Consider the following 72,089-nt stretch of genomic DNA (forward strand, 5'->3'; position numbering starts at 1 on the left):
GGCTGAGGATATTGTCTATCTGACTTTTATAAAGAATTTTACAGTATTTCCCAAAGCATTCTCATGGAGAACATTGCTGCTCATAGTTTAGATGGGTGTACTGTTTGCTGGGAAAAAAACCAGATGGATGGCCAGGCCCAGGGAGTGACAGTGAATGGAGTCACATCCTGCTGTTGGCTGGTCACAAGTGGGGTTTGCTAGAGCTCAGTTTTGGGTGAATATTGATGACTTCAATGACAAGATTCAGTTTGCAGATGACACCAAACTGGGCAGGAGTGTTGATCTGCTGGAGGGTAGGAAAGGCTCTACAGAAGGATCTGAACTGTCTGGATCAATAGGCCATGCCAAGTGTATGAGATTCAACAAGGCAAAGTGCCTGCTATGGGCTTGGAGATTAGCAGCTGGAAAGCTGCCTGGCAGAAAAGGACCTGGGGTGCTGATGGACCACAACTGAATGTGAGTTGTGAGAAATGGAGTCTCAGAGGAGACCTTACCACTCATTCTCTAAAACTACCTGATAGGAGATTATAACAAGTTGGGGTTTAGCCTTTTCTGCCAAATAACAAACCATAGGATGAGGAAATGGTCTCAAGTTGCCAAGAGAGGTGTAGATTGGCTATTAGGAGAAGTTTCTTCATGAAAAGGATTGTAAACATTGGAACAGGTTGCCCAGGGAAGTGGTGGCTTCCCCATCCTAGTGGTATTTAAAAAACATGTAGATGTGGCATTTACAAACATGGTGTAGGTGTTAACTCGTCAGTGCTGTGTTAACAGCTGGACTTGATGATCTTACACATCTTTTCCAAGCTAAATGATTTTGTGATTATTTATAAAGTTCATCTGTGAACAAAACCATGAATGTTACCTGGTACTAAGTGGCCTACATCCTTCCAGTTCTGTCTTAAATAAAACACCTCAAAAACTCCTGGGCATTTAAAAATGCAATACTTTGAGCACAGATCGAACTGGAAAGCTGCCTAGAGCTAGCCTACTACCATCAGTTTGTGCTATTTCTCTCCCTCCAGCCTAGATCTACTTTTCTTGCCTCCAAAAATATGACCTAAAGAGAGAAGCTCCCTTAGATTGCTGTGGCTCAAGCCACCAAATATTTTAAAATAATCTAAATCAATCAACTGATGTTTTGCCTGCAATAGGAACTACTGAGGTCAAATGCTTTGGTTACATCAGCACTGTAATCAGTGCAGTTTCGAGGTGGATCCCTCAACTTTCCCAGTTACTATGCTTGGGACCATTTACACCATGGAGTGATTTGAAAAACACAAATTTATTTTCCAGTGAGTTCCAGACCAAAGGAGAAAATAAAAACCCTTAACTTCAATCAGAGGAGATGTAAAGCTCCCAGTCAAACTGTGATGTACATATTCACTCCCACAGTGCCAAACCCCTGGTTAAAACAGACACAGTCAAAGGGAGTTTTGTTGTGTTCCATCTCATGACAGTCTTGTATCTGTGGAGCCAAAAAAATAGTCATTTTACAAAACTACAGTAGATTTTAAAGTAAATGATTAGTTATATGAAATAAATTTGTCTTGGAACTCTTAGAAAGAACTTCTTAAAAACACAGAGGCTTTGTGAAGGCCGCTAATTTCTGTACTAAGTAAATGGATAATTCCCTCACTTATCTGCCTTTAGGAACTGTACAAGTTCATTTTATGTATATGTATACGTATACGTATATGTATATGTATATGTATGTGCTCTTCCAAATGATAGGGGAAATCTTAACTTGATCCAATTTTTATTACTTTCCCTTTGATATGTATTAATTTCTTATCTTCATCAGGCTGCCTTTGGCTTACTGTCATGCAGTCACCCACATATATCTCTCTGTAGTAGCTGTTGCTTTTTTTTTCGTCACTTGTAGCATGCATCCACTCACAGCACAGAAAATGCAGTGCTTTAAAGATCCTCAGAGTGGAGCTCATCCACAGCCTACCAGAAAAGTAGGATCACTCACTAGCACCTTGGTGCAAGGTCACTCCAATTCCTTCCCTCTGTTTTTCTCTCTCTGTTTTATCCCAATGAGAATTCAACAATACAATCTTGAGCGGAGTCTTCAGACTGTACCATTAGCTTATTGAGTAACTGCACCTGCTTTTAAATTTTAATGATGCATTTTTAATATGATAAATGTATTATACTTCAATGGGTTTATATGCAGGTTGAATAAACTATGAGTTTTGTTACTCTTCAAATATTGCTTTCCAAAGAACATTCTTGTAATTGTATAGCTTATGTAGTTGCACATGTTCCTGGTAGTCTTAAAATGATTGTGGTTCTGTACCAGTGTACACAAGCTACTTTTGACTGCAAATGGTAGTTAATTTTTTTTTGTTAACTTGAGAGCCATATTACTAGAGTCAGGCTTATAAAACATTTAATCTATATGGCTGCTAGGGGAGGAAGAGGTTTTTTTTCTGTTGGTTAGTTACAGCAGGATTCAGTAAAAAAAACGTTTCAGACATTTTGTTTGAAATGAGTTACTGGAATGTGTTTGTGATATTCATAAGGTTTTCTTGTACTGTCCAGATACTAAACAAAGAGTTTGAAAAATATCATAAATAGTGATTACTGATTTTATAGAGAGAAGTGGGTGGCTATAGTGAGTGATATGAATTTTACATTTTACTACTACCAAAGACTGAGGCACAAGATGCAAATACAGTTTTCTCGGGAAATTCAAATGCATAAAAAATCCCAGATGTATGTTGTTAATTTTATTTTGCTATTTCAAGTAAAGTGTATTTGATTTAAGAAATATTGCTACTGAATAGATAGCTTAATACAGAACAAATACACTTCATCAGAGTTTTCTCCAGCCTCCCTTGTCAGATTCATTAGTGGTGACGTAGAATACTTCTGCATGGTTCAAATTAGTTATTCGGACTTTTTGCTGATACTCAGTTGTTGATTCTCTTTTAAGAATTTTAATAAATGTGCCACAGGGATAAAAGCGCTTACTTCTGGACATTTATCTTCAGGGAATTAAACTGAGACCAGAAGCTCAACCTTGTTTTAGTGTAATGAGCTCCAGTTGTTGTGTTTTGGTATGTTTTAATAAGATTAATTACCTTTTGCCTAGGCTGATTCTTTCCTTCATTCCAGTGGCTAACAAAGAATGGACAGTCACTGAATTACCTGAGCAAGAAATAATATCTAGTGTAGGAATATTATCCAGCTGGCAAAGAACTAATGTTACTGGTTTACACCAGCCCCCAGGCATAAATGGAGTCAAACATCTGTCACACTGCAGCAATTTTCATCTGGCTAATGGGCTGTTGGCTCTATATGCCAACTAGTGTAACCATGACTTACTTTTAAGTATTTCAGACCACTGTAAGATGATTTTGAGAATGGAAGGGTCTTAAGCAGGTGTTAGTTGTGGCCCTTTCACTACTTCTATCAGTAATGGATTCAATGGAAAATACTTTGACCTTGGCAGGATTCCTTTCTCTTCCTTCCCTTAGAACAGATATAAGATCCCTCCAGAAAACATCTTAATTTATTAATGTCTCCAGTGGTTGCACATTTGGCAGTGGTTGCAGTTAATTTCTCTTTAAAGTCTACAAGATTAATCATGTCATAAGTCTAAGCACAAAAGTGACTACAGATGCAACCCGTTTGGTCACTATCAGGCTCTTCTTAGGAGTATGGTCAGACCTCTACTGAATGATGGTTGACAGCAAAATTGCCCTCAGTGACACTAGTTCACTGCAGCACCTTGGTCACACGTTAGCCCTCATTCCTCTGTCAGTAAATCATATTTTCCTACTTAGGCTTAGAGGGTTAACCCTAGGTCTTGGAGCTGTAACACAAGTGCCACCAAAAATTTGCAAATTTCTCTAAGTTGTAGCTTTATTCTGAATCTCAGCATGAGCAATTTGCAACAGCAGTTGGCCCAGTGTATCTATGATACTGGACTAATTCCCATCATAAAATGTTCATAGAAATTATGAAGAAGAAAATTGATAGATCAGAAATGTGGGCCTGGTTTGTTTCTGAGAGCTTGGCAAAATTTGAGAAAAAATGAAAATAAATTTCACAAACCGCTCTTCGCGGTTCAAGTCACCTTCTTCAAGGGCTGCAGTAAATTGATTTGGAGCATCACAATCTGTGAAATTAACACAAATATCTTTTCTTCAAAAATTTGGATCTGATACATGTCTGTTTTCCTCCAGCAGCCTTTATATTTTCACACTACTGATGAATGAGTGCTTAATTGCCACAGTGAAGCTGTCTGGGGTTACTTCCCAGCAGAGACTCTTGCCAAGGCCAGCTGGAATTCTGCTTGTATTATGCAGGTGATTAGTGGAAGCTGCTGTTAAACATAAATAAATAAGAAATCCCTACACCAAAAAAAAGTGTGGAGTTCAAGAAATGTGTTGAGCTCCTCTGAAGTCAAATAATTTTTTTCAAATTAGAAAAGTTGACAATGGATGAATACAGTAACTCCTGATGCACCAATAAGAAATCTGTGATCAACCCAATTTGTTACTGAGCACCACCATTTTCCCCCCAGAAAAACAGTTGAAATAGCTTCTCTCTGACTTTAAGGAATCAGACTGGGAGGTTTTTTCCAGCAATCTTGGAGTGCCACTTTAAAGTAATATGGATATCTGGGTTCTTTTCTGTTTCATAGAAACCAAAACTGTTCAGACTGATTTCTCCCTTGTCTTGGCAAACCAAAATGTTTACCAAAAAACTGGGTAAAGGATTCCTCCACAATAATCACATCACTCTTTATTAGAAACAAACTTTAGAAAATGGATGTAAGAAGGATAACTGTTCTTAACTACTATATGTATACATATAATTGTAAACAGACCAGAACAAACTGCTCCCCCAGCACCAGAGGTAAAAAAAACCAAAGGAGAACAACTCTCAAAATGGTAGGTTCCTCCTGGAGCAGTTATATTTACGGACAGTGTCAGCGTCCCACCTCGACTGGCTGCGAGATGAATTCTCAGTCTTTTCCCAGTGAGGCAGAGACGAGCGGTGAGCACTCAGATGAATTCTATCTCTCTTTCTCCCTGTCCTGTGTCCCAAACAAAGAAGGAAAGCTGAAAGTGGAGGGATAATGATACTTCTGAGGAAAACAGCTGTGACTCCTCTCTCAGGTCACTGCTGTGGTGGGGGTGGGCAGGCCATGACACTGCGGGCGACGGTGAAACTGAAGCAGCAACTGGGGCCTCAAAGCCAAAACCAGGAGAGACAACAGTGGCAAGAAAAAACTAGCTTACTCCACAGGAGCAGCAAGGAGCAGGAGGATGGCCTCTCTCCCCTAGCAGCACACACACAGCTGCCGCCTTCCCCCAAAGCCGTGTGAATGTCCCCCAAACCAAAAAATACTGTACGAACCCATTCTTTACCACACCTTACCCCAGTATGCCCCCACCCAAAATGATCAAGAAGGAATTGGTAGTAGTTAACTACTTCTTTTGTTAACTAAAGGCATGGGGAGTTAATGGCAGGGAGAGAATTTTTCCTTTAACATCCCCAAAACTACGTCATCCCTACAGGGTGGTTTTTGGGCTTCCCTTTTTACCTTAAACAATTAAAGTGTGAAAATTCATTTTGATGTGGCTACAGGACACCTAGATAAAACACTTAACTTTGCATAGCACAGTTCTTCACTAGATTCAGCTCCATTATTTCTATATATAAGCCCTGGATATCCTTGGGCTTTATTTGTTAAGAGTCAGCCACTTACTAGATACTCTTTTAGAAGTTACATAGAAAAATGTGGGGTGTTTTTTGTTTTAAAATTAGGCAGGTGTTTTAAAGGTTATCTACATCAAGGAAGAGATTAATAGAGAGTGCTCTGAAAAGAACCTTCTGCATGTGGACTAGAGGCTTACGTCATATACATGACAATTTCAAAGATAACAGCTACATATAAGATCTACTGATTAAGCTGGTGGTAGATTTCAGTGTAAGTATGTGGCTGAACAGAGAAGATATGATGTATCAATACAAGTGCTGATTTATCTCTGACCTGCAAGAGTAAACTGCAAAAGGACCTACCTGTAATCTTTGAGTTATGTTAGTACAACACCAATGCTTTTACCAAGAGAAATTTTCCACTAGTAGACATAAACTGTAACAAATATCAGTGGAGTAGGTGTATCTGCTGATTTTTAGGACAAGTGAATGAGAGGAACAGCTTTGATCTCAAAGAAAGAAGTTGCCTTAAGGTTTGAATGTGGCCATTATAGAGCTATTTCTCAAGCCTCTTTTCTGTCAGGAAGTGTCCTATAGTTCTCCCTATTATCAGCAGAATGTCTTTTTCATTTTTCCCAAAATGAAAAGAGATTGTTACTCCCATCAGCTCATCAGGCTGAGATGTTGGCTGGAGTTGGTATGTTGGTCAAGGAGTTGTTGATTATTATTAGGAGGGGGTGATGTTTTCTGAAGTTGGATGCCATTAGTTTTTAAGTCCATCGTGGATGTAACAAGGATGATAAGGGTGGACAGAGCAAAGGATGCCAGATATGTTTTGATTAGTTCAGTGTGGAGGGTGGTGGAAGTTTTGGCTGCTTTGAGCTGCAGGGTTGCTAACCCTTCGAGGCCAATTTTTTTATGTCAAGATAGATCAATTAAGTGGGAGGTGATTTTTTTGTCCGTTATGTAGAAGTTGGGTAGAGCTGAGATGGTATGTTAAGGGGTTGAAATATCCAAGGGTTGATGAGACATCTAGCAAGTGGGATTTACAAAAATATTCCTAAAACTGCAGTCCCTCGTTTCCTGGTTTCTTAACTGGTTAGTCTATTCCTAAATTTTATTTGAAAAAAATTTCTGGATAACCTGAGCACCTTTCCAAGGGAATGGTGATCCTCAGAACTCCTGGCCTTTCTCTACCACAGGGCATTCAAACCCTGGGATGATCAATGGGAGAAGCATGTTTAATTTCGAAAAAGGAAGGTGAGAAAGGATCCTTTGGCAAGTATTGCAGATTTCAGGACATCCCCACTGCTAGTTCCTCTCAAACAGACTGGTGTGCAAGCACTACATAGCACTAATATATGGGTATGTCTCAGTACAAAGTATCCAAAATTATGTTAAATCTTTGTTATGGCTCTCTACAGCAATATTTTAACTTTTTTTAAAAAGTGTTTGATGTGAGATCCTGTCTCATCTTTCAAGGGGTGATGTCTGTTGAGGTGGTGCTGGAGGACTACATAAGATGGAAGGATCTGGACCTGGCACAGATTTGCCCATTCTGCATTTTGGGAACAGTCACTGTTGACTTGTCTTCAGATGGTGCTTATGCTGTTTCTGTAAGACCTAGTGAAACTATACAGACTTATGGCAGGGTATGAGAGAGCAGTTAAATTGAATGGTTCATATAAAGCAATATAATGTTCAAACTATCTTCCTTCTCATCTTTCATTTGCAATATATATTTTCCCTTCAGTCTGTGAATCTGAGGAAGCCCAAATATTGCAGTCTGTAAACTGTATGCTCCATGCCTTTGTGATCAATGGACACAGGTGCAAAGTCTGTAATACACATTATTTTTGGAAACAGCATGTTTTAATGCCTCCGCACCAATATTTTTCTCAGAATTTCTCATTTATATGAAATTTGGAAAATTTTGATATTCGGTGATGTTGAAACTGAAATTTTCAAAATGGAGGCTCTGTTTGCCAACAAATCTTGAAAGTGTAGGGGAGATTTCCCATTTTTCTATGTTTATTAAGAGACCATATTTTAGAACATTAATTTTAAAATATACTGGCAAGAATATAGGGCCCAACATTTTAATTTACATTATACAAGGTGCTTAGTTTTAAAAATTATCACATTGACTTGGTGGCCTTCTTGGAGACATGGAGGGGTCAGGGTTGTGCTGTTGCTTTGTATAAATACTTACTTTTTTAAGCTCTTGAATTTTCCAGAAAGAGTAACATTTTAAGCTATCATATTAACAATTATTCTATTACATTCATCAAGAAATATTTAAAAGTGATATTATCTGAGTCACTTACTATAAGCATACCTGCTAATATTGTTTTGATCACATTTTACTGCAATTTAAACTGGAATAAACAATTAATAATGTCAGATGAGATGTCTTCATGTATAAATTTAGCAACTTGAACCACCAGGTACTTAAAATTCATCTGGCCTTTTTTTTAATGGTTTTGATGCTACTGGTGGGATTCTTCTCCACTTTTGTTTGTTATTAACCTAACCTATAGTTACAGTGAAAACAATAGGTGTCTTTGAAGAGTGATTCATTCCAGTCTAAGATGGATGTCTAAAACAGGTTGGATGAAATATCCTCTAATAGTGTCTACCTCCTCACAGATTAATGAAGAGATAGGTGGCTCTCAAGTTTTGATCTGAGAAAGGCAAATAAAACCCCCAAGATTATTACCAGCAAAATTGCTGACAGGAGGATTCATATTGCTTTTGGAAAATCTGTGAGATCCACAAGCTGAAAGAAGTTTAAAATTGTAAATGGAGTCTGGATGACACACTAAGACTGAGTGCCTGTGTTTGAAGTTGTGAATATAGTCGGAAATAATGATTTATTCTCAATTGCTATATCTTGTTGCTTCTGTATGAAAAATTAAGGATGGACTTTTGGGAAAGTAAAATATTGAGAACCCATTGTAAGCTTTTTACTGAAAATAAATGGGATATTTGGGAGATCTTCACTTGTTATACTAGTAAATGGTCTATAAGTCACTTAAATCTTACTGGGACTTCTGCCAGTACAAATACATCATTCTTTTTAATTAAAATACTAGTACTACCCAAAAGCACTAAAATCCATAAAAATTTTTCTAAAAAAATGTCCTTATTAATGTCAAATTGTCCTTTACCTGAATCAGGGATGTCATTTTTATCATGTTATCATTCCAAGAAGAAAAGATAATGTTGCCTAAGGCATTATTGCATACACATGTATTTAAATAAATATGCATATATGATTTTTCCAAGATGTATTTAGAAAAACTATGTTATCATATTTAAGCAGATTCTCCCTTTTTTAAGACTGAGTTCTGCAATACTTCTTTCCATAAGCTCACTCCTTAAACAAATAATTTATAAAGCACTTGTCTCATGAACTGGGTTCGGATTAGTTTGTTTAGACACAACAGTTTTCATAACTGTCACTGCACATTGAGTTTCTTATATTTGCTTTGGACAGCAAACTGCCAACTACCTGCAAACGCTAGCAACTTCATGCAATTTGTTTTGGCAAAAGGTCACCATGCAGAAAATTTTCTGTAAGATGTGGCAAGTCAGATTTCATATATACTATCCTCACTGAAACTAGGGCTTGAGATTGGTGTTTCTCCAATACTCATCAAAGCTAGAGCAACAAAGAGAGAAATGCTAGTCAGGTTGCTCTACCCTTTCACTGTTAAAATGTACTGCACTGTTTAATATCTGATCATGGTAAAGTCCTGTGTAGCTCCTACAGTTAAATTAGGTCTGATCATAGGAAGAGAACATTAAGTAAGATTTCAATCTCAGCTGCATTCAAAATAATTCCACCAACTAAAGTTAATATATTTACTTTAATGCAAATAAGTTCAAATTCATAATCTTATAATTTGTTTTTATTTTTTGAAGGAAAATTTAGCAGTTCACATTGATAACCTCTAACCTTTCTTTTATCTGTACATCACTGCAGAAGGAAGTGTTGTTTTCTGTTCTTTGTTATGTCAGCACATTTTTCAAGATTCCATATTAATCGGTATCCTACAGATTCTACTGTCTTTTCCTATAAACAGCCTTATAGATAGATATGAGGTATATGTCCAGTTTGAGGGATATATTAAGAGATGAATACCTTGAACTGCATGCAAAAGCATCCAGATGCCTATGCTGATGTTTTCTTATTCTCTTGTTCTTCTTTTAAGTTTTGTTCCCCAATAACTTTACTAGGAATTTTTGAGTTAGAGTTCTGGGTAGGTCAAAATGCTCTACCCACACAAAAACGCATTTGTCAGTCTTTCCCCCAATATAATACTGTAAGCTCCTTACTTAACTGTGGATCTAAGGTAGGTTCAGACCTTTCAGTGAATGCTCTGCTGCACACAGAGTCAGAAAGGACACCAGTAACCAATCATATATGAGTCCAAAATACACTCTAATCCATGGAACACAACTTCCTTGGCAATGTGGAAAATGATGTTAGATTACAACAAAATTATGAACCACTTATATTCAAGACCAGCAAGACCCTGAGGTTTGCTCGTTCAGAAGGAATCAAAGACTCCTCCATATACATGTATTTTAAAGAAGTGCATTGATTAGATAATTATTCTGACATTGATGCTGAAGGCATTTATAATCATGAGTTAATGTATAAATGGCACACTACCATTAATGACAACATTCACAAACATGCTTTTTAGTTTTGATTTTTATTTACATCCCTCTATTTCAGTTATTGACCATTTACAACACCAAAGAGGCATAGAAGTGGAAGGCGGAGAAAAGTAGTCTCAGATTTCCTGGTTAGGGCTCTTTCTGAGAAAGTGAGTGATAAAACTTTGAGCTGAGCTTGTTAAATGTTAATTAAGCTACCCTTTTGTTTTTGTGTAACAGGCTCGTACTCCTGTACCCATTCATAGATGACTGTTCCCAGTCCCTGCCTCCCACAGCTTCCTGTTCTTTTCTCTGTCCAGTCAGGCTTCAGTCTACTACTACTTAGGCCAACAGATTAACTGTTCATGTGACAGTTGTCTAAGAAAGAAATCCTTTAGGGAGAAGGTGAGAAGAATGTATTTTTCTCGATTTCTTTGAAATTGATTGCCAGTTATGTTTACAAGGCAAGATGAGAATCCTGGCATAGTTACTCTGAATCTCCTCTGAAGCAGTAAGTGAGTCAAGACTTGCCTTCCTAGTGAATCCTCTAGGCACTAAACTGTAAGATGAAATCATACTTACTACCAGTTGCATCCAGAAATGAAAGGGTGGGTTGTCCTTAATTTCTTGAAAGAAAGGATAGGGACACTGATTTTCTGAGTCAAATCCTGACTCTGGATTCCCAGTGAACACAAATGAGATTCCCAGTGAACATAAATACTTTTCTGGAGGTCTATATGATATACGTACTCCCCAACAGTCATGTTGATAACCATTATTTTAATTTAGAATTCAAGGACATGACTGCCAAGATTAAATCATTTGCTTATGGATAGTCACCATGCTAGAAAAGTAAGGACCAAAGTTAGAACTGTCTTCCTTGTCTGTTCTTCTAGTCATTGCATTCCAGAATGAAATATCAAAGTAAACCTTAGAAGTCAAATCCCAGCAGTGCTGGGAGTTATGGCTATGCTGTAAAAGCAACAGAGATAGAACAAACACAAGCTTTCATGAAAGTCTGGGGTGAAGGCTGCATTCCTGACTCATCACATCATTTTGTTTCCTCCATTTTTTATTACTTTATGTTTTCATGTCCTTCAGAGGAGCATGTTTTATTGGCTAAGTGTTAGGAGTCAGAATAGTGTGTTCAGCTTCTTGTGGACTTGCTCTTTAGGGAAGCCACTTACAGTTTTCCACATGCCACTCATAAGATGGGTTACTAGTACTTATTTATAGCAACAGATAGAGCTAACATAAGCTGCAAAGTGTGTTGATATTCTTGACTAAAAGGTGCTGCACAAAATGCAAATTATTATTGTTTCTCTTCTCTTCATCATGACACCTCTTGGCTCCAATTTTACCACAGTATGCTCTTCTGTCTCTCCTCAGAATTGTGTTATGTTGTTCTCCTTGCTCCCTCCTATCACCTCATCTTTCCTTCCACATCAAGAAGCCTTTTTCAATAATAGTTCTGGCATTTGGGCATGAGGAGCATGCCCCACTCAGAAACAAAATAATATTATATCACTATAAAATGTGGTTATCTTTGGTTCAGCTTTGGATGCCATTTGCAATAGTTCAATAGACTATTCAGTAGAATAGCTGAGGATGAGTCTGACTCCTTTAATTTTTATCAGACTTATTCCTGCGTAACTCCATTGCCTCCAACAGCATTCAGCGGATTTTAAATGAGTAGTAATGTAATAAATATAGCTGAGATTTTTTTAAGTATCCACAGGAGATCAAGTGTGTACCACATGAGTGGGCTGTACATTTTTGTCATTACCAGCCAAAACAGTGAGGCCTCTGTGGAACTCGGCAGCCTCCAAAGGCTTAGATAAAACACATAAGCACTGAGGATAAAACAGTGAAGATATTAATTTATTACAATTGTGCAAAGAGAATTTGCCAATTTCAGGACAAACTGTAAGACCCTACCTACTGGCAAAGCTTTTCAATTTTTACAAATATGGGTGCTGCTAATACAACATATTTCCTGTAACTTCTTGCCATGGGAAGCAGCTTAGAAGCATGGGGAGCAAGAAAAATCCTAGTGTTTCTTCAAAATTTTCCTGATATGAAGGCACTAAATTGAGTGGGAATAGTGAGCCAGATAGAATTCTTGCTAGGTTTGCATCAAATTATTTCCAGCAGCATTTGCTATTTACATAACACAAGTGAAATATTTTAAGGTTCTCTGTCCAACTAAATTAGTCACTGTGACCTCAGTGAAAGTACTTTTTTTTCCTTTTCAAATAAATTTGATAAAGGTTTTCTAATTCCTAGAGATAGAAGTAAAAAGTTTTAAAACTATTCATTATTAAAAAGAACAAAGAGTCAGCCTAAGAAATTAGAATTTAACTAATTTCTTTAATCAAAATATTCAAAGACTTCTCCTTGAAACAGTGATAATCAATGTGGACTTGGGTTAGAGAGGTCACAATTAACTAACTTACAAAATTTTTTTAGACATTACTGCCATGAGAGTTGAGAAATTCAGTGTATGTGCTGTACTTAGATTTTAAAAAGGCAGTTGACAAGGTTCTATACTAGAGATAAATTTTTCAGCTGCCGTCGTGGAATGGACTGGCATAATAGCAGAAGACAAAAAGTTACCTGAATAAAGATGTTTCATCCTATTAAAGAAGGAAACAGTGGATTAAATATATAAAATAAGAACAAATTTGAAACCTAGTTCTCTAGATCTCCCAACCTGGAGAGTGTGCATGACTACAAAAGGGAAACCAAACATTGAATGAATCCATTTTTTTGCTTACTCCACTTCTCAAAGGGCAGGAGGTGTATGGACCTGTCAGGGGTGGTCTCACACAGATGGAATTTAGATCTGTTGTACCTGCATTATTTGACCACAGTAGCACTTATGATGAGACATAAACACTTATTTTAACAAACAAGTCTTCTAAGTTGTCAGTGATTTTAATGTCCAGCAAACAATGACTAACAGAGAGTGCTTCCAGCTCCCCCACACTGCAGCACAGTGATAGGCATCGGGGTTCTTCCCAGGAGCAAGGAATGAGGAAGAAGTGGGTCTGAGTCAAATGAAACCTAAGCCAGCAAAGCCACAAGGCAAGAAATGTGTTTGCAGCAAGTTGAGATGCGAATTCTATAGGGTTACTTGTGCATAGGACAGAGGGAAAGAGAGTCTGTAGCATGGATGAAAGATTGTCCAACTCCCTTCCTCCAGATACTACTCCACAAAGCTCTTCCACTTGGTGTTTGTGCAGGGTTCACTTCTATGCTATGTGTGGCAAGTATTTTCCTGTAAGACAAGAAAACTTGACACCAAGCATAAATACAAATATGTATACTAAGATTAAATGTGAATCAATTTGCTATTGCACCAGCACTCCACCAATAAGAAGAATTACATTAAACTGGTAACACAGTATAACTGAATGGTTGTATAAGGGACAGTGATGGGAAAAGAGCAAGAAGCATCTCTGAGCTGAAGGAATAGGTATGTCTGTTTGTGGAGTAAAAAATGCCAAGGGAAAAACCCACCGTAGATGTGTTGGTCTTATGCATTCATTGCATGATCTTATTGTATCGTTTTACTGCATGGTGTTAGGTCTTTATTAACTAGCCCTAGATGGTTGAGGTTCTCAAAGTATGTAAATAAAAGCATTCTAGGAGTACTGTGAAAAACAAACAAGATAATTATTATAAAAATGGTACTCAAAACTTATTCCATTTTTTATTAAATTCCAATGCTATACTAATATAACATTAAGAATGAGATTTAATCTGAAATATTTAAACCAAAGCTTTGTTCAGAAACCCTCACACTATCCCCATAGGTATATGCATAACAATAGGTTCTTTCATTATGTACAGAATTTTTGCATCAATCACTGAATAATAATTATTTTCTACTGTAGCTTCACCCCAGCCTACCTGGAGTTTCACAACACTGCAGTAAAAAGTTGCTTTCTGAATAGGCAGCTCCTCAAACAGGCAGTGATCTACCAGATGCTAAGAGGATACACAGAAACATGAGGGAGGGCTTAAGCCAGTATATAGGAGAGAAACCAGATGTGTAAGAAACATTATACAGGTACTGTCAAAAATGAGGAAAGAAATACCTTGAAGGAGCAGATGGGTGGACAAGGTGACAATAATATCAAACAACGAAACAGACAACAAAATGCCTGGGAGGTGGAGGCAGGGGGTGGTAGAAAGGAAAATTCACAATACTTGAAGAGATAAAAACAGGTAAATATGAAAATTTTTGGAAATAATGAGGCACTCATGGAGTTTTCTAAGATATGCGTATGCAACTGCAACAAGCGTAGTAAAGATTACATCAAAAGTAATAATTGTTAGAGCTCTGAATTTATCAGGGTCCCAAACAAGTTAGTTACTATGGTGTACAACTGCTTCTAGAATTATAGATGATCTCAAAATGAAAGCTACGAATACCCAGATCCTTTTAGGTACTGTTTATAAAGTTTAAAAAGACTTATACAGTTACATTAGTTCAATCTTAATCAATCTACAGCATTTTAAACCAGGCATAAAAGAATCCATGTACAAAGCTGTACTGATTTTATTGATATTATTCAAACATAAATAGTATATTTAACGTTTAGCTCACATCATGCAAAACTCTTGTATAAACAAACCATAGTTAAGTTGATTTGCAGTTGTTACCAGGTGACAATATCTGCATTCAGTTTTCAGTGGACCCTAAGGTTTCTCTCGCAACAGTGCAAATTTTTGAATTGATTTTTTATTTAGGTATTTTCCCTCAAAAATCTCAACAAACAATGGGAGAAAGAAAATAGATACCAGCCTAGAACAGCTTCATTTTTGCAATAGTCTTGATCTGTGTTTGATAAATGTTGATACTCAGGCAAGGTGAGTGTTTCAATAGCTTTTTCTATGGTTTTCTATTCAATTTGCATGAATTAAAATAATTGACCAAGTAGAGAGTACATTAAAATCCTAGCTACTATATCTTTGGCAGGTATAATATCTTTGGGTAATATTAGAAAAGGGATCTGCCTAAAGGGTATTCACTTGTTTACAGCAGATTTGGAGAAAGGCAAAATATCAAAATTAGCAACAAAGTAGGCAACAACTTGGAGGAAAAAGAGAAGCAAGACTAAATAAAAAAAGTTAAAAGATTGGTTGATATGCTTTCTTGCACAGTTCCTATAATAATTTTTAACAGAGTGTCTTCTGAGTTATGTTGTTGTAAAAGAAAGGAGAAAACAGGATAAGGTTAGGATAAATTGACTAATAAGAGCATGAAATCAGCCAAAGAAACTATAAGGCATCAAAAAGGTAGTGAAAATAATCTATTGACAGCCTAGGTAAGCATTGCTAAAAATTTTAATGAATTCTGAACCTCAGTGTTCACAAAGGAGGATTGGGAACAGATGCCAGAAACAGACATAAATTTAACAGCAGAGGTGGAAAGCATACTGAAGAAACTAAAGATGATGCCGGACGAGGTGACCTAGAAATTAGAACATTTAAAGACTGACAAAACTAAAGGACCAGAAGGTACACATTTGATGAAGCGTCCCAGAAGAGATAGGGAAACCTTTAGGAAGTTTATTTATAATCTCTTTGGAATTGAAAAGGGCAAAGTAGCACATATTTAAGAAGAGATCTAGCTGAAATCTAGAAAGCTTGACTTGTATGAGAAAAGGTGAACCAAATACTTTGAAAGGTAAAGACATTAATTACTTACATGAATTTTCTAAAGCTCTACAAGACCATGTGTGTGAATTTTAAATTCACTCTGAAGTTCATTTTTATCTTAAAACCATATGAATGGTTATTTATCTAATAATACTTTTAAGTTCTGTGTTTCTTAAGTTTGGTGCTCTTTCTCTGTTAATGAGCTCTATAAAATGACAGGTGATCACTAGTAATGTATGTAGACAATGGAGACTTGGCTACATAATTTCAACAATAAGAAGACATTGGAAGCATTGGATCATGTACTCTGAGAGAAAAAAATCTGTAAGATGTCACAGAATTAACAATGAGACTGGGCCTAAAAATATGAGACTAAAATGTAAGCTTTATTCTTTCCCCTCTAAAGAAGTACCACCATTTGTTTGTGATACTGAAACTCTGGCAGAACTGGGTCTCCACAGTTCAAGAAAGAGGTGGAGAGGTGAACTGAAGAGAGTTCAAAGAAAGGTCACAAAAATGATGAAAAAGGTTGGAGAATCTGTCCTATGAGGAAAGACTGAAGGAGTTTGGTCTTTTCTCCTTGGTGAATAGAAGACTTAGGGTGACCTTTTCACTGTATCATAGTACTTAAAGAGCAGCTACAAAGATGAAGGCTCTCTCTTCACAAAGAAGCACATGGAGAAGATCAGAGGTAACACATTCAAGTTTCACCAGGAGAGGTTTCATCATGATACAAGGAAGAAATTTTTACAGTGAGAACAATGAGTCACTGGAAGTGAAGTTCTTGCCTCTGGAAGTGCAATTAGACAGGATGCTAAGTAATCTCATCTAGGCTTCCTTTCCCATAAAAAGGTTGGACCAGATGATCTTTCAATATCCTTTCAAACCTGGGCTGTTCCATAATTCTATTACATCCTGAATTGGTTCATTTACCAATGAACTCATTCCTTTGGTGAGTTATGGAAATGTGTACTCTTTTGTCAACAATGAGGAAATGCTCACTAAGGCACACACTCAGGTATTTTCTGTTCTATGTGCTGGAGATGCTTTTGGTATTCCAGGGAGTTAGTTACCTGTGTCTCTGTTTTGGGCTACGTGTTTTTTTAAGGCTCAATCTGACATTTCCAGGCATTTTCTCTGCAGTACAGAATATCCTAGCCCTACACTATGCACGTACAGGATGCTTGAAATGGCTGCTATTTCCAGTACACAACTTCAAAAACATAAGTCTGGCCCTGCATATGATTTTTAACCCTCTGAAAATACTAAAGTTTTCACTCATTCCTGATTTTATCAAATGATTTTCTTGTGATATAATCCTCTAATCCAGAAGTCTTATGAACTTAATTAAATTCAACAAAAAGAAACTATGACAACTACAGAACTGAGATACTTTGCTTAGTTTGCAAAAAAAGGTTTTAAAGAAATTCAAAAGGATAAGAACAGGCAAAAGCTACCAAAAAAAATTATCTATAGAGTTCCTAAGAAATGTTTTTCAGAGAACTCAAGAAGAGTTTGCTGCAGACCTGATGATCTCTGGTACTGGCAGTATGATACATTAATGTCCCAAGGATTGACATATATATTATAAAGGGTAGTTTTAAGTTCTAACAGTGGTGAATGAGGAAAGTATCAGACAAGTATAAGGCCAAAGTAACACTATTAAGACAGATTTCATTCACCTTATATAAAACTAACCTGAAACACAGAATGTGCAGTAACACACTGAAATTTGATGACTGCACAAAACTGGAAAATAAGTCAAAATGAATGAGGTGGACACTAAAATAAAGAGCAGTTGGAAAGGCTAAGACCAAGGACAGATATATGATTATGACATAATACAGAAAAATATAAGAGAAAGACACTGAAGTTGAAAAGGAAGATTTTCAATTTTCAAACAGCAATATAGAAAATCTAGTGTAGCACAATATATCACATAAACCTTTGACCCATTGCTTATAAGCAGCAAATTGTAAGAAACCGAAACTAGGACTGCATAAGAAGGGTGGGGAAATGTAATTGAGTGCCACAATGTCCTTATCTGCAAGTTGGAGACACCTGGGTTTGCAGGGTGGACTATTTGGTGAATAAGAAATTAGATGGATGGACATAGCCAGAGCGATCCAGTCAAGCTCTCTGTCTAAGTAGAGGACAGTGAGCAAATGATGGCCCTCAGGGCTCTGTCCTGGGACTAGTGCTCTTTAAAATCTTTATCAATGACACAGACAATGAGATTGCATGCACACTCTGCAAGCTTGCAAATTACATGAATCTGAGCAGTGCAGTTGACACAACAGAAGGAAGGAATGCCATCCACAGGGACCTGGGCAAACTTGAGAAGTGAGCCTGTGAGAACCTCATGAGATTTGGCAAGTCCAGGTGTAATGTGCTGCTGTGGCAATCCCAGACACAAGGACAGACTGGAAGAAGTCTTTGACAGCAGTTCTGAGGGGATGATTGAAAAGGCAGCAATGCGCACTTGCAGCCTTCAGCAGTGTTTCTCCCCCTCTAATCTGCCCTCATGAGACCTGGAGTACTGCATCCTGCTCTGGGGTCCTCAGCATAAGAAAGATGTGGACCTGTAAGTGTGTGTACAGAGGGAGGGGGGGTCACAAAGATAATCAGAGTACTGGACCACCTCTCCTACAAAGACAGGGTGAGAGAGCTGGGGTTGTTCAGCATTGAGAAGAGAAGGTTCTGGGGAGATCACATTGTGGTTTTCCAGCACTTAAAGGGGCTTAAGAAAAAAGAGGGAGATTGAATTTTACATGGGCAAATAGCAATCAGGCAAGGGGGAATGTTTTTGAGCTAAAAGAGGAGACATTTAGTTTTGATGTAAGGAGAAAATTCTTTAATGTAAGGGTGATGAGGCCCTGGAACAGGTTGTCAGGGGAATTTGTGGGTGTTTCATCCCTGAAGATGTTCAAGGCCTGGCTGGATAGGGCCTGGAGCAACCTGATCTAAGGTGGCATCCTTGCCCATGGTAGACGGGGCTGAAACTAGATAATCTTTAAGGTCCCTTCCTATCCAAAACATTCTGTGATCCTCAGTTGAACCCCTATACACAATGAGCTGAATATCTGGATGGGAATGTGGCTAGTTGATCCTGGTTCTTGTGCCCATCTTCAGATATCTCATGTTATCATGTAGAGACAGAAGAAATGCAGGATATAACCAATATGAAAATCCTGGGTTGACTTCAAACTATCTGTACTTAGCTGCACGTTTCTCACATGAGCATATAATTTACCAGTGAGTAGTTCCGTTAATTTCAATGTAAACTGAAGACAATGCAAAGTCGTTAGAAGCAGTGAACTTTTGGCAGGTTTTTAACACTTTAATTATAACTAATAAGTGTGGTAACAGGTTTTTGTGAAATGGTACAGCAGACAACATAGGGAAAAGACAGTGAATATTTTTTTTGAAAGACATCTGCTTTTTATAGTAATTGGGATATAAACAACTAAAATCAGGGTTTTATACTAAAAGGGCAAGCTAACCTTACTAATGGTGATTACTCACTGTATAATAGAAAAGGAAATAAAAGCTTTTTTATAAAATGTATCAAATCCTAAGAGTGCTGTTAAACTCATTAAAGAAAAAATGAAGTTAGAGAAACTGGTCTTATTTTTTTCCACTCCCAGTAGAGTTCATTTCTACTTCAACAACTAAGCCAAGGTCACATTTAACTCACTTCAATTTCACCCAGTGCACAAGCTAATGTCAATTGTACAGCTGCCATGCAGAGCTAAAGACTGATGGTTAGACAAAGCCATTTACACAAGGCTGGGTCTTTCATCTTCTCTCAGCTAGTGACATAAGAAAGCACTGAGGTTATTCTCAACTAGAGACTAAAACTGGCATATTAGAAAAAATGTTATTCTCCTTAGCTGTCACACAAAGGATCTGAAGAAATGTAGAAATGTTTTTTTCCTTGGTCATCTAGGGAGATCACAAAGTGACTCTAATAGCCTTCACTCTGAAATTTTCACATGGTTTAAGTGATTGCCAAGTCTGATATTTTCCATTTACACTTCATTGCCATCAGAAAAAGAAAAAAATCAATATACCTACCTACTCAAGTGTGTCACAGGATGAGCTTATAAAAGAAGACATCAGTCTTTTTAGGGCATGAAAAATATACTTATTCAAATATATCTTATTTAAAATGACATAAATTGCAGTGGTTAGTCAAGATTCGATTTCCTCTAAAATATAAGACTTAAAATATTCCCTGACTTGCCAAGGAATAAGAATCCTTCAAACTGTTGATATATACAAATGTACTCGTTTTCTCTTGTAAGTTATACCTGCCAGAGTGTACCAATATTAGTGACTACCTTCAGGAATTTTAAAGGGAAGGTGAGATTTAACATATTATCACATTTTTCTGAGATGCTACAAGTAACTGGAACTTTGCCAAAACATGGGAGCAATAGTATTTTTTTTTATTTCAGTTATACTATATGTGTGAATTTGAGTTGCCTTAGCTTGTTGGCCCTAATATGATTCCACTTGATGTCATGCTGTCTAATAAGCTCCACAACCCTAAGCAGAGCTATTTTCCCCTTGCATGCTATAGCTCTTTCATATTTTATCTGTCCTTTTAAAGATTTCTAGGAATTTCCATGCAACAGTATGCAATGTCTATTTCAGATTAATATAATATCATAGGCACAATGGAATTGTCTTGTCAAACATTTGACTGCTTGGCCACTGTCAAGAGCATTTGACAAGTGAGAACCAAATTTGTCCCTGACTGTTTTGCTCTCAATGGAAGTTGACAGGTCATCATTCACCTTAAGATGTCGTTTCAACCCCATTATTGTTTTTACCTTGTTTTAGCACCTCTCTCTGGCAAAGGTAGTAAGTAAGATGTTGAAGAACTGACCTGGTACTTCAGGCTACCTGCCATCAAGTACTGAATAATAATGGAATTTGTTTGGTAACAAATTGAGCAATTGAATATAGACATTGAAGGGGTCACCTCTGTGATTTGTCCCATCTCCAGCTGGTCAATCATCTAAAAAGGCAGAATTACCAGGGTCAATCATAAACCTCTTTCCCCTATGTGGTAGCACAACACACAACCATACAACTACTAGGCCATCCCCCACAGTTACAAGTATTTCAAGGTCAATTTATCAATTTAACAGCTTCATCTTCTTAATCACTAAACTTCTGTCTCTTTGAGCTTGTGCTGAAAGACTGTGGCTGCTAATTAAAATGGAGCTTTACTAGCAAGTACACAAATTAGATCCTGTCAGTAAGTTTATTCTAACTATTGGTCATTTCTAAATGCCTTTTTAATCCCCTAATTTTTACATTAAAATTCAAAAGCCTAACAATCTTAATCACCCCTACATCAAATTCATCATTAAGAACAGGAAGCCAGATGGTATAATTTTGATTTACCGGACTTCAGCGTGAATTAATGTACTGAGTGCCGATAATGAATACATCAAACCTGATATTGCAGAAACCTATGAATCTGGCATGTTAAATTAATAACACACTTTGCACAATGAAAGCATGTAAGCTCTAATAAAATGGAGGAGTAATGGTCCCTTTTATTTTAAATGGTCTTTATTAGCCTGCAGTTTTGACTCCTAAAAAAAAAGGGGGTGACTATTATGCTTAAGAAAGTTCTGTTTCCTACCTGTTCTTCTTTTTTTTTTCTGTAGGTGTGAATTGAAATGAAAATAAAAATTCACCTGATTGCAAACTTTATAGTTGTGAAAGATATATTGGTGAAGAAAGCGAATTGGTTAAATCCATTCAGTTTGTTTTGAAGTTATGGTTAAAAATTTGAAATACATTTCAAAGTTGTAGTACAATGTTGTTTGCTGCATGCAATAATTATTCATTGCATGGAGTATGTAATGAATTATACATATTATGCCAGGTTTTTTCTTATATTTTTCTTACATTCTTTTATTTCTAATGTGTATTGCATCTTGTTGCCATATACCTATAGTGAATATTAAGCTGAAAAGCATTTTGTTAGAACAGAGGGTCAGGAATTGGTTTTACTGAAGAATGTAGGAATCATACATTTAGAAATAGTTGCTATAAAAAAAGTACTAGCTAGGTAAAGTCCACCACATTTTCTGTTTATCTAGCTATTATATAGCATGGAGATGGCATAGAGATTAGTATTTTTGGAAGAAAATTAATGGGTATCAAATTTGAACCATAGAGTAGCTTGTATTATGGCAGTGAGAGATTACATAGGTATGAAATTACTTAAATATAACACTTCTGAACACATAATTTCGCATTTATTTAGTGTAAATTAAAAATGTGTTGGTTGTTACATACTCTTGTAGACCTATAAATACAAGGATCCCACCTAATTCCTAGTCACACCACTGACAAAATTGCCTTTGATTTTAGTGACAGCAGGATCTAGCTCAGATACTTAACTGGGATTTGCAGCTTCCTTTTCAGGTATATAGTGGTAACACAAATAGAAGTAGTTTCACCAGTATGAATTCTAGCTCTGAAACGTGGCTGAGTTTTTTAACTTCTCAATGAAATAGAGTTTGGAATGTTTTTACACTGAATGAGCTAAAATATGCAAATGTAGGTCCATAGACCATAAGGCAGAAAGGCAGGATGAGACTGGTTTCTGTTTTGGAAAGCAGAGACTGTTTGCTATAAAAGCATTTAGAGAGTTAGAAGATGCCTAGTCCAGGCCTGAGCAGGATAAAGCTGACTGAACGAGTTAACATGAGCATAAACATTTCCCCGGGTTTATTCTGTATCTCAATTTCCACACAGTAAGTGAATGTTTCAACAGTCTCAGTGTAGCAGGAGGAAATATATTCAAATAGTGAGGGTAGGCTAATATCAGGGAAAACATTGCAGACGTGAATTAGGTGCTACTTTCCAGCTAGTTTTCCTTATTGCATGAGTGTGTTCTTGCACTTACCACCATGGCATACAATTTGTACTGCTTAGAGCTAAACTACTAAGATGGATTCCAAAACAAAACAAGGGATGCATTACGGATTTATCTAGAGAGGATATAAAAAAATCTCTTATGCATCTTCTTTATATATTTGGTGGTTTTACCCTTCAAAGAAGTAGTACTTTACAGTATTTGGGGAAGATGAGAAAGATAGTTGATCCCACCCCCCCCCACTCCTCCCCCCCCCAAAAAAAAAAAGAATTTATGCTGCAATCCATTCTAGCAACTTGGATAAAACCAGTCCGTTGTTCCTGGAGGAAAATATTTCTCACTCTTAAATCTCTAGCTGAAGTTCATTTGACAAACCTACTCTAAAATGAATAAATGTAGCTCTCTGTGATTTGTCCATTGTCAACATGTTAACACAATTTATTTGAAGGTAGATTGATGAAGGGTGGCTGAAGGAGTTTACTCTCTGGAGTTAAAGAATAGAAAACCCTTTTTCCTTAGCATTTCTCTTTTTTTTCTTAGAAGTTCACAAGAGTAGATATACAATTATCCTCGACTTGCTGATGCAAAGGAACAGAGCATTTAGTTTCTTGTCACTGTCTCTGAAATTCCTAAAGGTACAATTAGCATTTCATTTGACATAATGTTGAAAGGTTCATAGATTGATCTTCCCTAAAATGCAGCAAGAATTTTTTGAAATGCAAATTTTGACATTTATTAACTTTTATTCCAGATCTGTTTATAGACTGTAAAACTGTGCATACATTTAACTCAAAGAAGCTAAAAGGACAATGTTTAGGTGGATACTCTGTGTTATAATAAAAGTCTATTTTATTGTTTCAACAATGAAATTTTTATTATCAGAGATTTATGATATCAGCAGAGCAGTTTTTACTGCATGATTCACAGTGTTTTTATAGATGTATATTCAACAAAACAAGGAGAGAAATTGTACTGCAGTGCTCTCTCTCAGGAGTGCATTTCCCCATTGAAATAATGTCAGCAGTTTTCCACCTTCAAAGCCCTATGTTTTCAAATCAATTAACAATTCTAATTGTGCTGGAACAGTTGTTCACTTAGCTTGGCAAATGGGACAGGAAGCATTATTTCCTTGCTTTGCCTAAAACGAAGACTTTAATCTTCTGAACCATATTTAACATATAAAAAACAAACAACAGAAAAGTTAGGCAGTTTGGAAACTCACTCAGTGGTATATTTTGTTTTTCTCAGTGTTCATGTCTTGGTAGAAGAAAGAAGTAAGAGTGAGTTTCCCCTCCAGGTGCCAGCAAACTATCTTAGGATTCATTCTGAATATTTCAGGTAAGATTTGTATCTATTTGGACAGCTGTAAGAGTTATTGCTTTTGCAAGATGGTAAAACAAACACTGATTCTGACCGAACTAGTGATACCAGAATGCAGATCTGTATCATGTTACACTGGACTGACATAAAGTAAGCAATGCAACATACCAGAGCCAAGACCTAAAGGCCAAATTTACATTCTATTTTATTTATATTGTGTACTTGGATAGGGGAATAGTAAAAGATATAATTACTATGACTTCATACAGAGACTAACATCCAACAGTTAAGATAAAGATGGTTGTTTCTTCTGCAAACCCCAAAGTGATTTACCAGATGGGCAAAATAATATTACTCTATTTAACAAATGTAACAATCTTGTGGTACAATGCAGAACCATGTAACGAGCCATTTTCAGGATTTAAGATAGTGCTTTATACTGAACAAACCAAAAATCCTCTAGCAAAAACCAAACTAAACCAAACCCAAACTCCCCACAGATATGAATTTTAGGCTGTATCTCTGCATAGCACACTTGTATTATTCAATTGGTCATGAAGTCAGTAGTAAGATGTATTATTCCTATCAAGAGCAGTACTCAATACAGATTACCTGTATGAAGGATCTGGTGGGCAATAATGTGTATTTAACTTAGTCCTAAGCTTGTGTAGGGGGTTGCCAAGAACACAGTAATACTCTGTGCATGTAACTCCTGGATGGGTAGAACACCATTTTTACTATAGCTGTCTTAGACAATACAATCTAAGCACTCTTCACACGCATATCATTGTTGGAGATGCTTTTTTAACATGGTGCTTATTCAGTTCTACTTCAAGAAAGAGACAGACGTCCATGGGTGTTTTGGGGGTTTATTCTTTTGTTCTTTTACTGTCATTTAAATGTCTTCACTATTTATTTCTTTGCTTGTATGATGGTGCATTTAGACAGGACATCAAAGTAAAAATGGCAGCAAACTTTTAGGAGTTAATTAGAAAGTCAGGGTCTAGAGTTGAACTTATTTGAATACACAAAGATTACACAGTTTTTTCCACCTCTTCCTCTGTTTAACACTGATGCAATTTTTATGCACCCACATAAATAAACTCAATATTTCACTGCTGAGATGAACACTTTCTATTTGCATAATTTGAATCTTTCACTGATAACGACAGCATCTCATTTACTGCATCTGCCAGAGGAATGGCATCACAGAGAGATATTTGTACTGGTATCATTTTTAGGTCTCTGATTCAGAGCTTGAAACTTGACTCAAGATAGAGTGAAAGCTAGATGAAACTCATCAGAAACTGTGGTCTCCTGGGGTAGTGAAGCAAAGGCTGTGAGAAACAGGTGGATAATAGTCACTACCTAACTGCCATTCATGAAATTATAATAGTATTTGACATGGATTTAGTTCTTTTTGTCTTCCTCATCATCATACACCTCTTTGCACCTCTTTGTATAGCTTGGTATCAATTCCCTATTTTGTAAATGATGAATAAAATCAGGCATTATACAGGGTACTTAGTCACAGTGACTACAGCATCTAAATTCAAGAAAGCCTGCCTGCCATCCACAGCTGCCAAATCTTCACTTTTTCTGTCCTCAATGATGATAAGTAGTCATAATACCTAAACTAGGTAATGATAGGAGACAATATTAATGTGATTTGCTCAATGATTTTGTCTAAGCTGATAACAGAGATTACAATAGAATGTGGATATGTGTGTGCCACTGCCGATGCATAGACATGTATCACCCTGGGTGACTGAACTCATAGAACAGTACAATTTCTAAGGTTATATCTAGGCATCTAAATGGAGACTTAGAAGGAAATTAGGTCAAATAGCACTCTTGGACATCTTTGTTGGCCAATGGGCACTTTGCTTTATCATTTTCCAAGAAGAGAAGGAGGCACACTATGATGCCCTAGTTCTTGCCTAACATTCTTTTTCATTTCAGAAATGGGGCCTTTCCTTCAAAAATCATTTTTGCAGGGTGGGTTCCTAGGTGGCAAAGTGCCTTTCCAAAGTCACAAGGGAGACATGTCAAATGGGGTGTGTGCCTTTAGCTAACCATTGTCACTAGTGTTTCTCAGTTAACCAAATTTAGTGGTTCTGGCTATGCCCTTTTGAGAGAGGAAAGTGTCTCAGGTAACTAATGTAACATGACAATTTCTGTAAAGAGACACTGCTAAAGGTTGGGGACTATGATTTCTGTCTCTATCCTTTAGCAAACCTAACCTTGTCACAGATTGACCTTGAAGAGAACTCCTTGACCTGGAAGCTACAGCTTGTACAGAATCTTCCTCTCACTTGCATTTCTGGAGAACAAGCTATTAACTTCTGCTGTGCTGAAAGGTTTATTCACTTTGTGGTCAATTCTCAAATGTCTGTGAGAAGATTATCTGGGTTATGTATTACATGTGTCATGGTTTTTAAAAAAGGAAATCCTTTTCTGACCTCATTTCATGCATATAGTCTGTTCTTAAAAGGTAAATATGCTAAATAGAATGTACTACCCTTTACTGTACATGTTTGGGTTTTGGCTATGCTTTATTTGAGTATCCTGTCCCCACCTCTCACTGTTGCTGGAGAGTTGACGGTATTTATGCTTGAAATCTGTTCATGTAGAGTTACACAGGGTTTGGGTTTGTATCTAGAATACTGTGAATACCTACAATTTGGTAAAAACATTCATTTTGATTTGGGATGGATTATTCGTGGCCACTCTTTCCCTTTTCCACTGTGCAATTCATTCCTGCTATTCTCTTTTACCCTATTCTTTTTACCTATGAGCAATTGATTTCTTTTGATAGGAGGTTTGATTGACGCTGTCTTGGCTAGATATCTGAGTTTTTAAACTTTGTTTCAATGGTTTTAGTGCTTTTTGCTGTGGTAATTGTGTAGCATTTAAATATTGTAGGTGCCTGAGACAGGATTAAATAAATAAAAGTGTTGTATGAAATGTTTTCCTTCTTTGTTTTTTTTTTTTCATATATTTTGGTTTATTTAATTAATAGCTTTGCTTTTTTTGACTGATACTTGTGAGATATTTAGCATAATAATAACTTTGGTATTTCTATCCTGAATATTTTTTTCCCTAACATGAAGTATTGTATGACACTTATTCCAACTCAGTAGATTATTTTTCCAGTAATTTATTTATTATAGTTTAATTTAACAGTGATACACTTCATAATGATAGGATGATAACATGCTTATTGTTTTTATTTTAACCCTTAAGCTTTATCTTAAAATATGGAATTATAAAAAGTACTGTCTTCTCCTTTGTTACTAATGTTTATTTACAAAAGTTCTAATCTAATAAAAATATTTCATCTTCTTTTATGGAATTTTAGACATTTAACATCAGTTGAACAGCTACATTTCTGGACTTCATATACAAATATGCAAGTGTCTTTAATATGCTGATTTTTAAATTCAGATAGTCAGGTAAGGAACACATGAAACTGAATCTAACCTGTACTCCTTTTGTAAAATTTACTCTTTCAGAGGGTATGCAATGGTTGGTTGGATAATGATTACATTAGTTATTAGATCAGAACAAAAAAATATTAAAATCCTGTGATTAGGTAAATGTTTTTAACATAGTTGAAGCTAATGTGTATTTCTCTTAAATAATATAGAGTTTATGGTATGTTTATGGAAACTATGAAGGCTTTTGCTATTCTTTTCAGTTTTGTCAAGTTATTAGAAATAACAGTAGTTTTCATGATTTAATATTCATATTGCACATGCTACAGGGCATTGGTGCAACAAAAATCATGTTTATAAAAACATAAACATACTTTCAGTAGCATATCTAGAAACAGAGACTTGAAATTCTGGCCCCAGCGTCTGATACAATCCACCCTATATGAAACAGTAACCACTACACAGTATTAGAAATGAATGGACTTGATTTCCCTCTTAAAAGTACTCTGAATACCAACACAGAGCATTTTCATTGCACCCATTCATGGCTGGAAATGTGATGTAGACTATTAGAGCAAAAATGTGTGAATCGTTGTCCCGAGAGAAGTGCCCAAAGGCAGCAAGGAGCTGGTTTTGACACCGTGACATTTTCAGCAAGGGAACATGTGTTCCACAGCTCTACAGTGAGTTCAGCAGCATCTTCCAACTTCCTTGATCCCTTTGTCAGGCTTTTACAAGGATTTTTGCAGAGACATTATTTTGGATGCAGGCACAAGTTCAGTGTTTGTGAGAAATACTGGTATAGGTAAGGAGATTTTTTCAGTTGAATTGTTTTGCTGATTATTAATTCTGTATGTAACAAGTATGTTTGGATGTGTATAGGGAATTTGGTCAGTAGCTTGTACTAAAAAAATCGTTCACCAATCTTTTTGGTGTCTCTCATTAATCATGCAAAATGTTGATTATGCAATTATGATATGTGAAAGTTAAAATGTCAATAAAATAATACACAATTTCAGTACTTTATTAAATTGAGGGTGAGGGGAGGAGTGTCATTAATGGTCCCTCAATAACTCTGCAGGGGACTGCAGTAAGTTTGAGGAGGAGGTGAAGGTTGGAGACCCAGAGAATTTTCCTGGAAGACCTTTGCTTAGAACTGCCATTTCCTGGGTGACCTCCATACTATACTTTGCTGATTTAGATTGTGATCCAACATAGAATCATATGCTCCCTGAATAAATTTCAAAAATGCAGCTTTCTTGCAAAGGTTTTCAGGATTAAGCTTTTTGAGGGGTGCTTTTATCACACAAACGGTGGAAACTTCATTATTTTTTTGGTTTTTCTTCATTTGTTAGGTCTACCAATGGTGCTAAAAATGCAGCATTACAGAAAAGCTCAAAGAGAAAATATACTTAGCAAAAATCCTTCATTACTGGATGCCAGTAACTTCCAAAACCTTTCTGGATAGATAGATAGATAGATAGATAGATAGATAGATAGATAGATAGATAGATAGATAGATAGATATTAAAGCCACATATGATCATTTACTACTGAATTATTGTGTATAACAGGAGTGTGGAAACTTTGCTCCTGTCAGTTTTGGCTGATTTTTAAAAGTGTGTGCAAGTGTCAAAAAATGACCTGCCAGTCTGTGCTAGTGATTAAGGCCCCACTCATATTATTCAGTGATTTAAAAAGGGTGTTTATCCTTGAGGGGTTACTTCTGTATGAGTCTGTCCATCTCATACATAGCAAGTGAAAGGTTTACTGTCTGAATTAGGCATAATATGATAGTTCCAATAACAGTAGCACAGCAATGTGCATTTTGTGACTAGTTTAAAATCACATAGGATGAAATACTGGCCCTGTTGAAGTCAGTGCGACTTTGACATTGATTTTTCCATCATAATTATTTCTGTTGATGAGGTTTATCTACTGATGACCTGTATTATAATAGTTGAGTGCTTTTTCTGGGGACCAAGCTCTTCCCTGAGGCACCAATGCACGTTTTCTAGTTTTAAGTGTCAAAGAGACATGCCCGGGCTGGGATTCCTAAATTCTGTGTAGGTCATGGAGACAGAGATGAGATTCACAATCCTTTTGAGAAGGTGATTCCGAGCACTTACATCATTCTCCTTCTTCAAGGTCCCTTATGAAGAGGCTTATTTCTCTTCATGTTTGTTGAACATACAGCAAGGTTGGAAAGATCACAGGCCTCAGTTAAATGCTGAGGTTGGACCATAGAAACAACATGCTCAGCTGGCATTTTGGCTGTGTATTGAGGGATGTCACATGGCAGGCAAAGAGCCATCCTCAGTGGCTGTGAAGAGATGAGCAGGTATTTCATGGTCCTTGATGAAGCTTGAAGACAGGATTAGCTAATTTTCTCAGCTAAGGTTGAGAAAACTTTTTCACCCAGAGAAAGAAAAGCCCGGATGAGGTAAATTAATGTCAGTTTCTTCTTCTCAATCCCATTTCTTTACTTGGCACTCTGAGGGATGCCATGACACTAAGCTCAGCAATATGCTGGGAATAAGATCTGGTGATGCTGGTGAGATCTCTTGTCCTACTGCATATTGAAGACATTACAATAAAAGTATTTTAGTGTATGTATTTCTATTAAAGAAAGACAGCCATACTGGTTACACAGAAACCACATGTTCACTTAGCCTGCTACTGATCTAACACAGTTACAATAATAGTGAAACAACCACTGCACATACTAAGATCTGTTAAAGGAATTCAGTGCCCAGAGGCATTTAAATGAGTATTAATTTTAAAAATGTATCTCTGCAAATGCGACCTCTGTGAAGTAGGAGGCATAACTTGACAGAGGCTTTTAGATACTGACAATACTTGAAACACCTGAGAATTTTCAGCAGGACCATCGCTAAGAACTACTCATAAGGGTCTTAAAACTGAGCAATCCTATTTTAGTTGCAGAAAGAGACAAAGGAATAAGTCTCAACTCTCTCCTACCTTCCTTTGTGATGGAGGAGAGTTATGCATTTACAAAAGCAAATAAATGCAGAGACACTGGGTGAAACCATGCTTAGGAAAACTAAGGATCTCGTGGGTTTGTTACTAACATCCAGAAGTCCATGGGCTGTGATGGGATGCATCCATGTGTCCTGAGAGAGCTGGCAGACACCACATCAAAGTTCCTTGTGATCATTGAAAGGCCATGGTGATCAGGAGAGGTACCTAAGAATTGGAAGAAAGCAAATGTCACTCCAGTCTTCAAAAAGGGCAAGAAGGAGGACTCAGGGAATTACTGTCCAATCAACCTCACCTCCATCTCTGCAGAGGTGAAGGAGTGCCTCATTCTGGAGGCAGTCTCTACCCACATGGATGACAAAAAGGTGATCAAGAGAAATCAGCATGATTCACTAAAAGTGATGAAACAACTACCTAGATGGAGGAGAGGAGAGCAGTGGATATTGTCTGCCTTGACTTCATTAAGGCTTTTGACACTGTCCCTCACAACATCTTCATAGGAAGACTCAGGAAGTATGAACTAGATGAGTGGACAGTGAGTTGGATTGAGAACTGGCTGAATAGCAGATCCCAGAGGGTTGTGAGCAGTGGTACAGGGTTTAGTTGGAGGCCTGTCACTTGCAGTGTCCCCAGGATTCAATACCTGCAGCTTGGGTCCAAGCACCTGAACAGGCTTGGTGCTGACTTGCAGGAAAGCAGCTCTGTGGAGAAGGACTTGGGGGACCTGGTGGACAACATGCTGTCCATGTACGAGCACTGAGCACCTGGGGCCAAGACAGCCATGGTATTCTGGGATGCAATAGCAAGAATATTGCCAGCAGGTAGAAGGAGGTGATCCTGCCTCTCTATTTAGCCCCAGTGAGTCCACATCTGGAGTGCTGTGTCTAGTTCTGGGCTCCTCTGGGCAAGAGAGACATGGAGCTCTTGGAGCAGGTCCAGCAGAGGGCAACAAATATGATTAAGGGACTGAAGCATCTCTCTTTTGAGGAAAGGCTGAGGGGGCTGGACCTGTGCAACCTCAAAAGACAACTGAGAAGGGACTTCATTAATTAATACAAGTATCTGAGGGGAAAATGTCATAGAATCACAGAATGTGATGGGTTAGAAGTGACCATAAGGATCATGAAGTGCAGCTCTTAGCCCTGCACAGGACCTTCCCCAAGAGTCACACCATGTGCCTGAAAGTATTGTCCAAACACTCCTTGAGTTCTGTCAAGCTTGGTGCTGTGACCTCTTCCCTGGGGAGCCTCTTCCAGTGCCCATCCACCCTCTGGGTCAAGAACCTTTTTCTAATATCCAAACTAAACCTCCCCTGACACAGCTTCAGGCCATTCCCTTGGGTCTATTCACTGGTCATCACAGAGAAGAGATCAGTGCCTACCCCTCCTCTTCCCCTCAAAGTTGTAGACTGCAGTGAGGTCTCCTCTCAGTCTCCTATTCTCCAGGTTGAACAGACCAAGTGATCTCAGTCGCTCCTCACAGGGCTTCCCCTCAAGGCCCTTCACCATCTTCATTGCCCTTCTTTGGACACTCTCTAAGAGCTTAATGTCTTTCTCATACTGTGGTACCCAAAACTGCACACAATATTCAAGGTGAGGCTCCCACAGTGCAGAGCAGAGCAGAGCAGAGCAGAGCAGGACAATCCTCTCTCTTGACCAGCTGGTGATGCTGTGCACGGTGCCCCCCAGGACATGGTTGTCCCTCCTGGCTGCCAGGGCACTGCTGACTCATATTCAACTTGCCATTGAGCAGGTCCCCATCCCTTTCCACGGCATTACTTTTCAGCATCTCATTTCCCTGTCTGTACATACATCTGAGGTTGCCCCATCTCAGGTGAAGAATCTGGCACTCCTACCTTTCTGAATTTGGTATGATGTCAAGTGGATGGAACCAGTCTCTTCGTGGTAGTTCCAAGCAATAGGACAAGAGGTAACAGGCAGAAACTGATGCAGAGGAAGTTCCATCTGAATAAGAGGAAGCTGTGCCAGTGACTGAGCATTGGAACAGATTTTCCAGAGAGGTTGCAGAGTCTCTCTCACTGGAGATGCTCAAGAACCATCTGGATGCAATCCTGTACAATGTGCTCTACAGTGACCCAGCCTGATCAGGGAGGCTGGACAAGATGTCCTGCTGTGGTCCCTTCCAATCTTACCTGTTCTGTGACTCTGTGATTCCTCTGGATAGGTTACCACACATTTATCTAATCAGTTCAGAAATTTGAAAAACTGATTTCTTTGTGGGACTTGATCTAGAAAGTTCTGAGTATTTCCTGCATGTAAGGACTCCCATTTCCAGTTCAAGAGAGATTTGGGTGCTGTGGTTCCTTTACCTTTTTTTTTTTTTTTTAAGAAATTATGGATCATTTTCTCTAAACCCTGTTGGCTGACATGGATTTTGTCAAATTATTATCTTTTTAGCTGCACATTTTTGTCAACATGCAGCTTTTTTCCCTCAGCTGTGCTCTGATTTCTAAAATATGATATAGCTTCTACAGCACTTGCTGTAAGGTTTTGTGGGAGAGAGGTTTGATCAGATTTATGTCGTCTTCTTTTTCCACATGCCAAAATGATATAAAATAAAATCAAGTACAAATCTGTTTTATAAAGCAAATTCAAGAATTTTGAATGATGTTGCACCTGTAATATAGACTTAACCATGTTCTAGACACAAATAATAAAAATGATCTGAAGTCTCTGCTTACAAATTTCCTTTAGAAAACATTTACTGATTGTACCTGATTTGTTTTTGTATGTCACTGCAAAGACAAATTGAATGCTGATTAAAGCAATTAAAAGTTTCCTTTGTTTGCCAAAAGAGATGCATTCAGATATGGCTTTTTTTCTTTATAGACATCTTAATAAGCACCAGCAGATTGAAATAAAATCTGTCATCAGTTATATTTTTTTTCTTGGACTAACTGTCGACTTCACACACATATTAAGAAATATTTGTTACCGAAGTTTCCTTGTATGTTTTCTATTTGTTGTTGTAAAATGGTAAATGTTGAAATAACACTAGATCTATCAATCTGATAATATAATGCAATGCATCTGACAGCTGAAGAGAGGAAAAAAATGTAATGACATATAGTATTTGGAGTACTGCATTTTTTTCTTGTTATGGTTTTCTTCAAAAACACAACTGTGCTGTTTGGGTGTCTGCCATCACGAAGGGATATAAAGCATTATTGTGGATGGAAGATTCAGCTTTAGCAGAATATAAATTAACTGCCGTGTAAATATAAACATCAATTAAGTTCTGTCACTTGTTAAATATTTATTTACTAAAATGATTTAAGCAAAGAAGCTTGCTGAGAGGAAAATTGTCTGTTTCTATCTATACACTGCTGGTACCTCTTAGGAGCCTGCTTTGTTTCTATTGTTTCTTTATTTATAATCTCTTATAGCTGAGGTTGCTATTTCAAGCAGCTGAAAATTTAAGGTGTATTTCTCACCAATGTTGAGCAGTATTAGGCATGTAACTCCCATTAATGTCAATGGGACTTAAGCAGATAGATTCCTTCTTGCATGAATGGGTAAGTGGACTTCCATTTTCAAAGGTGACATAGACTTCATCTGTGCAGCTGGGACATGACCATACATGACAAGATCGGGGCAATGCTCAGGTACAGAGGGGAAGAATAACCCATCTGCAATATATTTATCCTTTTATTCTGATTATCCCATAACAATAGACTGTCAGTAGCTTTCAAAAGATGATTAGGTTTACACAAACTCATGGGCAAATGTTAAGTTGCATGGTCTTTCTCTGCTCTTGGATAGATGATGTACACAGCGACATTTACAACATTCAGTAGTTCCTCAGTTCTTTTTCATACTAACAACAGTATTCAAAAATGGGATTCTTTCCACTTCTATTGTCATAAACTATATTAGACTAAAGTCTTGTGACATAGAAGTTACAGAATGAGTCATTTATGCCACTGAAATATTCACATCATCATCTTTCTTTCCTGAAGAATGATTCTGTTACCCTCATTTGCTCTTTGTGTTACACTGGATCCCATATTTATCTGGCTTGTGCCAATGAAAATTATTTCAGTAAGAACCTAGATATTTTAAAGAAATCTCTATAAAAATGGAGAGGAGAAATCTAATCCTATTCCGGAAATACAGGTTGATTTGATGCAAATTGAGTGCTACAATGAAACTTTCTGGTTTATGACTTTATCTGAGATCAGACTTAAAATACAGAGTGTTTCATATGATGTCTAAAAATTAGTGAGATCAGATACAAAGACATAAAAAAACACTGGCAAGTTCTAAATAAGCATTGAAGGGTTGAACTTTCATGTTCAGAAAAAGAGCTCTTTGGAACCATGTGAAAATGCTAAAAGACAAATCAAAGTTTTAAGCATTCAAGACCAGGCACATACTTACTCCTAGATTTACTTTCTAAAGATCCTTTTAAGTACAACTAACAAAGTCAATATAGAAGCAAACTAGTACATACAAACCACATTAAAAAAACTTTAACTGGTCATTGTTTAAAAGCCCAAGAGATAGGTTCCTAATTGCCATAAATACTGATTCCCGAGTTTTTTGCATTCCCATCTAAATTTTCAATAATGATAGCAATCACACAACCATTTCAAAATCCTAATCAAATGCCTTCTCAGAGCATTCATAAAATGAAATGCTGATGCAGCACATTATATTTAATCGAGATACACTCAAACTAGGAAGTCTGCTTAATCAGGACGTCTCTCTGGGAACAATTTAAGTCCAATGATACTTAATGACAATGACTACTGCTTAATGTGGATGGCAATTCTGCTTAATTGAGATTTCTTCCAGTGATGTAGTAGTTTACAGCTCTGCACTTTTAAATAACTGAGACTAATTTTGTTATGTTTTATGTTTTACTAAATGTATTTTAAGTAAACATGATGAATTGCATGGAATAACACTCGAAAAATTTTAATCTCTGTAGCAAACAAGGCCTTACAGCATTAAAAAAATCTATCGTGGCAAAGCAGAAGGAGTTTTGATAAAAAAGTATAAACTGAAAACAGTAGTATTAGAGGAAATGAGAAGTTTGTCTCGTAGGGGTTTCTTTCCGTGTGTTAACACCTAAGCTATCTGGTTTTAGTGGAAGAGGGTTCTGGAATTCAGTTCTGAATCGAGATCAATGTCTTCTGAACTTTTGAGTGTCAAACGATGGGGAAGAAAACAAAAGGCACATAAGAACAATATGCAGCATATATGGCACATCCTCCGTGTACATATTGTGGAGGGCAGGAGGACAGATACGTAAGGTGTCTTTGTGGATGTTCCAGACAACGTGCTCTCATGTGTAAGGTGTACCATGAAATAAAGCAGGAAGGAGCATGTTTAACATTGAGCTTTACAGTGAAGACTGGTATGTAACAGAAAGGAGACAAACCACCTGAACAATGGGTAAGGCAGAACAACCTCCAGGATGAATGTTAAAGATAGAATGAGTACATGAGAAAGGGGTCCAAATCCTGCTCAAGACTAGTCACATCTTTAAGTAAAGTGGAATGTAGTGTCTCCCTCATGGGTACCTCATCTAGTAGCTATATTGAATTCATATTGAATGGTATATTTGATTTGCATAGAAGGCTCCATCACTCACAGAGTATGTGCATGTTGAAAAGATAGCTGAGATTATTATCATTTTACAAATGGCTGATGAGCATAACTGTTACTGCTTGACAGGACTAAGCTTTCTAGTCTTGGTATCCAGAGTATGACTTGGGGTGTGGAAGCACACACTCAAATTTTAGTCTGTGGGGTGTTTTTAGAGCAGCACAGCCATAAAATGCTTTTGTAGCACAGGGAAGTTCAGTGCCAGGATAGGGTGAAGGGACTGTCTATATTATGCAAAGGAAATCTTAGAAGAATATAATGTTGAAAGAGAGCTTATCTTCTGCTGAGCAATTAGACACCAATGTTGCAAGAGGAATTACTAATTTTGAAAAAGCACCTTTTCTAGAGTGGATCTTGCATATGGAAGAAATATTACACAGCTGGGACTGCTGACAAGCATGTTCATCAGCTTTAAGTCTAACTTGCTTAAACCTTTTAAAAAACTTTGAGTAAATATAGTGCTTTTATGACAGTAGGACTGTGTAGTGAAGAAATGCTGTCACAGTTTACCCCAGTGTCTGCATATAGCTCTGCAAATGGGGCTTGGCTCTCATCTTCAGCACTGTGCCTATCTTCAGCCTTTCCTATGATGAGATTCCACATCATGCCAAATTTAGTGTGCTTGCTTTATGATGTGCAGAGTAACAAAGAAACCTGCTACAGTCTTTAAAAAAGTAACACCACAGTTTTGTTTTGCTTAATACTGTACCTCCTTCCACTATTTCCTGTTTGGAAGCTGCAGCGCAAAGTCTGAGAGGTGGAATTTAAAATATGACAATCTGCCAAGGCTACAAAAACCCTGAATAATCTGTAGCAAATCAACAACTTCCATATCATCAGCAAAGGAAGGTAGTTCAGACTTGTTGAACCCTAGTTATTATAGGCTTGAACAACTCCTGATATAGAGGAGAGATATGCATGATTATGCAGGCAAGCACAAGTTAAGTAAAGCTGACTCCTGCTCACTGCAAATCTAATTGACAATTTTGTTGCCCTTCTCTGGCTATTTAAGAAGAGTAGTGAGGTCAATGGTAATGACATGTCTCATGGTTGGAAAATGCCACCCACGTGGTTTCTTTTTACAAAGCATTGATTTCAAACTTATAAGCTCAGCTTTGTTACAAGCAAGGAAGATTTTTTAAAGAGCCTTGGGGACTGAAATTTTTGCCTGTGAAACGTGACTGGCTGGTAACTTCAGAGACTTAAAGGCTCTGTTTTCACTGAAGAGTGCCTTTTCATTTTTTCATTCATTATTACACTGACAGTTCAGCATCCACTTCGTCATGTTTTCATAGGTACTTCAACCTTGATGTTATAGGTTTATTCCTAGGATGAAAGTTTTACACCCTGGTCTGAAGACATATAAAAAAACCCCAAATTAGTGACATTTGCTAAAATTGTTATAAGATTTTTCAATATTATTTGTTCTAAAGATATAAAAATATATCTTTATTGTTGTGATCCTCATGATCAACAAAAATAAAAGAGAGCAGAAAGAATTTTGCTGCTACTGCCTGCCCTGACACTTTGGATTCAGATGGCATTCAAATATTTGCAAAATCAACTAAATAAGAACCTGATTTTCATTGCTGGCTGTTTGCAACCTTATAGTATTGTACTGGCCTTGAAAGAGCATTAGAAAATTTGTGAGCAGTGGGGATGACTATGTCTTACAAACATTTATGTCCTAGTTCAGCTGGTGGGACCAGTTTATCACTGTGTGGTGGTGACCAAAGCTATGTATTCAACAACCCCTATTCATTTCCCAAGAACAATGGACCATTTGCAGCAGCTGCCCAGGGCACACACGACTCCTCAGGCTGTGAGCTGGGTGTGAAAGAAGCCTGTGAGATAAGGGTTGTGATAACTCCCCTCCAGGGAGTTGTTAGCACCTTCACACCCAGCCTGAGGGGGCGTGTCTGCTAATGGGCCAGCAACAATTCCAAAATACCCCATGACTCACAGAGTCAGATGACCCATTGTGTAACTCCCCACCCTGGGGGAGGTACTGGCTGCTCCCACCTGGACCTGAGGGTACCTGATCTTGGGGTTTGAAGACCTCAGGGAATCCACTCATTGGATCTGGAGGAGGTCCAGAACCCTGATAGGAAGAGACCACCACTTTCAACCAGACTGCAACTGTCATCTGCACCAACAGGTTTTTCACTTCCTTTTACTTTGGACTTGGGGGAACCATGTGAAGTTCAGCACAGGGACTAACAAAACCCTTTGTGTTTGTACCCCAGGGTGCTGGGTCATACTTCTGGGTTTTGTGGGTTAAAATCAATTTCTCTTTTTGCCATTGCATTTATTGTAATATTGTTATTAAAATGTAACTCTGACTTATAATCTCTTTTGTGTTGGGTTCATTTCTCCTGCTGGTTTACCTTTAAATCAGCACAATTTATTAATGTAAAACTCTTTCACTGGAAACTGGATTTAGCTCCAACCTGTACACTTGTATTTAAGTACACAAAGACAGAAGGTTATGTGTAAGCTAAGTGTCTGCTAAAGCCATTAATAGAATTAAAAAGTGATCAAAACCAAAAGTTTACAAAACATTAGTGTCTAGTACTATTTAAGATGCCTCAGAATATTTGGGACAGTCTCATGTGCTGTTATGTAAGGCACAGAACCTATAAACAACATGCACCTTCCTGGAGTGTCGGACACTGGATGAAGTCATGTTGCTTCAAATGGTACAAGTTATTTGTGGTTTGGTACAGAACTGAACCACTTTTGTGAGAGCTCTAAGATTTTTGGAGTAGCTCTACATTGCTTATGAAATAAATTCAGACAGATTCTTTAAATAATGACACCCCCATATTTAGACAGATAAATTCATATGTACACCATCTGAAACTAAAGTCCATAGTACGAAGGGCATTTGAAGTTTAGGTAGAAATTTTCAATTCTCATATACTGGGTGGCCTACAAGCAGTTTAGAACCATGTCTGAGCCTAGTTAGCAAATACGCTTTCTTGCACTAGATGTAATGAAGTATGAGAGGACAGTGACAGTCTCTCTCCTTAGTTCCATGACCATGACGCAAAGCAAGACTTCCATCTCACCTAAGGACTCACAAAAGTGAGAATTTTACCCTTTTTTAACTCTCTGCATGTAGTAGTTTTGGCTTTAGTTTCAGCTAGGCCTTAGCTAGGCTCAATTCAGCAGGCCCAAAGGATGTGACATAGATTAGAAGGGAAAAACATCACCTGACTTAAGCAACCAAAGAGGTATTTCATATTATCTGACACCATGAAGAAGTGTGAAGAAGTATAAAAAGAGAGGGAGGTGGACCTTCTGTCTCTTTTGGTCTTTGCCTCAGACCCATAAGGACACTCTACCAAGATTAGGCCTTGCCACCATCCGCACTGTGTTATCTAGGAAGATGAACATTTTCCTGTTAATTTTTTCTCCTCTCTTACTGGGAGTTTTCTCTGGAAGAGTTTCTGGGAGGTTTTGTTTGGTTTGGGTGGTCGGAATCTGTATTGTTTGGTTGGGTTACTCGGTAACTTGTTGTTAGTTTGGGGTTTTTTCCTCACATTTGTATACGTATGTATTATATTCTGTTTTTAATTGTCTTTCTTTTGTATAATATAAGAAGCTTGCTACTTTGGTTTTGGGGGTTTTTTTCCCCTCTCTCTCCTTTTCCTTTGGTTGTTTTGGGGGGGGGGGGGGGGGACAGGAACCCTTTTTCTCTGTGTTGGACAGTTGGCATTTTGCCAGCTCAACCCAAGATACTGCATCATATTGAATAATCCCATATTCCATCTGCAGTCAGTGGTGGTGCTGTAGGTACTGCAAGAAATTATTCTTTTTATATAAACATTGAACTTCTGCCTACTTCTCACCATCTTGTGAAAAATTTAGAGAATTAGCAGTAGCATCTTTGCCTAATACTTTATGATTCAGTGATACCAGGACTTCAGTATTGTCTCTCACACTGTCTCACATAACAGCCTAATAAACAAGCCGTTGCTGTACAGGCTCAACAAGCAGATGAGATGCGTTGAAAACTGACTGAACTGAGTCTAGAGGGGGGTCACCAGAGACACAAAGTCTAACTGGAGGCTGGTAACTAGCAGTATAAGCCAGTACTGGGTCCAATGCTATTCAACATCATCGTTCTTAATGACATGGATAATGGGGCAAGCTTTCAAATGACACAGAACTGAAAAAAGCAGCTGTTACACAGGAGGGTCAGTCGTCCTCCACAAAGACCTCAACAAGGCAGGACAGAAACCCTACAAAAGACTGGGGCAACTGTGCCTTGGCACAGGCTGTCCAGAAATGTTGTGAAGTCTCCATCTTTAGAGATAATCAAAATACATCTGGAGATAGTTCTGGGCAACTGGCTCTAGGTGTCCCTGCTTGAGCACGGGTCCTGGACCAGATGACCCCCAGAGCAACCTTCCAACCTCAACTATTCTGCAATTCTGTGATTAAAGGATTCACTAAAGATGTGAGCAACTTGGATTCAAACCTTCCTCTCTCTGATTTCAAATAAGAAACTTGGATCTTCCAGATGTGAACAAACTGCTAGATAGACAGGACTTTGAGGTTCTGTATTTCAGGGTTAGTTACAAAGGTTGCAGGGAGATACATGCAGGTCTTTTAACATTGCACTACTTCCCTGTTGAATCACATCTCTTTACTCTGTGCCTTTTGGAGCATGTAGGTACTAAGAAATTTGTGTTAATAAACATACTTGCAAGATTTCCTGTATAAAGTGCTGAACTTCACTTCTTGATTTGAATAAAGGGAAGGCTTCACTGCCATGGGAAAAGAACTGACTTAAATGTTTGTAATCATTCCCTTGAATCTTTCTTTTGTTCTTCTATTTTACAGCGCAAGACAACCTCCCCAGGCCATGACCAGTGAAATACTGAGAAAACACCTTCTCCACCAATTCCCAAATCATTCCAATCCTGCCCCTTTAAGCTGAGGGCAAATGAAAAAGCAGTTCTGAAAAGAGTTCTTAAGTACTCAGGTAAGATTAAAAGGTACTCTGCCCGTTTTGTTCAAAGTGTGTTTCTACTGTATGCAAAATATCTCTTAATTTTAATATTGTTAAGAAAGCAACAAATGACAGATAAGGTTTCATTTTGATTCTTAACTCCAGTGAAAATGGTCTCCTGTGAGTACAGGACAAATTAGCAAACATTTAATTGAAATACAGCTCAGAATGTAGATGTGCCCATAAGCACCCAGGAAAACTTAGGTGCCTTCAGGGTTCTGTGCCAGGTGAGGAGGGTTTATGACATAATAATAGAATGCTTATATCTGCAGTTCTGCCAACTCTTCTCACACTTAAAACTCTAGCCCTGAGGTCGTTTGAATGTGCTCAGATTTCGTTTTAAACAGAAAAAGGACATTTCTGGCATCAGAATTTTAAAGGAATTTGAAAACAAGAATTTTAGACACATAAAATCCAGACAAAAAAAAGATAGAATTATAATTTTTATGGACATGTACATACATATTTTACACACTCATACACACACATATATACATATGCACACACATAGCTAAAACTAACTCTGGTTATGAAGATGGCCTTTTTTTTCCTTTAACGCCTTTGCTTATCACTTTTTATAGTGTGGACTGGTAAAACTGTGTCTATCAATTTTTCGTTACAGACATATATATGTATCTTGTTGGTGAATCAACTTCAACCCATACAATAATTAAATATGACCCAAACAAAACTGTGAAAATCATTCTCCAAATTGCAGTTTCCTGATGCAATAGAGAGATGTGGGTTTGGTTTTACTGATGTGAGCATCAAAAACTATAAGATTGCCAGGATTATAAGAAGAAGGTAATATAAAGTTTCATTGATGGAGTCTCTCGGAACCTCATCTAACTTCAGCAAATAAAACCTAGGCTGTGCATTTACTAAAATGAAAAAATATATAGTCTACACACATTGTTTTATTGTTTAAATGGTCCTCATTCATGTTTCATTTCAATAATATTTCCCCAGCTTGTAAAGCTTATGTTACATTGAGCTCCTCTTTAAATTCACAATGCATAAAACTGCCAGGTGGTCTAATAACAGAGTGCATTAACAGATTGAACTATAAATCAGACGGTTGTGTTCACATACTGTAAAAACACCACCATTTTCTTTCAGATCTGAGTTTGTACACAGATTCCTCAGAGAGTAGGATTGCTCCCAAGTATTAAAAAAGCCCATATAGCTCAATTTTTACATTAAGATTGGCTTTATATTTCAAACATAAAATTGTTCTCTTCAATCCTACAAGAAAATGTACACAAAATACAATCTAGTTTCGACACAGGAAAAAACAAATGAAAAAAAAAGGGGGAGTTTGAATGTTTTCACTGAGGCCAGAGTGAGAGTGTAACTCTAAACTGAAAGCACACCTTGCAGCCTTCGTTACCACTGAAAAATATAGGACGTAGAAGAACTGAACCTCTCTAAAAAGTGTCAACAACCATCATAGGTTAAGAATATTCTGCTGAGGGATGGATAATAGTTTCCCCTGAATACACTGACTAGCTTCTTAAAATAAGCTTTTCAGCGAGTTTGATTTTTGTTTCCCTACTAAAACAAAGTAAATTTATTTCTGTGGGACTAGGAACACCAAATAAAGCTAAAATGGGTATGATTTCATTTTACAAACCTGTAAGAATAGGAAGAGGCTGTTATTTGTAGACCTGTATATAGACATATCTCTTAAACACATCTATGTATAAAAAAATTTACAGCAGTAATTCTATTGTTCTGATATTTTGTTTTCAGGAGAGGCAAAGCACCAATGAAATCTGGCATGTGAGGTTCATAGGATCCTAGGATAATTCATGTTGCAGGGGAATTCAGGAGGTCATTTAATCCAATCTTCTACTCAAAACAGGGTCAGCTGTGATGAGGTCAAACTAGGTCAACCTCAGGTCTTTGTGCAGAGGTATTTTGCTTCAAAGCACTGAATACGCTATCTATTTCTCAGCCTCTACTATTATTACAATTGGTACATTCACAGCTAAGAGAACTAACTAGGATCATTCTAACTGTTAACTTCTGAATAAGATTGCAGAATTTAATCTGAAGGAGCTTTTAATCTGAAAAAACATGAATATAAAAATAGCAGTGAATATGTGGTTAGCACTTATGTACGAAGTCATGTGAGTTATCTCGAGAGGAAATATTTAGAAAAATAAAGGAATCACAATCTCATTAGGTAGAAGACAATTATTTTCATTGAGTGAAAACTATAAATCTATGAAGCAGAAATTTTCAAACATAAGGCACCAGAAACTACATAATGGCTATTCAAATTGCAGAGAAACAGAATAGCAGCTCAAAATGATAAGATATTGTCTGAATTTTATTTTTGGGCATATATCTTTGTATAATCCTACATAAGATGTAGAAAAGACTAAATGCAAATGTAAACAATAATTGTTACCAATGCTGATCTGGCTTTTAGAACAGCAGCTATTATCACTTTCTAATGTTTAGGGGGCTTGTGTGTAATCTCTAAATAAAATTTTAAAAATAGATGACTTAAAGACAATATCATGCTTTAAAATCATTCAAGTTCTGTGACTTTCAATGTTACATCCGAAGTCTAAGATTTTCTGTTGGGATTAAAAGGAAGAGAAAGAAAAGAAAAATACAGAATAAGATGGTGATTCCTTTTTATGTGGATGACCAGTTTGATCCTCACAATCCCTGAAATGTTACCTCAACCTATTTGTCCTAATTTTCCTAGGCGATGTTTCCCTTGAGAATGTTTGCATCCCTCCAATGTTTTTTGAAAGGTACAAATGTGTATCACATTGCTAAAGATGGAATTACACCCCCCAAAAAATAAATGGTATAAAAGTACAACACTGAAACCTCTTTGTGGATGATCCTACTGTTAAAGGTTATTCCAGACAAAAAGAAGTTAATGTTTGTTCATCCTGTGAAAGTAGACAAGAAACTGAGAATGGGATTCACCTTACTCTACCTTAGACACTTAAAATTTTTCTTAAAATATGTGTACGCAATCAAATAACTTAGTTAACTCTTGGGTCCCAGTTCCCTAGTTTAGCACATTACTTCACTTCTAGAGTGTTTGGTTTGGTTTCTTTGTTCCCTCAAAAATAAAAAAGGCTTGGTTTTGTTGACGGTTTGTGCCAAGAGTCATTCCTGAAAGATACACTAGGCAAAAAAGAGCCAGTCTTGCCTTTCTCTACATGTACAGCTCCAAAATGCTTTCTCAAACACTGCTTTACATCCTCCAGTCAGGCCTCAGGGTATGAACTGTACCCTCAGTTTTGTACTATAAACACACCATCATAGTAACCTGCAACACAAGTTTCACACAATATAAAACTCTTTGAAATAGATGAAACAAAAGTATAACAATAATGTTTTAGTTTCACAGAGGTAATACACAGAGATGGGGTCACCCATTACAAAGTGCATTGGGGATGGAGATGAGCTACTTCAAATGAATCTATCCATGAGCAAAACGAAAGTGAACCTCATGAAAGGAACCTCTTGTATCACTTGGACTGAATGAATACATTTACTAACAGAGTCCTCAGGAGCAGACACGAATGTTGTTAGGGGTACATACATCACTGGTCTAAGTTACTAATGCTGGTTTCTGTTACTTTTGGTGGACTATAAAGGGATCAGTTAAGAATTAAGCAATTAAACTGTAAATGCCTAAAACAAACGAGATAAATCCAATCACCAGTGTATATGACAACAACAAAAGGAGTATTCAGCTCATTGAGTATACAATAAACTTTGGGATTGAAAAAAATATGTTTCAGATTAGAATTACATAATTATTAAAATGTTTAAAAATGTCATAGAAGCAACAGGTGGTGAATAAGAGATGCAGACAAGCACAAAATATCTGACTTGGGGACTGTTCTTGGAACAAGCAGTGGATTTACATTCTTTAAACCCAGAAGCTGTATTTAATTTAGCAGTTCATCCTGTTCTGGTCTCCAGTGTCTTCCTTCATCTACTTAAAGGCACTTTTCTACAAACATTACATTTTAAATAAGTGCTTCAAAATCCACTATGATGTTGGAGCTCACACAGGCACAGGGTGGGGAAGAGGCCACATTCAGTCACTGTGCTCATTTTTCTGAGAAAAAAAATGAAGAGAAAATGATTAGTAAACTGTGGTACCTGCCTATACTGTGGATAGACTAATGTAACATACAAATGCAGGGATACTGACATTAAAAAAAAATAAAAATCTGGTTTTGCCCCAAAGATCCAAGCTTGAAAGGAGACACCAGTGGCTCAAGCAATCTTACTGAGCAATCACAATACAACCACCAAACTGGGAAGCTGAGTAATTGTTTCTATGGCTACCCCATAGGTTCACACCTGCCTTCCAAAGGTTTGCAATTAAATGCTTTTAATCTCATAAGGTCAGTTGTGGTTAGTTCTCTTGTTGGGACCCTGGAGCATGGGTTGGAACAGCACAAATGAATCAGGCCTATAATATGCAGACTTCAGCTCTTTGCCATCTGACTGTACACTGTTGATGTCTCTCTGGTTTTCAAATAGAGAATACACTTGTATAGAAAAAATCAAGGTAAAGGACTCATAACATTAGAAGTGCACATTAAAAGAAATACGTGATAACCTCAGAATGGTGATATGGTGATACACCCAAGCCTGTTATAACTGCTTTTTTCCCCATTCTTATAACATTTCACATGCCTGTAGCTTTTCACTATGATATGAGAAAAATTTCAGGTTCAAAGGTATCTTAAAACATACAACAGCTGATATTTACAGTTACAAGTGTTGCAAAGTGATGCCCCTTAGCAATGCACAACATGAAATTTAAATAATGATGATGGTAAGAATGTTTAGAACAAGGAAGCACAAAGGAATGGAGTTGAGTTAATGACTGCAATTTGCAATTGCTTAAGCCTTTGTAGAATTTTATTTCTTCATTTTAATTTGCATTTATACAGGAACAAAAAGTATTTATCTCAGCACATGTATCTCAGGAAATTATTTTAAAATCCTGTTCATCTGCATACTCAAAATAACCAGCATCCTCAGCATATGCTATTTGGTAATTGAAATTCAAACTGTAGCTGAAGTCTACATACAGTTTGAGGAGAAGTATTTATTTTCTGATGCTACTCTGTTCTTAGCTCATCTAATATCTTCTTCTTGGTGACAAAATGTCCATGACCTTTTCTGTTTTTAAAACAGCTAGGATTGGAACACACAGATTAGAAAAGTCCAGTTATAGTGTTGTCCCTCCAAACAGACTAAATGTCCATGCAAAAATTAGACAGTCTAACAATGACACAAGTTGAGCATCAACCCTCCCTCCCGTTTTCAGAGTTATAAGGCCTTGTGCCTTTCTCCATGTTTTGCATTGCAGCACTCAAGGCACACAGATTAACGATGTGACCATAAAGCATGGGTGCCCAAATGTACTTTTGTACCTTTTGCTTACAGTTTTCAGCTAATGCATTCTTGATATCTAGCATTCAATGCAAGCATTTCTTCAGCTTCATTTAATTTCTTATTATGTTCCACTCTTTGGTCAATAGTGCTTTTGGGAAGCATATTTTCAATGCTCTGCACAGTAAGATTCTTACTGCTGATGTCTTGACAGAAATTGGGATATTTTCACCAAATTGTGGGTATGGATCTAAATTTGTTTCTTGTCTGTACTGAGTCAAAGAGCCATTATACACATAGAGCCATTGATCTAGAGCTTTCCATGGATATTTTATTGATATTCCTTATTTGCTCTCAAGCAATAATTCATATTTTTCCTCTGATGTCATGGAGAGCTTGTAGCTTATAAAACACTCAAGAGGAAGACAGGAAACCCAAGGATTTCAGTAAAGGGATCTGTCTGTGCACCCACAGAAAATCATGGCAATGAGAGTTGATGAAGTCTATGCATACCACTTTCAACCAGGGGCAATCAAAGTTAGTGGAGTGCAACATGTGGCTCAAATGTGCAAGTAAATGTTGCTACAGGTAAAAAGGATCTCAAGTGTATAGAACAACTCAGCAGGCCCCATCTGACCTACTCACATGAATTTTGGCATTTTATGCAGAAACAACATGGTCAAGTCAAGATAACAATGAAAAAAAAAGAGGAAAAGAAAAATGTTTTAAAGAGGTAATTTAAATCATACAGTCTGCTGGATCATACCTGAGCAAACTTTCAAGCCAGCTCTAGAGCAGAAAGTGGTGTCTCTGCCGATAATGAAAGAATTACAAGAGATTTACAGAGATGAAGAAAGTTGACAGGAGAAATATAACTGGATTTTCTAGGAAGCAGCAAAACAAAAGAAACATAGACAGTGAGGGGAGAGAAGCAGAGGATTATGGAAAGCGTCAGTAGATAAGAATCTAAAGTTAGATATTAGTAGTGTTAATACAGAAAAAAAGAAAAAAGCAAACCAAACTTGTAGGGGCAAGGGCAATATTAAAAAGCTATACATTTTACTAAAATTGGAATGTCTGAGACCAGAAATGCTCCCTTTCAGTTAGAGGCTAAGGCAGTTGTAGGCCAGTGATGGAAATATTATGCTCTAAAGGTCAAATATTAAATATCAAACTACGGGAAGGGAGTAAGCTTTGCTTTGGGGAGAAGTGGAAGAACAGATAAAAAACTCTGAAGGTCATAAGCCTGTATAATCAGAAAGAAACAAGTACTAAAAATGCGTAGATAACCTCTACTGTATGCTTATTAGTAAATTGTGCAATGATGTCTATTCACAAAGACATACGGACAGTAATCTGTTATGATCCCAAATTCCAGAAAAAAGGACCTATCAAACTATCACCACACCTGCCTAGTTAGTCATTGGAAAAAAATATTTTTACATAACTTACTGAACAGGCTGCCACGTCTCGAGGAAATACTACTAACAGAAAAAAATTTAAAAGATTTCGCAATCAGGCAATGTGCAACTGAAGAGATTTTCATTCTTGAATGTCATCTTATGTTGCTCCATTTTTTTCCTTAGTCATATTCTGTTTCATTTTTTGGGGGGTGACGTACATATTGAGTTATTTGAGACCAGGAAAACTAGGTATAAACACCTACAATAATAGGAGTGTACTTCAGTTTACAGTAACTGTTGAGAAATAAGCAAATGTAGACAAAAAATATTATAAATTGACATCTAAAGTACATTCAATATACAATGAGAATCATGTCTCAGCACAGCCTCACTCCTTTGATAATGACTGACAGTTGATAATGACTGACAGGTGACCAAGTCAAACATAACGTGTTTAGCCCTTAAATGCCTAAATTAAAATGATAAAACCCACTCAATTCCCTGGCTTAAATGCTTTTAGAACTAACAGTGCACTTCTGATGTTTTCCTTGGGCTTCTGGGCCTGCTGCAATACATCTAACTGAACAGAATTCAACAGGCCAACTAATCAATGGCAAGGTCAAAGCAATGAGTTAGGAAAGCATTGTTTGCCACAGACTTTTGAAAGGTCAGGTGAGAAGAAAAGGCAGTAGTTGAGGGATGAAAAACATGGATTCATCTTCTCTCTGGATGAGACCCTAGAAGTAATCATTATTGAAATTCGTCTTTTATTCTGCTGATTTGAACTTATCAAAGAGTACAATGGCATAATTCTCTGTAGTTTTCACTTGGCTAACAGTTATTGTTTTACATTGTATTGGCTATTTACTGGCACAGAAGTAATTTTGAACCATACTGAGACAGTATGTTCTGTCTAATACTTTACTGCAGTATCTGGTAGGATTAAACTGACATTTGTAGTGACTAATCTGAAATAGATGAGAAACTGGCAGAGGTGACTTTCTGCACCACTGACAGACAACTTAAGGTTCTTGGGTTTAAATTGCTTGGGGTTTGGTTTTTTTCCAGTGGGACATTTTGGGAATGTCTTCATTATTTTTGAACAGAACAATGTAGAGGTTTTTTTCAGTACGCACTGAATTACCTATATTTTCTTTACCCAGCTGCTTGTGTTTACATAATTTTTCAGTATGTTGACATGTTAATAGTGGGATCTGTAGTATTCTGCATGAAGCCTATTTTCTCTGTTGAAACAGAGATTTCAGACTATTATGAAAATGCCAGAATAATACTATAGATAAGACTCACTACATTATCTTTGACCCAGTGGAGGTTTATATGAATTCCTATATCATTGTTTCAGCATACTGTCTTTCAAAAAGTAAGATACTAAATTGAATATTCTGGATATTTCTAGGGGCTGGTGTTCCAGAAGAGAGAACTTCACAGTTGGTGGGGTGGTGATTGCTTATAATTTTCTTTATCTCTAATAAACTCTGTTGTGATCGTTAATGAGTTGGCTATAATGCAAATGCCTATAAGAGATTGCCTATAAGAGTTTGCTAAATGCATATTACCAACCATTGTGGCCTGCTCTTTATCCTCTCACTATAAGTATTTCTTCCTATCAAAAGTACTGTGGGTTGTAACAAAATACAGTTCCTCTTTAAAAGGTCAACAGAGTGGAAAGTCACTGCAGTCTGACTGGAATAACTGCACAAGCCAACCTGGCTGAACTTGTTTTGTGTGAATGCTAATCAAATCTGTATCTTCATATAAACTTTCTGCTTGCTTAGCCTTTTTTAAAAAACAGCACCTTATAGCAGTTGGGATCAAGTTCAATTTTACACAATTTAAGGTTGAACTATATAAATATTACATAGCATGAAGATGACAAGTAGAATTACACTTATGACAGTGAACATATTTATCCCAAAATATTACTCAATAACATAACCACAACAGTAATGATTTTAATTAAAAATACCTTCTAATCACTATGTAATTTGGAATAAGGAAAGAAAATCTCTGCCACAAATATACCATATGGATGCATGAAATAGCAACCATTTTCTGGAAGAAGAAAATGGAACTGTTATTGCTGGTTATTCATCAGCTTTCAGGTGTAAAATACATCACATGTTTGGATTGGAAATAAAAGGAGTAAAATTTTATATTTAATTACATTTTTAATAATTGCAGTATCTAATATTATTAAAAATAAATGTTGATAATATTAAGAACATTCATCTCAACTAACCATCTCGGATGATGGACCAGAGCCTTACCACAAGTCAGTCTCTGTGTGTCAGGTTAGATATCTCAAACTTGAAATTGTTTCTCACATAAAAAAACACATAGTGTTAGAACAATCTGAGAAGTGGTTTCATTAAATTTGGAGAGGTTCAGACATTAAGGATTTATCTTGAGATGTACCTCAGTTTTAACCCATGCTATAACCAAATCTACTCTGTTCACACATAACATGATGAAAACCAGATCATTTCTCCCTGTTCACAGTGTATGATGAGACTTTCAGAAATGGAAGAGCAAAAATCACCTTTCTCCAATAAACTCTACAGAAATTAGAAGTTAGTTGCTAAAACACTGTGCACAGTGCATGAGAGGGAAGGCCAAGCATTGGGTAGCTGAAATAGGAAAGAAAAGTAACCTTTAAGTGTCTTGTCTTTCATGTTAATAATATCGAACTTAGTGAGTTCTTTCCAATGTTTTACTTGCAGAGCAAATATTTTCTCATTCAGTTATTGAACTCATGGTTTGATGTCAGCTAACAGCACCTTCAATTTCTTTAACTAATGAATAAAGAGCACCAGAAAAGTGATGAACTGCTACAAAGTTTTCAAGGAAGGTGAAACAAATTAGTTTTACATGTAGTTCAGAGGTTATTTACTGGGTTTATTTGAAGATGAACAATGTGGGTTTGATTCTGGTAGATGCCCGCACACAGAGTATTTATAAGTTTAATAAAGGTTCCTTTTTATTTCAGTGATGCAATGTGGTAAAATTCAGCTGAGCTAGCTAGAGAATACTTGGTGTCTAATACCACACAGAAGGGAAAATGTTCAGGGAAACTGGCTTCTGTTTTCGTTTTTATGTTAATAATTATCAATAGCAATTTAGAAAAAAATTTTAAGTGTTCCTGAATTTATTACTAACTTGGCATTTACAGTTTCAGCAGCACTAATTGTGTGTCTTCCTCGCTGGTAAGGATCTAAATACAATTATCAATGCACTTGACAACTACATGTGATGGAATTTCACAGAGATCCATCTACCCTAACTGTATCCAATACTACACGTAATAGTAGCTTACATTCTAGGAGCTTATCTACTTACAGTCTCCATGTGAAAGCGAAAGAATTTGGAAAGAAATTGGAACGAAGTTATCTGTTGTGGGTGACATCAATTGTTGTTGATTCAACTAGTCACATTCTCCAGGGCTAGGACGATCTCCTCTTTATTTGTTTATAGGCAGCTATTTATTTAATCACTGCAAATTAAAAAATTATCAATGGGTTTAGTAAATTATAATTTGCATGATTGTTAGGGACTGATGAAAGATAGATGACATTATAATTTGGCATTTGTGGGGTCCTTGCCTTTAAATTCATGGCTATTCTAGAGTTATATTTTAAGTATTATTGTCTCTGTTCACATTGTAGAGCAGTTAATTTGTAGTGCTTCCACCATTTAGATGTCTGGTTTTAGGATGCATTAATTGTTAAGTATTAAGTAAAAAAAAAGTCCTACAAAATTTAAACAACTGGACTTTTTTTTTCTTACCAGAATATCTTAAATATGCATGTGACTACCTGAATAAATATCAGTCCTTCCCCTTACTTTTCTGTTAATATTTGTTTCATATATTTTCTTCAAATATTTTTTGTATGCTGCACTGTCATCTGGTACTTGTATAATTGACAGAAATATATCCAATGCTAAAAAAGATCTATTCAAGCTATGATTAATCATTAACGTAGGATATCGCATAGCTTGGTTCAATGTTATATGTCCTAATTTAATCTGTTCCAGGTATATCCTAGTTTAATCTGTTCTTGATTCTATAAGATTTTATCAAGTGCTTTGCATATGCTGTTCATTCTAGAAACAATGCAGCATAAAATGCTCTACTTATTCCCAGTGATTATTTTTTCAATCATTTACCAAAACAGTTTGTTGGGAAGGGGTCTGCCAAAGTCAGTTGTTGCTATTTTGGCCTTCCTCGAGTAAAGCAGGCATTAATTTTAAAAGTACAGGTAAAGTCCATGGTCAATATCAATTTTGTCACACAGGTTATGCATATTTACAGAAAAATAAATTTTGCCAGATGTCTGTAGTATTGAGAATATGTGTAAGAAAAACAAGAAGGAAATTTGCAAAACTGAAGGAAAGAAAGTCTACAGCTGAACATATTAAAGGATAAATATAAGATACTTTTAACAAAACAATAAATCTGAACATTAGAATGAGCTGACTTTTTGATGGATTGATGGCACAACACTGAAATTTGGTATACTCTTTGTATAAAACAATTATACCATCAAAATGTACCTTTTCAGGATGAAATAGCCTGTACAAAATCTACAGATTCAAGATGATATTTCACAAAAGGTCATTTTGAAGCCTTTAGTTAACTTTTTTGAAACATTTCTAGACAACACAAACAGTTAGGTAAGATCTCAGGGTAGAAAGACAGAGGAATATTACTGACAGAATTCACAGAGAAGGACAAGTGAATTCTTGCAAGGGCCAGATTTTAAGGGAAAATAAGTTGGAACTTGTTCGAGGTTGAACTTTGGCTCAAAGGTAGGAGTAAATGAAATTCTTGAGCAATTTGTTTGTTTGTTTGTTTGTTTGATGAAAATGCTCAGTGTTAAGTGAAAGTAGTCCAGAGACATTACAGCAACTTTTCAGAATATAACCAGTAAGTTCCTATGAGTAATATCATGCACTACATGTTCAATCAAAGGAGTGGTTTGCAGTGAGGTATTTTATCCATAATTAGAAGTAAGTTAAAATAGCAGAAGGAAGAAATTAGACAAATAACAGAATAAGAATGTTTATAAAGATGACTTGTTGCACAGCTGAAGACTATACAACAAGGCATGTGTATACACAGACAGAGGATATCGAGTGTAGTTTGATCTTCAGCATTTTACTGTTTAAGTATTACTCATGCACTATCAAAGGTCTCTTCATTTTTGTTCATTCTCAGGTTGACAAGCTACAGACTCTAACTTACCTTACTTATCTATAGGACACTTCAAGGAGATAAATATGTTGTTTTCACTCCTATAACATAAAGTTCCAGGAATATATTTATTTTCAAACGAGAAGGATACAAATCTAGGGTAAATCCTATCTTGTGATAATTCAAACACTCATATTTTGCCTATAAAATCACAGATAAGGGTGCTAATTAATCAGAGACCTTCAGCAACTGAGTGAGTGGCTGTAAGGCCTGAGAATCTGGAGACTTTAGGAGAAAATGGGAATACAGTATCCTTCAGTATGAAGACACAAGAACAAAACTGACTGTGCCATTTCACGACATTGCTTGAGTTGCTTGTTTGAGGAAGTAGATACAAAGGGAAAAAAAGAGATTTTTTTTATTTGATACTTTTAGGCTACAACCTGATATGACAGCAATGCAACAAGTTTTCTATTCAGTGCTCCAACACTAACAACCTGATCCTGATGACTATTTGATTATGTCACATACAATTACTAAAGTTTATCCACTTCCATAAACTTCCTTTCTGTGCAACTCTTAATAGACTCTGTATCATGTTGAGATACATTTAATCAGAAATGTAATGTAAGAGTATCTTTCTATTGCAATATAAGTCAGAATAGACATTTTTGAATTTCAACAAACGTTTACATCATTCATAAATGACAGTGACCCTGTATCAGCCCTACAGAGAAATATTTAATCTATCTTCTGGTGCATAAAATTTTTGCAAAAGAACTGCTTCTTGATAATAATGACAATACAGTTCCCAAAAATTCTTTAATGTATCGTAGGTCATAAACAGTATCCTAAAGTTTGCATTTAACTTTATGCTACAAGCCGACTTTTGGGAGCATGATGAATTCAGCACCTGTACTAAGAGGCCTCATGCATAAACAAGTTAAAGTATAAATATTATCAAATATTTGCTAATTTACTTACAGTTTTGGTTTGGGTTTTTCTGTTGTTGTTGTTGTTGTTGTTATTTTTTTTCCTAGACATGAGATGTAAGGATGAAACTGCACCATAGATTTCTTTTAATTTGCTAAATAAAATTAACTGATCTTATGTGACTATTGCCTGGTACAACATTTCTCAATTACCACTAAGACATTTTCTCCACAGAATGTCACACACTTTGACACACATGCCACTGTGCTTATGAAAAATGACTCATTGTTAGTGAAAAGAACTGGCTTATGAAAGAAAAAGAAACTTCTACAAAAGGAGTTTGGAGGCTGGAGCAGGACTTAGGAGTCAACTAAGTCAATCACAAAGTCTCAGGTTGGTTGTATCACATAATGTTGTGAATTACAGGTAAAAGTATGTTTTAATAAATGCAGTGAAGGTGTTTTTAATGCACTTTTATTGAACAGCTCTTCAACAATGATTTAATATATGCTATAATAAAGGGGCTTGTACATGGATTTAATACATTTTTATTTTATTGCACTTCACTTTATCTCAACCAACTTCATCCTCCTACTTTATCTCAAGTGACGAAATATTTTCTGCCTGTAAGCATGATAAAATCATTTCAGTGTTTCTAAGTGGTAGTTAAGGAGTTCTAAGAATATATATATATTCTTTCTTTGTCTATTTCTAGTCAATAAACAAGTAATGATCTCTCACTGGTTAGATTACAGTGCATTGCAACAGTATAACCAGTTTATAGCATCAGCTCTATACAGGAGGGATGCCCCACTGAAAGCTAACAACCCTATCTCAAACAGTTCTCCAAACTGTTTTCTCTCTCATTATCCAAATAAGAAATTCGACCCCTGAAGTGTCACCTCCCTCAGCATTTATTTCTCTTTTGATTTTTGTTCTTTGGGTTTTTATTTTAATGTTTTCCCCCCAACTTTACATTCCATTTGGAAGATCTTCATTTCCCAACTAGATTTTGAGAGGAGCTCTAGATGATTTTCAGTCACCCACATTCTTCCTACCTACCCACAAACAACAATTTAAGCTTTCTTCTTTACATGGTCTTCCCACAGAGGTATTTTTTTTACTTGACATTGTTTTCTTCGGCCAAATTATCAACGTGATATTCCTTAGTAGTGTTCTTTGACATCATATTTCAGTTTAAAGTCAGCATGATCATAACTGAGGATCTGATTTTCCTTCTCCTCTTTTCTTTTATGGAGTCACTGTGGATCACTTCTTCCTATTCTTTTTTGAAGGCCCTAGTCCTTCTCATGTTGTCCAGCTTCACACAGAAGCAGATCAATTGGCCTATAGCAGCAGTGATCTTTCCGCTGGTATTTACATGTCAGCTAATAGACATGAGACTAGCACAGTGTAAAGGTGTTCCACCTGCCTCGTGTTTGCTATCCTGAATACCAATAGCAGCTAACCACAATAAACCAGAAATCCTGAAGTTTAATTTATCCTCCTTCTCACTCTTCATTAAATCCTGGTCTGTTACCATTATCCAGTAAGCTTGTTTAAAGTTTGCTCAGTTATTTCTACATTATACTTCAGACACTTGGGTGGCTGGGTGAAAATATATGCTCAGTGCATGCAATAGGTGTTTTAGTTTTGCATTGTTCATAATTCATTTTTTATTGTTTCCTGAAATTCTGTGAAGTACTTGTATGTTTCTGCTTTTTTTTTTTTTTTTCACCAGCTAATGACCAATTTGCTTCTAGGAGCTAGTGATAGCCAGAGAGTTCAGAAGAGATAAAGCTGTGCTCAAATAAATAAGACAAAAATTCAAAAATTATATTCCCCTTCTTGTTTCTTGTGATAGGAAGGTAAGAGCACAATATTTATAGATTGACTGGCAGCAATTCCAATAAATACTACTTGCATATGAAATCTGTCTTTGCTTATAGTAAAACTGAAACAGCTTTCTGTTCATTGTCTTACAATTTAAAAAAAAGGTATGTCATAAGATTTCCCTCCTGGTCACATCTTCCTCTCTCATTCAGGCATTTTCAGCTGTTTACTAGTAGTTACAGTCTTGTACTAAATGCAACAAACTGGAAGATCCCAAGTGCATTTTAATGGTGTGTTATAGACATTAAATACACAATCATTATATTAAGGGTTACGTTTTATTCTTGCTTTATTGCTGTATCCAAAAGTAGGCTGGGAAGAAGAGACATGGGAGCAATAAAATGTTCCAAAAGTTATGTGCAGCAATTGAAACATGAGATTCGTAGTGGCTTAGCTGGGGTTTTTACTTTTCCATGTGAATATTTACAGCCCACAAGGAAAAGAAAAAGAGGAGTGCCAACACACCATATCTATCTTGTTATTTTTTGGTCCAAATAGAATATAAACCCTCAAAGTAGCTTGAAAGCATCTGTTCTAACAAGACTTCTACCTCAATATTTTTCATCTCAGTGTATCTGCATGAATATCCTACAATTTGTCTGTCAGTGAGAACTACAGAAATGCTTGAACACTTGAATTTATTCACCGTGGTATTAGCCCTAGTTCTCTGGAGCAGTGCTTTTCAGTGTATTTGCCTTCTTTTACAACAGGCAAGAGAAATCCACTTGCAAAAAAAAAAAAAATAGAAAAGGGCTTGTATAAGACTGAGAATGAGGTGAAGCCACTGGACACATATAAAATATGAGATTTACCAAGAATAATTTTCTTTCTTAGTAACAATTTCTACAGTATTGGACGCGTTTACAAAGCATCTCACCTTAAACCTGGAAATAGTTCTAATGACATCCCTTTCACATTGTTCATCTTAGATAACCTTTGATACACAGTTTATGGGGAAAAAAAATGCTTAGCTTTTTCTTTTCTCTTTGCAGTGTCAAGAAATTGTGCTGGTGTGGGACACACCAGATGAGTTCAGTCTGGTGGATTTGATTCCACATTGTGTGGCTCAGCTTCACGAATGAAGATTTGGGAAGGGCTCTCCCCACAGGGGTGTGCCCTTCCAGCCTGTGCAGTGGATTTTAGGTGAGGCTCAGCCTGCGCAGAACTGGCCCCACCGTTTCAGTCCTGAGGTTCATCTGCCACGGCTGAGCGAGCTTGGACGGTGACAGTGAAGTCCTCAGGACTAGAACCTACAGCACCCGGCATTTCCCAGGAGGTCTCCCATCCAAGTAGTAATCCGGGGCTGACCCTGCTTAGCTTCCGAGATCTGACGGGATCAGATGTAAGGAAGGCATTTAACTGCCAGATTCCACATAAAATTTAATAAAGATATATGTAGTTGTCAGTTATGCTGGGCAGGACCAATCATACTAACAGATTCTTGTTCTGGACAACAGAAGGAAGTTAAAATTCTACAGAGTTCATATAGCAGTGTCACAATTTTAGCCAACATAAAATTTATGATGCACATTTCATTCTGAATTCTTGCCTAATCCCTAAAATATTATCTTTACTTTTCACTCAGAATTAAATTTTCATTGGGAGGGCTAATTCTTTCATTACAGAGATGCCATTCATTACAATTTAAGTAGACTGTTGCCCAAAGCAAGGGAAGCAAAATCATTGCCTTTAGATGAAAATGCAGTCTTGTATCAGTAGCTTTACTTCCAAGCCCTGACTGTACTAATGCCCACAATTCTAGGCCTCCTGTTCATGAGCTTTCATCCCCTCTGGGCTGCTGAAGGGGCAGAGGCAGTCTGACAGCTCAGGGCTCTGTGGCTACTTGTGAACAACCAGAGCAGGTGGGATAAGATGGGCCAGGGATCTCACCTCCTTACCATTGTTGCCTGTCAGCTAGCCCCAAGCTAGTTATTGTCTTGGAAATAAAAACAGTAATCAATATTTGAAAAGTCAGAAAGATGCCTATTTCTGCCTTAAAGATGGATACTTCTTTCCCAACAAAGCATGGTACACAAACAGCTGGTTCTGTACAACTGTGTGGATAGAGCAGCAGGTACAGAAAATATCAGCTGTTCAGTAGGATTGCTCTAAAACTGACATGCCTTTGTCAAAACAGAGGGCTATTCTGCTGGGGACTGATAGGTTTCAGTGTTTGTACTTTCTTGTGTCAGTCCTTTGCTTCCTTCAGCTTTGCTGTGGATTTCCAAATGTGAGAAATGGTGAATTAAAGAAAGAGAGAAAGAAAGTGGGAAGAAAAGGAACAGAGAGACTGGGATTGGGAAAAAGATCATGGTCGTTACTCTTGAAAGTGGCAAATCAGAAAACAGTGTCAATTCCTTATATCCTTATCCTATGCCATTAAAGGATAGAGAGTTCTAGACTCCCTCAATTTGACAACACTATTTGGACCTACAGCTCCCTTTTATAAACTGAATAAATACTCCACAATGGAGAAGTGAAGTTCACATCTCACATCTTTTACTTTCTCACCTATGGAAAGCTTGGGGAGGGAGAGATAGGTAAAATCACCTTCATAGTGCTAAAGGCCATAATTTTGGGCTCTGCTTTTAGTATTATTCATGGATTAAACACAGGTGTTCAATGTTTTAGCATACCTTGTATTGTAAATTATAGTGTAATCACAGCACATTGTATTGTTGTACAATATTTCATGTTGGGAACCAGTATTCATCTTTCCACCATTCAGAGAAATAGATTCAATCTTATTCAATTCTTAGGCATCAATACTTTGAATCTACAAACATAGTCAGCAATACCAAAAAAGTTATGCTTTTTACAATAAAATTTTATAGGTGACAGAAATTAAGAACATTTCAAAATTAATATTTTTTGCCATCTGAATTAACAAAACCACATTCATATTTTACACAGCAATTTATGCAATAGTTGTGGTCATCACAGCATCACAGAAAATTTGAAGACGAGTATTTCTTATAAGTAGAATTATTATGTTCAAGCATAAAATATTCATCTCCTGGTTGTTATTAATAATTAATTGATGTGGCTTCAGAAAACTCCTTATCCATCCACTAGAAATAGTAGGATATGGGATCTGTCCTATAAGGTTAAAAAGATACAGGAAAACCATCACTTCCTGGGTAAACCAGTAGTACATAACCATTACAGTATATTTCTCCTGCCTTAATTTTATGTTGTTATTTTGGTTTGTTTATTAGTGATTTTAGATTAGAAGAGTAACTGTCAGAAGTTTTGAAGTAATTCTTTGGGGTTTTAAATTATACAGGACCGTTTTCTCAGCCCTCCAATCCTTTTGGCTACCCTTGATTCTGGTAAATGTTACAGGTACTTATCAATTGACTTAACGGGGTAAAACTATGTGTTTTACATGAAAGAAGATGGAATAATCAGAAAGTGGCTAAACAGGAGAAGAAATAATTATGCAGGCTGATATCAGCAGCAGATGGTGATTTCTACTGGGAAATGCTACAAGGATTCAGAGAATGAATACTGTACTATGGGGCTTTTAAAATCTGATGGCAGCACTAATATCTCTCAGAAAATGGTTGTTGGACTGTATCTCAGTGTGTTAACAGAGACAAAACAGCGAAATTGAAAACAGTGAGAAGTGCATGGATAACTTAGAACCAGTACTCATCCTGTCCATCCTACACACTGAAGCAAAGACTTATTGGAGAAAGTGAAAAAGTGCTGCAAAATGGTCAAGAGGCTAAAAGAGAAAATTTTAATGGATTTACACCACTCAAAATCTGGTCATGGAAACTTGACCCTCACAATTTAGGGACCGCAGACAAAAACATACTACTGAGATTCCAGATCCTCACTCCACCAAGGTGCAACTTCTTTTGAACTGAAGAACATTTTCAGCATAGGATATGCCTGCTTTAAAACACAGGTCTCACTGGAAAGCTTATGAAAGCTCTCAAAGAGCAATCATCCCAAATGTGTGTGATGTGTTAACTATCTTTTGTTCTTTTTCATGCAGTTTACTTGAAGAAAGAAAGATGTAATAAGGCAATATTTTTTTAATGAAAATCAATGCTTTATGTGGTTCAGAATTATTTTCTTTTAGTTTTCCAAGTGCAGGAGCAGTGTTGTTTGTTAGTGGTTGCAGTGTTCATATTCATCATGTGCCATTACGGCAGATCCCAGAGGGTCGTAACTGGTGACACAGTTGGAAGCCTGTCACTAGTGGTGTTCCCCAGGGTTAAATACTGGACTCAGTATTGTTTAACTTACTCACCAATGACTAGATGAAGGTGTACAGTGACTCCTCATTGAGCTCACTGATGATGGTGAGACACTGGATTTGAATCTCTTGGAGGATTATTTAATTATTTGGTTGGAACCAACTCAAGTGTGTGTGGGGGGAAAGGCCAGGCTGTATCCCCCATGGCAGCTCTGGAACCAACATGGCAGGAGCAGCTGTCAATCAAAAGGGCAGCCTTGGAGCCAGCCACACCATGCCTGCTGGAACCCCTAACTCAGCCTCGGACTGACTGCACCACCCCTCACTCCGGCATGGATCCAGAGTGAGATGGACATCCTGCCCAGGAGGGGTGGTCACAGATGGCCAATGCACGTAAATACAGCAACACATGCCTCCATCTCTCTCTCTCACTTGGAACCTGCAACCTACCACGTGAAGCTGGACTTCCATAAGACTCTGGTGGTAGCTATTTAATAATCTATTTTTGTCTTATTTTCCTCTCCTCTTACTCTCTCTTCTCTATCTTTACTCCTTTTCCTTACCTTAATCTCTTTTCTCTGTCTTTCTTTACTTCTTTTCCTTGTCTTTATCTCTTTCTTTCTTTATTCTTTTAATCTCTTTTCTTACTTAATATTTTGGGTAACTTAAAACTGGCGTGTTGGATTTTTTGGGTTGTGTGGGTCAGCATGTGCTATGTCAATGTTTGGTGGTTTGTTTTGGTTTCGTTGTATGTTACCCTTCTAAATTTTTGCCGAGACCCTTATTTTCTCCCATATTTTCTAAAATTTCAGTAGAAGTATCTCCTGAGATAATGTGCATAGAGTTCTCTCTTTACCTTCAAGGTATTGAATAACCAAAGGCTCTGCACAAGTTTGGCCAGTTAACTTTTGGGGCTTTGTATATTTTTAAAAGCAAAACTCCTGGTTGAGGTTGTGACTCCCTGGCTTGGATCTTACAAAGACACAAAGCTGAGAGGAGTAGCCAATACCCCAAAATGCTGTTCAGCCCTTCTGAAGGACCTTGACATGTTGGAGAGATGGGCAGAGAACAGTCTGAAATGCAAAAAAGGCAAATGCAGGGTACTGCACCTGAGGAAGAATAACCCCAGACAACAGTACAGGCCTGGGGCCGACCTGTTGGAAACAGTCCTCTGTGGAGGAGTACCTGGTGGACAACAAGCTGTCCATGAGCCAACAGTATTGCTCTGGTGGCCCAAAAAGCCAGTGGTATCTTGAAGTGCAATAGGGAGAGCATAGCCAACAGGTCAAGGGAGGTGATCCTGCTCTGCTACTCAGCCCTGGTGAGGCCCCATCTGGAGTGCTGTGTCCAGTTCTGGGCTCCTCAGTATAAGAGAGACTTGGGGCTCCTGAGGTGGGTCCACCAGAGGGGTATGAAGGAAAATAAGGAACCATCTCTCTTATGAGGAAAGGCTAAGGGATCTGGGCCTGTTCAGCTTCTAGAAGAGATAACTGAGAAGGGATCTCATTAATGAATATAAGTATGTGAAGGGATGTGTCAAGACAGTGGAACCAGGCTCTTCTCAGTGGTGCCAAGCAATAGAACAAGGGTCAATCAGCAGAAACTGATGCACAAGAACTTCTATCTGAATATGAAGAAGAACTTTTTTACTGTGCAGTTGACCATAAATTGCCCAGAGAGGTTGTGGAGTCTCCTGCAATGGAGTTAAAAACTGTCTGGACAAAATGCTGTGTCATGTGCTCTAAATAGACCCTGCTTGAGCAGGGAGGTTGGACCAGATGGCCCACTGTGGTTGCTTCCAACCCATTCTGTGATTCTGTGATTCCTATATCCAATATCAATTTGAACCACTCAAATACAAAAAATATTCCTCCTAAACACAAAATGAAGATATTAAAAATCATTGAAACTGAAAATCCATATCTGATTTTTAGTTCATTTATGTGAGAGTTTCACCTAGTTTTATAAAACAGATATTTACTTCAAATTCTGTATTCCTATTTATCTTTTAAAGAGAATATTTATTTTTCATAGAGTGAGGAACTGCTTACTTTATTTTCACTGAGGTACTCTGCCATTCCCTGAAAGCTGTAGTGTTTGCAATTATTTGAGTTCAGCTTTGACTTTAATGCTCTTCCAGGTACAGTAGCTTCACCTTACCTTCTTTGAGGTAGGAGTCATCTCATTGATTGTCTTGAGTAAAAGGAAATGGCTCATGCATCTTTCGTACATTATAACAAATGTCCTTTTGCATTATAATTGAATGGTGATTGTTGTGTTCAATCAATGAGAAAGGTTAAGAGAGCTCCTCTGCCAGCATTTTTAATGGAGAAGTCGATTAAGATTCAGTTTAATCATTCTGGCTGCTTCAGAATTAAAGCAACAAAGACCATCAATGGCACTATAATTACCAGTCTTTCTGTAAGTTTACACTGCTATTTATGCAGCCATAAATTTTCTTATAATGCACAATGTGACCAGGTTAACTTGCTTTGTTTGTAATGCAAAATATTTCCCTTAATTGCACTGTGGAGAAGAAATAGTTGTGATGAAGTATATATAATTCAACCTAATAGAAAAGATAAAAAGTAAAACCAACCCCTCTGTAGAGTCTGACTGAGGTGAATCAGCCTGATAGCTTGTGTTAAATAGTTTAAAGTCATGGCCTTAACCTTGGGACACTAGAGACATAATTTACTTCATTGAACATGGAGACTAGCATCACTCCCAGGTGAGTAAAAAGGGTCAAATATATTATTCTAATCCCTGTTCCAAACAGAGAAAAGGTCATTATACACTACCTACTGCATGCTGCCAAAGAGTGAAAAATTCACATTGGGGACATGGGTGCAAATCTATTTTAGACATGGCCTTTAAAATGTTACTGAAATGAATGATTATGTGGTTTGAAACAAGGAAAAAAAATCTCGAAATTGATCTCGTTTATTAATTAGTTTGAGCTTATAAAGGTCTTTCTATAAATAGCTGTAAGACTAGAAGAAATTGCTCATTTCAAATGAGAGTGAGGCTATAAAAATATTGTTTTCATGTAATATGAATACCTATAAGTATGGTTATCCATTTAATAAATGATTCTGAGTAAAGGATGACAGGATTTCTTGATTTTTCCAGCTCTTCCGGTAAAGGAGAGACATAGGATACTTTTTCTACCTTCCCCACCCCCCGCCCCTCCACCCCCCCCATTTTTTCTCCACAAAGAGGAACGAGCTTTGACCAAACTTCTCTCTAACTTTGAAACATGCTTTCTCCATGCAGAAGCTTCAGAGATCACAGAATCATAAAATGACAGGAGAGGAGCTTAAGGCTCATCTAGCTCCAACCACCCTGCCATTGGCAGGGACTCTTCCACTAGACCAGGTTGCTCAAAGCTCCATCCAACCAAGCCTTGATGGGTCCATGTTAAAGAAAAAAACATTCCTTCTAACTGTATAGGTAGGTAGAGCCTTTTTTGCCCCCTGCAAACTCATATTTTATTGAAAGCTCTACTTCCAGAGTGATTTGATTAAATTTTTATTTCATATTGGCTAGCAAAGCTCATTGTAAGGTTAGATGAAGACCAGAAACTGTTAAGCTGGTTCTGTGTGGGAATCACCTAGGTTCAGCCTCAAATGTCAGTTTCAGAGAAACAAATTGCAGCTCGCCTAAAATGATAAATTCCTTCCCTGTGATTGAATAAAATATTATTGTAATTTTTTTCCAGTCAAATTTTATGTTGTTTTTTTTTTAATTTCTATTAATAGCATATTTTAAATGTGGTAGTTATGCATCTTAACTAAAGATGGATTGTATTGTGCCTGTAGCTTACTGTTTTCCTAGAACAGCTTTTTCTTCCTTTTCAGCAGATCATAAACTAGTAGAAGAGGATCATCTGACTAGTAGCAGTTACTGAATGACTATTACAACAAATTAAAATATCATATCACACAAAAATTATTCAGTGCACAACTCCTGAGCTTTCTATTTGCTGCATAATTTAGTCTTCTTGGAAAGCTGGGCTTGAAGGTGTAATCAAAGATATTGATATATACAAATCCAGACCTCCTACTAGCTGTAAAACTACATGTACATATGTAGCAAGATATAGTTCTTTAATGTATTTCTGTATCAAACCAGCTCTTCAAGTAGCAGGAAATTATGAAAACCACTAAAGAAGAAAATTTAAAAATGTGACTCCTTAAATGTCTCCAAAGAGGTAAGGCCAAACATGTAAATCAGCTGTTTATGAAACATTCATATTTGAATTTAAAAGGCATATCACTATACAGTGAGCATAACTGATACTAAGTCAGGAGCTTAATCCTCTAAAGAAAACAAAACACATACAATGTGTTGGCAGCCTGGCATAGTTCCTCCAGATTTTATACATGTGAATTAGGGTGCGGAGGCTATACTTAATTTAAAAATAAGATTGACTAATCTATTTGAGTGCTTACTGCCTTGTAAGCAGAGAAAAGAGTTGCGTGCCAGAATGGAAATCATATGGGCCGGGAATTCCCCTTCTGTTGACCACAGAAGGTATAGGCATAATCCATCAAGAACAGAATGCATGCCATACTTTGTTCATTAGCATTTAAAGAGGCTGTTTGGCATCAGACAACAAATACAATTCTTGCAAGAACTTGGCAGCGGACTGTTTGTCAGTTAATGACAATCCACGGCTTTTTCAAGGAAATACTAAATGTTCCCAGGGCTATTTCTGAATTCTTCTCAGCATTAAGCTTGAAGTGGGGCTAACACATTTGTATATCAGTGACCAACTTCCAAGAGAAAACATCAGTTCTGAACCTGAAATCGAAACAGATTTGTTGGCAACACATCAAAAAATTGAGATGGAATTACAGGATATGTGATATCACATATCTTATCTTTACATTTATGTATTTCCCAAAATACTCCAGTGTGTTTAGCATCTCCATAGACTACATTCTGGAAAATGATGCATTCCATTTAGGACTTGATATCAATACAGATGGTGTGATAAGGTATAAAAAGAAAGAAATATGGAAAAAAAGAAGAAAAAACCCCCAAAGCTTTTGTAGCACTAAGTTAATTATCAGTATGGGGGAGATGTTGTTGATTGCTCTATTTATTTTTTCTCTTTTTTTTTTTTTGTTTGGTTTGGTTTGGGGTTTTTTTTTGTGTGTGTATGTGCGATAATTTGGGACAAATTGCTAAGCCCAGATATAGGTCTAATGCACAACTGTGATGATACAAGTTAGACTGCTTTGTAAGTGCTGTAGATTTTTTTCTCTCCTTCTATTATAATGGCAGGAACTATTTACTATCCCAGAAGAAAGCTAGCTTTCTTTCTTTTCTTTCTTTCTTTCTTTCTTTCTTTCTTTCTTTCTTTCTTTCTTTCTTTCTTTCTTTCTTTCTTTCTTTCTTTCTTTCTTTCTTTCTTTCTTTCTTTCTTTCTTTCTTTCTTTCTTTCTTTCTTTCTTTCTTTCTTTCTTTCTTTCTTTCTTTCTTTCTTTCTTTCTTTCTTTCTTTCTTTCTCTCTCTCTCTTCCTCTCTTCCTCTCTCTTTCTGTCTGTCTTTCAGTCCTTTTTTTTAATTTTAAATGTTCAGTCATATTTATACTACTTCATTTTGTATTTGGCTTGTAGGCTGAAGGCCAAAGTGATGGTTTGGGATGGGATAGAGATAATTTTCTTCATTAGATTATATGCTAGTCCCTAGTAAAGGACCATGTTTTGGATTTCCACTGAAAACATTGCTGATAACACAGCCATGCTTTATTGCTGAGCAGAGTTTACACAGGGCCAAGGGCTTTTCTGTCTCTCAGCCCACCCCATCAGTGGCGAGGCTGGGGGTGCCCAGGTTGGGAGAGGACACAGCCAGGACAGCTGACCATAAGTGACCAAAGAGATATTCCATAACAAGTGGCATCATAGAATCATAGAATCATTATGATTGGAATAGACCTTTAAGATCATCAAGGCGAACTTCCAGCTGGGGGAATAAGGAGGAAAGGAGAATGTTTAGTGTGATGCCACTGATCTTCACAAGTCATCATTAAGCATAATAGAGCTCTCCCCCATCCTCCCAGGGGAGAGTGAGCAAGTGGCTGTGTGGGGCTGAGTTGATAGCTGGAGTTAAATCATGACAACTAATTACTGGTAATAGTGAGCTTGAGAAGGCTGGCAAAAACACTCTTTGCTGGAATGAGGGTACCAGCTGATGTGATTCCTCTTATCAGTCTGAAGATGTAACAAGACTTGAACAAAAGGTAAAATTTAAGTACTTAGGAGACCCGGAAGAAGTTGCTTTGTACATGGAAGCACTGCTTCCAAGGCAAGTGGCCACCCTGTATTTTTCAAGGTGACTTTTGAATATTCTCAATTGAAGCAATGTATTATGCAATAAAGTAAGCAAGCAGCTGACAGAGTAGTTCTTATTAAGCTTGAATTGCAAGCTTCACTTCTAATGTTGCATATAGATTTTAAACTGAAAGTGTACTGTTCTCAGTCTGGAAGATACCTCTAATGGAAACCTTCCAGAGAGGCTATCAATAAATTATATTTACATATACTTGAAGGTATGTTCACATTGAAGGAGTTCTAGAAAAATGTCCATGGGTAAATGAGGTCCAGTGCCAGCATCAGCAAACTTTTCTCTCACAAGCTTCTTTTACCATGGAAATGACATAATAACTACACAACTGGATCCTATATCCCATGAACTTCATTGCTAAAGAGGGTTGAGAGCAGTTCTTTCCTGAACTAAATGATTCTATGATTTTATGAATTTCTACAATGTAAATATAGGTTACTTACAGTTCAGGAAGCATGTTGACAGTGAGAAACAAAAATTTGATTTTCAGAGATACTAGTATAACCTCGGTAGCCAACCTGCTTCATGGAGAGAACAGCAGAAAAGTCAAGATAGTATTTTTACATGTTGGTAGTTGTAATACAACTGACTAAAGATCATCATGATAAACACCTACATTCAGATTGCTGGCATACCATAAATTAGTCCCTTATTTTTTGCTGATGGTGTTAATTGTGTTAGTCTTGTTTCACTAACACATGCTACAATCACACCTTAATCTTCTACAGAAGAGATACCCTATATAGAGCCTCATTGCAATAACTGTAGGACAGGATACTCCAACTGAGAAATCAAAATCCCCATCAGCTCTCAAGGTAAGACAACTGTGCTACTGCTGCATGAAATACTGTCAGTGCAACAGCAAAGCAGAAAGGAAAAAAAGAGTGAAAAATATGGGTCACTCAGCTAGTGCTAAGAGTTGAAATGGAGGTTAACAGGGCTACATTTTGTTCCTAGTTCTACTACAGACTTCCTGTGCTATCTTGGTAAACTAGTAGTTTTCGTGTTACCTTGCAGAAATAACAGGTCTTCCCTTCTTCTCGCACACATGGAGAATACAGATTTAAAGGACTGAGAGACACATAGAGGTTAAAATACTGCAGAATATGCATATTAATAAACATAAATAAAAATAAGTCGTCATGTACAATGCATAAATCAGAAACAAACAAAGAAAGCAGAAAAAAAAAGAGAAACTAGAAATAAAACACACAGATCATTCCAGACAGAATGTGTGGAATTCAGCTAGCTGAACCTTACATTTTTGACCTAGTCCTAGCCTTTCTTTATAATAATGGAGAGCTGTAGTCACATTTAGAGAACAATTCATCTAACCAAATACAAAATCTATGCCAGAATAAGATGTTCTGTCCTATTGCTCTCCACTGACTACAAAGAGCCCACAACCATCAGCTCACCTCTAGAGATCCATACTTAGATGGATCCAGTCCTCAGACCATAAGAGAACATGGAGCACTCTCCACATGCAACACTTTCCTTCCAGCATTTACAAAACACATTGCAGTGTGTTTTGTAAGTCAACTTGATGAGTAGCATGAGATTGTGTAAGGCCTCAGTGTTGAGCAGCAGTTTAAAGTCTGGGCTGTGCACTGTTGAATATGAGGCTCAAGAGGGAAGAGCTTGGAAGGTATAAGTCCTTCATATGCTGACTGCCAGAAAAAGCAACATAGATAAGTTATATTGTTATGGAATTAATAAGGTTATACATTTCTGTATGTATCCATTTTGGCCCCTGCTATCGACAATAAAATCATTATTTCATGTTAATAAGAGTCTGACCCTCCACACATCAAGGTAAGAAAGAGTAGAAGTATATTATGCAGAATGATTGGCAATCATAGGCTGAGGTAGACTGATCATCCAATTAAATCATAGAATATTAAAAAGGTCAAAGTAATATAGAGCTAGTCTAATTAATAGACAATGAAATAAAATTCTGATTTTCACACTCTTGAATATAAGTCCAGTCCTGAAAACAAAGTACCTACTTTATTTATGAAAGCGGTTTCTTTGACTTTGGGGTACTTCATAAAGGCATAGTCCTTGATTATGGATTACCTTGCAAGATCAGTGCCTAAGACTTTAGTTCTTCTATCCTGCTCAGGTAGTTTTACTAGAATACTGAATTTTTTTTCATTCTTCATCTGCGTCTTACAAGAAGGCTCATATAATCCTTTTTGTCTTCAGGAACAGTAGATAAAGATTCAACCCTTTAAAACTTCATTAATATGTTATCCTAATGATATCAAAGGTATAGTATAATTCAAACGTCAGTTATATGTCTGTCTTCTGTGGTTTATGTGGATTTCTATTAATATTTAATTTGGTTCATTACCTTATTTATTGTGTGTTGGTTAAAGAAATTCGAAGATGGAGGTGCTGTGTTAACATAAAAGTCTCCTCACACTGAAACAGGAACCAAATATGATGCATGCACAGTAACATTGGGACTTTGTTTATAATAAACATTTTAAATGACTGACTTTTTCTCATAAATACTCTAAGTAGGATGATCTATGAGATTTCTAATTTATTCTTGTTTAAAATTTAACCATGCTTTTTTAAAGCATATCAATTTTGTTAATACCATGTAATTAAAACATGTCAGTGCACAGCAAGTTTTAGTCTAAATTAATGACTATGAGAATTATTTTAATTAAATAACCAATTATAGAAAAATCGCAAGCATGAGAGCTGACATTTAAATGAATTTCATTTAAATTGCTTCTTAACATTGTCCCATCTAGGACACTAATGCAAAATGAACTATTGTATCAACATAGATTATCACTATTTTTGTATGCATATAATGTATTCATATTCAATCACTGGAACACAGCTGAATATTTTGTATTGATCTGAAATGTCTATGAACAAAATATGACAGAATAAGCTGAAGTACAAACAAAAATCCCCTGTAGTACTGTGACACAGTACAGCTGCATTTCTCTTGTTTGTACACATATATTTTCATATTTCAGTTCTTTGTTAACCTACAAATTCCATTTTCCATTTAATGCAGGGTGAACTTTTAAAACTGCTGAGCATCCAAGTGAATTTGAAAATCCTAGCTCTCTTGTAAACACAGGTGAAAAATCATGATGGGCTGGCTATCCAGTTTTCATTTTGGTTTTAAAGAAGATCTGTTAGACACATTTGCTGGAATATATTTTGGTCACCTTTAACTGGAAAGAATAGCCTACATAGTTAACTAAATTACTCTTCTGCACTGCACAAGTTGTTACTACATTTGTTCAACAATCACATTCAATTTAATCAGATGAATGGTGCAAACTGTGCCAGGAAGCTCCTGAAGCTGTATTCAGAAATGAGTAAGAGTGTAATACATTGCAAAATTGTTCTTCTCTACTGTAGCTTTAAAGATGCCACAGGAAAAGGGGAAAAAAGAATCCTGCATTTTTGTTCATTGATTAACCAGTAATGTTATGTATAAATAATGTATCTGACAGTATGGCAGCCCACTTGGGATATTGTGCCATTTACTGCAAAATAGGATGCAACATGCAACTGAGCAGCAAGAACAAATTAAACATCTTTCCTTGGTAACTTCAGCATTTTTATTAGGGGATAAACATCACAGTGAGAAGAAAATCAGATGTAGATATTTCAACAATATTAACCTTAATCTAAGTAGAGGCACAAAATAATATTTATGTATTGTTAAAAAATGCTTAAATTGTGTACAAAGAGTGTTGTACTGATCTCTTTACTTTTTGTGGGACTCCTGTGGAAACCAGTTGATATAGCCATGGTGTAAAATCAGGATTTGGTTCCAGAATACTGCAACCAAATGCAGAGAAGTATTAGGTGTAATTTTGTCTTGTTAACTTGTAACACAGAGATATCACTGTGGTATGTACTGAAGAATTTTCAATGTATCTTTTTTAAAACTATTGCCCCTGTGAAATGCTGGTGTTCTAAGTCAAAATATTATATTAGCACTTGTTATTACTATTTTGTAATGGAAGAAAAAATATTACACCTGGCAAAGGATAATTTCATAATTAGATATTTATCTCCATGTTCAGACATGATCATTTTTCATTAAATTATTTTTCCCCCAAGCAAGTACAAAAAAGAAAACAAATGAACAAACAAAAAACACATACACAAAACCCATACTTTATCAAAATAAAAATTATAAACAGCATTTTTACATATTTGTCACTAGTAACAGTGGTATCTGTACTCTCAAATTAATCCAGAGGAGTCAGATAGCCAAACCTTAATGAAAATACGTGTGAGGTGTCAGCCCAGTTCGCTTTGCCCACTGTGGAATTTCCAATCACTGCATTAAATATTGCTAAATGGAACAAGTGAGTATTATTCAACATGATTCAATATCCTACACCTTGAATTTGTAACTGTTATCACTAAATCATGTGAACACTAAATCAAAGTATCTTTCTGTGTATTGAGCTAAATACTCAATTAAGACTCTCCACTCGTCCATTTTCTATACTGCAGTAGCTCCAGCAGTTTATTTCACATCTACAGAATAATTAATCTAATATCCCCTCATACTTAATAGTTACAATGGTTAATGTTTATACCTGAGGTAATTCCCATTGCACGGTGAAGAGGATTATCCACTTGATTAAAAATAAATCTTTTCACCCCTGCACTTGATTCTGTACCTCCCTGGGGAAGCTGACCATAATTTCTCTCTTGCTATATCTCATTCTACAAGTGATGATCCCATTTTGCATGGCCAATATTGCACATAGCACTGGGCTTTAAACAGGACAGTAATTCAATAAAGCGTTTTCTGCATCCCAGCTCCATCTGGAAACAAATTCCTGTTACTCAGTTGTTGCTGCTAAAACCTGAAGGTCATCATTTATTTTCCAGTGTTGCAGCTCATAAGATGCTGCAGTTGTTTTCATCTCAGAACACTGAATAAGCTCAGCTGTAATTGTGGAAACTGGAGTAGTAATAAATGGAAAGTGATTGCTGGCAGACTATCATCCACTCGCAGATATGGAGAAATTTGGAACAAAAATAAAAAGGCAGGGACTGATGATCCAAAGGGCAAAGTTTATCAGGTTGATTTAGCCATCAAAAGGAGATCGGCACCTTAACTGGGATTCATAATGGCTGGCATGTTTACCATAACCCTAACCCTAATGGCATGTTTACCCTGACCTGAAAGCTTCACAAGTGCCTAAGCAGTTTAGGAAAGACATTTATCTGTAAGGAGGCTTCTAATTGTGACTCACCAGCCTTGTAAATTTCCAAATATTTTGTTGTACCTGACTGTATATACTTATTTTTCCATTTTGTTGGGTTGTAAATGCTAGGTCATGTCAAA

General features: G+C 36.9%; 1 long non-coding RNA gene across 1 annotated transcript; it reads left to right on the forward strand.

Annotated features, from left to right (window-relative positions):
* Window positions 1–24,194: 24,194 nt before the first annotated feature.
* LOC139679146 (uncharacterized) lies at window positions 24,195–54,699 on the forward strand. The gene is made up of 3 exons (XR_011699149.1): window positions 24,195–24,265; window positions 41,169–41,310; window positions 54,514–54,699. It is a non-coding gene; the product is annotated as an uncharacterized lncRNA (long non-coding RNA).
* Window positions 54,700–72,089: the final 17,390 nt, after the last annotated feature.

The sequence above is a fragment of the Pithys albifrons genome, chromosome 1 (genome assembly GCF_047495875.1).
Source record: "Pithys albifrons albifrons isolate INPA30051 chromosome 1, PitAlb_v1, whole genome shotgun sequence".
In the NCBI taxonomy this organism is placed as follows: domain Eukaryota; kingdom Metazoa; phylum Chordata; class Aves; order Passeriformes; family Thamnophilidae; genus Pithys; species Pithys albifrons.